This window comes from Cibotium barometz, chromosome 63, assembly GCF_041138505.1.
Source record: "Cibotium barometz isolate CiBa-2024 chromosome 63, ASM4113850v1, whole genome shotgun sequence".
In the NCBI taxonomy this organism is placed as follows: Eukaryota; Viridiplantae; Streptophyta; class Polypodiopsida; order Cyatheales; family Cibotiaceae; genus Cibotium; species Cibotium barometz.
The window spans coordinates 23,748,296-23,820,384 of NC_141108.1; positions in this window are offsets into that span (position 1 = coordinate 23,748,296).

Sequence of the window (72,089 nt, forward strand, 5' to 3'; positions counted from 1 at the left end):
TTGTTTTACGCCAGAATGCTGGAGGAAGCATTTGGCATGTGTTTTGCTAAGAGGAAGTTCGTTGTGTAATAGCTGGCGACGGGGAGTCATCGAGGGACATCGCTCGCGGCAAAGCCTGCCGAGGTCTCGACCAGCCTCGGTACGGTTAAAATGGTGCGCTTCCGGTATGATGGGCGAGGACCGACAAAGCGGTCCCTGAGTGAAGTGCTAGGACACCTAAGTATGATCCTAGAGGGTTCTGACCAGGTGATGCACAGGCTCGGCGGTTGCTAGGCCCTTGAGAAGTCTCAAATGGATTGTTTTTCAATGCAAATTAAGCTTTTTAAAGAATTCTAATGATTAATCACACAAAAAGTTTATCTTTATGCTTAATTTAGGATATTTTTTAATGTATATCTCTCTCTCCCCAAAAGAATGGCCATTCCTATGACCAATTCTTATTCAAATGATGCTTCTCATCGATAAAATCTCAATTCAAAGATCAAACTCTATGCTAGTTAAGCTAGAGGTTAGAAAATGGCTTTTTTATGCTTTTATACTAATAAAATTATGATTGATTTCATAAATTGGATTTAGGTCCAAATGATAGCTACTCTATCATAATCGTATTACTAAGTCTTATTCTTTATGAAAATACTAATAGCAGCGGAGCTATGGCAAAATTTTTAGAAAATTAATACATAAATCATTTTTATACATAATGTAAAAAGAGGACTTTCTATTTTATTCTAGGATTAGTCATCCTATGCTAAAAGAATAGTTTTCATCACATCCATGAAAAATTAATTTTTAATATTTATGCATAAATAATTAATTAGAGAAAAAGAGAAATTTTTAGTAATTTTATTTTTATGCAAAAAGAGAAATTCTCACGATAATGGAGATCCATGTATTTCAATGAAGAAAGAGAAAATTTGTCATATTAAAATAATGAATATTTTTATTTAAAATTAAAGAGAAATTTTAAATAAAATATTTTATGCATGAATAAATTTAAATGATGAAAGAGGAATTCCCATCATATTTGGAATTCAATCATTTAAATGGAAAAAGTGAAATTCTTATCATATTTAAATTAATGGATATTTTTATTTAATTTTAAGAGAAATTTTAGTTAAATTTATTTTTATGCATGAGAAAACTTTGATGATAAAAGAGGAATTACCATCATATTTGGAATTCAATCATTTAAATGGTAAAAGTGAAATTCTTGTATATTTGGAATAATGCATATTTTTATTTAATTTAAAGAGAAATTTTAGATAAATTCATTTTATGATAAAAGAGGAATTCCCATGACAATTGGAATCCAATCATTAAATGAGAAAAAGAGAAATTTTAAGCTTATTCAAAAAAATGGATATTGGTATTTGGTTAAAAGAAGAATTTTTATGGTATTTAAGTAGAGAAAGAATTGAATGAATTTTTGGTGACAAAAGAGGAATTTTTACCAAAATTCCTAGAGAATTAGGGTTGATAAATTAAGTGGAAGAAAGAGTATCTTTAGATATTTTATGTGGTTAAATCACCAAATTGGTATTTACCCAAAATTAGATTAAATGGAAGAAGAGTATTTTCATTAAAATCCAATATTCTCTAATAAAACCATTTCTTAATCTACTATGAAAAAGAAGGAATGAAATTCACAAAGTTAGAATTTCCTTACGATTAGAAATTCAGTAGATATTTATCTGAAGAAAATCCTTGTTATAACTAAACCGAATGATTTTGGATAGACCACGAGAGGGACGGTTAGTAAATCTACTTGTCCATCTCTCGATCGGAATCAAGCAAAAAATCTCGTGTGACCGATTCTTGTTATTAATACAAAGAATAGACTACTGTTGACTTAACTAGTCTTCCCTTGACCGAAATCACCAAGAATCTAGTTGGACAATTAGTCAAATGATGGGTAGATTACCCTGATGAGAGATCAAGGATTCTCATTATGAAATTGGGGATTAAGGAAAAAGGGTTTTGTGGAACCAATTTTAAACTGGGAATTTTACTTGCATAGAACCTCTGTTTTTCATTTAAAGGATTGTTTTATGCTAGAATGCTAGAGGAAGCATTTGGCATGTGGTTTGCTAAGAGGAGGTTCATTGGCAACAGCTCTGGTGTGGCAGGGAGTTGTCGAGGGAGACAAAGCCTGCCGAGGTCTGGACCAGCCTCGGTACGGTTAAAATGGTGCGCTTTCGGTACGATGGGGGAGGAACGATGAAGGGGTCCCTGAGTGAACTGCTAGGACACCTAAGTAGGATCCTAGAGGGTTCTGACCAGGTGATGAATGGGCTCGCGGTTGCTAGGACACACATGCGTGCGTTGAGGAAGATTCGGATGGACTAAGAAGAGTGACTTTTGTGAATCAAATTTTGGATATTGGATCTCGTTGGTTGGCAACCTGGTCTTCAACGGAGAGTCCAGATGACATATTTTGTAATACAATGGATTCAAAATTTTGGAGGATTATGATCAGTAATACTATGATTTTTCATTGAAGGATTGTTTTTTTAAAGATAGCTGAATCCGTGATAAATGGTAATTTCATATTGGGTGTGTATGTGGTATGCCTACCTTAATTTTTGCATGAAACGCCGGCTAGGGAGCCTGGGAACTCTTTTCCTCGGTACTACTTGGGCAAAACATAACCAAATCTTATAAAGGAATCCCACCAATACAGTGGTCGGTTGGCTAACCCATGGGCCGGTTGGGGTTAGGCTGCATCAGAGGATTCCCGCGATACCATTAAGTTATGATTAGTTACGTTAGTTAGATTAAGTCCTAAGAAAACCCTTGTTATGTGTGGAAGGGAATCAACTGGTTGTGCCTCGTTAAAGGAGGAAAAAAGCGGTGATTCTATGGACCAAGTGCAAGTCTCTTCTTCGATCTGACCATATGACTTCAGGTTTGGTCGGATCAGTTTGAATAGTTAAGACTTTGACCCGTTAGATTAATTCTCCTATTCGATGATTTTCCTTGGAGGACTCGCCCGTGGCTTTCGGGCGAGGGAAGTTTTTTCGGGTTCGGAACCGCCGGACTAGTCTCTTGTCCGAACATCTGTGGGGCGGGGCCCGAGTGTGGATCCCTGCCTCGTGCGAGAGGCTAACGCTGCTTCCGCTGCCAGCGCCCTCGGAGGGGGTTGGGGGTCTCACACGCCTCTAGGCCGACTGGTCGCCCCCCATGAGTTCAAAAGTGATGGGGCGAGCAGTGGTGGCGGGTGGTCGATGGTATCCGCCACGCTCCCTGGGTGGATGCTCTCATCGTTATTTGCTTCAGCTGCTGGAGCTCCTGCCAAACGTCATTGGGATCTTCTCTTCTCTGAAACTCCTTTGTAAGGGCTTCTCTCAGGTTTTCCACCATCATCATTCGAGATGAGCTACCAATCATTCTTTCTGCTTCAAACCCTCGAAGCCATGTACCTGCTGTGCCCTTCAAAAAGATCTGGAAGAGCCGTAAAATTTGATCCGGATTATCCACATGGTTGGTAATACATGCTACCTCTATTTGCTCCAAGAAATCCTCTACATCCTCATTCTTATCACCGTGAAATTCAGGATAAGCAAACGCCATGGTTGCAACCTGTAAACTGAAGGGACCTGAAGAAAGATCCTCAGTGGGGGCACCAAAAAACTGTCGGGAGGCTGGGAAAAGAAGAAATGCCTCTACAGCTACCTACCCAACAGCCTTGGAAGACACAACAAACACAAGGGGCACCACCAGCACGATGCTGGAAACAAAAATCACTCTTCAACCTATGGGAATGGCCAGGTCATCGAGGTCGGAGCTCGGCGGCTCAACGTATCCTCTCCTGCAGCCGAAACCATAGACAATGGGGCACCACAATCCCCAACACAACACAGTTTTATCTTCACACTTCACCCTTCCCAAACCACCCATACAAAAAACACTCTTTCATCACATCAAACATACGGACAAGTCTTTATTCGTCCTCTCTCTTGGTCCCATGCTCACAAGCTTTGCATACCCACCACAGCCCTTTTTCAAGGCAACACACTCACATATAAGGCTCTCTCTCTGCATGCATCCACCGGCAAAGACTACCACACCACCTCAAAAGCGGCAGCTCCTCTCTTTGGCGGCTTCCCTGTCCAACTGAAACCGATCAGTCACCACAGCAGCCCACCAAAACCAAGGCAACTCCTTCCTCTCTGGTCCCTGCACGATTCCCAGCATGCGGTCTCTTTACACAGGGCCGCCCCTCACTGTCTTCTCTCTTTACACAGGGCCGCCCCTCACTGTCTTCTCTCTCTATGTCCAGGGCTTCTTCCACGCCAACCTCTAACGCCAGCCACCGTCGGCCCACTGTCAGCTCCAAAGGCGGCTCCGGATCAGCCTTGCACTCTACACACAGAAACTCCTGGCTAGCTCTCCCCTCCAAGTCCTTTTTGGCTCCAGGCGGCGGCCACAACTTGCTCTCCAAAGAGGTCTCTCCCTCTGCAGTATCACTGGCCACGCCTTCTAGCTACCCCCTCAGTAGACGGCCCCATCACCACAAGAGCCGCCAGCTACTGCTGCATCACCAGCTACCACCGTCGTTGAAGCGGCCCTTTCTCTATGTCCAGCACCACACTCTGCTGAAGACGACCCTCTTCTTTGTAGAGCCGCCCACGTCTGTCTCCTCGTTGCTATGCAGGCCTACTATCACCAGCCCCCCGTCTCACTACCTTTCCTGCGATTGGTGTGCTAAAAGAGTCCCTCTGTTTGTCCTCACTAGGAGCTGTGCAACCCAGTCGTCGCCGTCAGCAGCCACCACAGCAAGTCCTCACGTCTGCTGCGGCTCTCCTCTCTCACACCTGCGGGCTGCTGCCACCTTCTCTGCGCCTGCAGATCACCCCTCGTGGCACAAGGCGGCTGCTACACTCCCCGGCGTCTCCTTGCAGAACCTCAGCTAGGCCCGTTCTTCGCCACAACAGCTTCACCCACGCTGGCCCTGTCTGCTGCGCTGCGGCTGTCTCTCACAAGGCAAGTCTCTCCTTTTCAAAAACGGCCACCTTCAGCTATTCGCCAACCTTCCAAAGGCGGTGCTGGCAGCTGTGCTGGCTGTAAGGCAAACAGCCATGTGGCCTTTGCTTTACTGGCCACGTCCATATCATTATTTTTTTATTTTACTTAAAAGATGGCCACCAATTATATTTCTTTTCACACCAATGCTCAATGCTACCTTGGCCACATCAATTGTTGCTCCCCACGCTTTCACATCTTCAAATGCGACCTTCCGAATGCCCATTCCATTTTAAGGGATGCATACATATTCAAAGCTGTCAAACAGCTGACATCATCTCAGTAACCCACATTCCAGACAAGCCTGTACATGCTCACAGCAAAACCGTCCACCCTGTACATCTGCCAAGGCATCCCCGGGCAAAACTCTCCACACGCCACGCATTCCATATGTACACAGACCCAAAACACCTTTCAGAAAAATGCCTAACACCATGTTGAGAAACATGGACCAAGGCTAGGCTTAAGCTAAGGTGGATTAAAGCAAATGCTAACATGATTAGAACATGAACAAGAGTAAAGAGTAACTAAAAAGAGGTGGACAAGAAATGCGACTTACTTGATATTGCTTGTTGAGATGAGTTGATTGTGATATTGCTTGTTGAGATGAGTTGATTGTGATATTGCTTGAGTACACACACACACACACACACTCTCTCTCTCCCTCTCTCTCTCCCTCTCTCTCTCTCTCTCATAAGACAAGAAAGAGCTCTCATAGCACAAAGGGGGATCGTGTCCTTAAATTATGAGAAAGTGCCTTATATATAATTGGCCCTTCTTCATAATTGGGCGCCCAAAACTTACTAACTAAGGCCTTGGGTGGCCAATATCTCATAATGTACAACTTTTATAGTGCCTTTTCATGAACTTATCTCAAATGGAGGAGCATATTTGTTAATCCAAAATGGGATTAACATCCCCCTCTACCTGATGTAGGTTTTGTCCTTAGAACCTATTACCTAGGCCAAAAGACCTGGTCTCACCAAACTCATGCCTATAAAAGTTACACTGTTTGGTTTGGTGGTGAGCACTAGTACTGTTGGCTGTACTTTGGAATGGTCAAGTACTCTTTACGCCAGTCGGGTTGTATACCAAAATCTTTAATTCGAGGATTGGTATCATTTGTGACAATGGATGTATAACCGCCTCTTGTATGTACAGGATTGCTTTTCGCCACCTGTGCGAAAATAGTAACTGATCATAAATGTAACAATTCTGATCTTGAGCAGGTCTTTAAGTGAGGGTTGGCCAGCTTTGTATGTTTTGCTACATTAGCTCAAGGTTCCTTCTCCTACCCCACTAGCAATAACTCTTCTAATTCGAGCATTGGTTCTTGGAGAGGATATGGTACATATGGTTGCCGTGTAGAGATGAGACTGTTTAATAGGCATCTAGCATGTTTCTTTTGTTTGGTTCAAAAGGTGTGATTTGCATCAACACCTTAAACATCAGCTTTGGCTTTAGTAATGGGTTGTATGTCCTGAGAAGCCCTTCATATTCTGCACACAATAAGGACTCAAGAATATTGCTATCAGTAAATGGCTCAATGTCATCTCTTGGTTGAATGGGACGTTTACTTGCCATAGAAGAGAAAACTGGATAGGTAGTAGGAATGGATGAGCCTTGTGTTTCTTCTTGGCCCTCTCCTGATGTAGGGGGTGGGTGGTCTCTTGATCTAGGGGGTGGTTGGGTGGGTTTGTTAATTTTCATGAACTCTTGGAGTTCAGTGAGATCTTTTGTTTGGTTCAAAAGGTGTGATTTGCATCAACACCTTAAACATCAGCTTTGGCTTTAGTAATGGGTTGTATGTCCTGAGAAGCCCTTCATATTCTGCACACAATAAGGACTCAAGAATATTGCTATCAGTAAATGGCTCAATGTCATCTCTTGGTTGAATGGGACGTTTACTTGCCATAGAAGAGAAAACTGGATAGGTAGTAGGAATGGATGAGCCTTGTGTTTCTTCTTGGCCCTCTCCTGATGTAGGGGGTGGGTGGTCTCTTGATCTAGGGGGTGGTTGGGTGGGTTTGTTAATTTTCATGAACTCTTGGAGTTCAGTGAGATCTTTTGTGGTAATATTAGGATATTCAATATGTATTTTATCAAAGTTATATACCACATTAGTCATCATTGCCTCTAAATGTTTATGTATATTGCGATAGAGCTTTATAATACCAAACGGATGATAGAGGGTAGACTCTGAGAGATTTAAATGTTGCTGTGTATTATAAACCTCTAACCACCCACCATGACTAATGATCCACCGATAACTACGTGCAACCACTTCGTAGTCGGCCGGTGTGGTGGGTATATCATTTGGCATAAACAGGTCAAGTTTGTTGACACTGTTATCTAAGATGTCTGATTGTTGTAACACCTGACACCAACCACACGGAGGTTAAGCATGATTAGATGTAAGGAATAGAAAAATATATTAGCTAGTTTTGTTAGTACTAAGTCACCCCTAAAGATACCCATAATGATAGTTGGATCAACATCTCTTTCTGTATTTTGGTGAATTAGTGTTAAATCTCCTAAACTGAGGTCGTCAATTAGGTTTATCTCATATTGAAAAAGGGAGAGGGTTAGTGTAGATAAAAACAAGGTTAAGGTTCGAGGAGGGGCCTGAGGAGTTATTGGCAACAAACCTATCTCTAAGGCTCGTTCAATGAGTAGTCTTAATTCATCTGTAGAGGCTCCGTTCTTTCAGTCCTTTCCTTCATTGCCAGCTGGTGTTCCAATTCTTGTATTTGCGAGTAGATCAGAGATTTCAGCCTTACATACCATTTGTGCAGCATCCAACTCTTCATATCTTCTTGTAGTTGCTTCTTGTGCCCTTCTTGCTGAGGCTTCCAATGCATTAGTAGCTGAGGCTTCCAGTGCATTAGCAGCTTCAATTCTCTTTAGTTGCTCTTCGGCTAATAACTGGCTGCTTCTTAGCTCTGTTGATTGACTTAATCAAGCACTTGTTTGTGGCTATCCATCATCTTATCTATTTCCAAGGATTTTGTAGTGATTACTTCATTTAAGGCTTTGATTTTTGTGGCATGTGCTTTGTTTAATTACTCCCTTTCAGCTTGAAGATTGACCACTTTCTATTTAGATGTCGTGAGAGACAGATTCAGTGAGGGTGGTGATTTACTTGGTTAATCCTTCTTCTTTGACATGGAACAGTGTGCTTGAGCCTCCTTGAGTTGTTGTGTATGTTCTTCTTCTTTTTCTTGAGCATTAGCCACCTCCTTTTGAAGCTGCTCTTTAGCTTGTTCGACTTGTGCTATCAGCTCTGTGTTCTCTTTGATTTTTTGCACTATGGTTCTGCTGAGCACTTGGTTGTTTCCTTCCAATACCTGGTATTTGGCCTCTTGTTCTTCTGCAGCCTTCAAACCTTTGAGAATAACATCTCTGTGTGTAGCATCGGTTACAACCATTTGTTCCTTGAGTAATTGTACTTGGTCTGTCGCTTCTTACACTTGCTTCCATAAGGTTGCATTTCCTTGAGTAATTGTACTTGGTCTGTCACTTCTTACACTTGCTTCCATAAGGTTGCATTTCTGTCATGTAGCAAATGAGTGGTGAGTAAACGTCATTACCAAAACCATTGTTCTTGCTCCCAAATGGAAGCACTTGTAGAGGCTGGCCCTTCTAATTCTTGAAATGGAAATTGTAGCAAGCTGTCGAGACCTTCCATTGTTTCCTGGTAGGAAGTGGTTATAATCGATGTTATGCAAAAATGAATCCGCAATGACGTGGCCTTCATCGTCCAGTCTTTGTCTCTTGCTTGAGCTCTCAGATTTGTCTCAGCACATTTCTTTTTCTCAGTTTCTTGACCTTCTTCTAGAACCTCTGTTTGTAGGATGCAGCCTCTTCATTCCTTTTATCCACGGCGTCCTGTGGCACCACTTCTACTGGAACCTTTCCTACACCAACCTCCATGGAAGTTTGTAGATCGGAGAGAACATAATCGCGGAGTGGGGAGAGGTTCTTGAATGCCATGTGTGCTAGGCTTGGAGGGGGTGTTTGTAGAGGCAATTCCGAAGAGCAGTGCTAGTTGGTACCTTAGACACGCTTATTCCCCTTGCCTCTTATTGCTTCAGCACACCTGCTGATATGATGGAATGTCCTATGCTAATTCTACCTCCAAATGTTAGGATTCCTTAGCAACTGCTGGTATTATCCCCCTCATCTTTCTGTTTTTCTTTTTGTGTTGCCCCTTCTTCATCTCTTGCATGATCTCCTTTGTCTCCTTTAATAATGCTTGGCCTTCCTGTAGCTCTTCAAGTGTGATGCTTTGTGGCTCAAGCAGCACTGCAACTTGTTGGACTTGTTCTTTCGACATGTTTTCGGGAATTGAAAGGTCAGCTACATAACTAAGTACCTTGGTTAGCAAGTAGGGGTTGCACACCTTTGATTGGTATGACTTCAAGTAGTTCTCCATCTCTCTATAGATATACCAAGCCCAGTCTTCTTCTTTCTCTTCCTGCACTTTGGCTATTTAGTTGAGAGGAACCCTGTTATATCTGTCGACGACTGGATTGACCTGCATAATCATAAACATTGCTTGGCATGTTTTCTCAGTTACTTCATCACGTATATTCTCATATTCTACCCCATTTGAGTTGTAAGAATTCCCTTTAAGCATTGCTTCCATGGGCATCTTCTCAATATTGTGAATATGCATTTTTATCGGTGGTGGCAGCTACAGAGCCTCATGTATCAATTTTCTGTTCACTTGGTTGAATGGGCTATTGCTTCCAGACCCACTTTTGTCCTTTTTTATTACTTGATTTAGCTGGGAATTGGTCCTGCTGGTGGTTCTTTCTAGTTCTTGCAGTATTGGGCCTTGGGTGGAGCTTGGGTACCCATATTGCTGTTATGTCTTGATAATAACCTTGTGCAACTAGTAAATCCTTTTGAACCCATTGCTTTTGAATAACTTGAGGATTGCGGTTCCAATCGGAATACTGCTTTCCTTCTTGGGTTTTTTCATGCTTGTGGTCTGACCTTTTTGCTTTAATCCACAGGAGACCTTGTTTGTGTCATAGTATCCTTGTGCTTGAAGTTGGGTTTTGGGAACCCACTGCTGACGTACTCGATACTTTTGTTGTTGTTTCTGTGGTTTTGTTGTATGGTGGTGAGGTTATGACATGGATCTTTTCGGGTATGACCTTTGGTTTCTCTAGCGTTGATGGCTCCATATCACTTGTCATTGCTTGTTTTTGTTTATTTAAGGGGCTCCATAATGCCATAGTAATGGTATCCTTGTCGTCATTCAATTGTGCTGCTCTTTCTTCCCATTGGATATGACAATTACTGGTGCAGCTTCCAGGATCACCCAAGAAAATCCTTGAATTCCTTGAGGAGAGATATTAGCTCTTCTTGCTTAGATGCAGTTAAGTCCTTAGCAATACAGATAGGTTTGGGTTCCTCCCTCGGTTCCTCCCCTAGCTTAGCAATATCAATTTCCTTAACTTCGGCTGGACCGTCGTACGACATGGATAGACCATCTTCCTTTACTCAGGAAAAATTCATGAAAAATTTAGTCTCTGTAGAAAATTTCCTTAGAAGATATCTTTAAGACTGCCTTTAGAATTCAAACTGGTCACATTATGAATTTTTAGTTATGCCATTCGGTTTGACTAATGCTCGGGCTACTTTCAACAGAATGATGAATAGAATATTCTTGAAATATCAAAATTTTGTTGTAGTGTTTTTGATTATATCTTAGTTTTTAGTAATAATTGTCAAGAACACGAACACCATTTAGAAAAGTGTTCTCACTTCTTCTTCAAGAGAATCATCTCTATGTCAATTCTGAAAAGAGCAAATTCTTTCAAGACAAAATTGAATATCTAGGACACATTGTTTCTGTTGATGATATTTGAGTAGACCCCAAAAAGATCGAAAGAATTGCTAATTGGCCTAGACCACGTGATATTCACGAACTCCGATCTTTCCTTGGATTATGTAGTTACTATAGGAAGTTTATTAGAAATTTTGCCTACATTGCACATCCTTTGACCAAACTTCTTAAGAAAGCTAGATATTTTGATTAGACTAGTAGACAGGATCATTCCTTCTCTGAACTTAAGAAAGCATCGACCCATGCACTAGTTCTTACACTACCATATTTTCAACGACCATTCTTTGTTGTAGTTAATGATGCAAGTAGACAAGGCTTTGATGCTATTCTTATGCAAGATGGACATCCCATTGCTTATGGAAGTCGTAAGCTCAAACCAGCGGAAAGAAATTATAGTACATATGACAAAGAATTTACTATTGTTATTCATGCTTTAAGACTTAGGAAAAACTATTTAATAGGATCTAAATTCTTAATCAAGACAGACCAGCAAAGCATTCATCATTTATTGACCTAGCCATTGATCTCTGATCGACATATCAAATGGGCTTCATTTATCCAAAGTTTTCAACCCATGATTCAATATCAAGCAGGCAAAGAAAATGTAGTGGCAGCAGATGCTTTAAGTAGATGTCCTAGTGTTCACAACATTTTTGTTATTCAAAGTGAACCATTGAGTCATATGAGAGAATCCTATGATAAGGATCCAAATTTTGTTAAAGTTTGGACTAAACTGAGAGATAATAATTAGAACCCTATTGGCAATCGTTCATGCCATGATGGTTATATTTTCTTCCAAAAGAGGTTGTGTATCACACAACTTTTCAGATAATTTATATTGGAGGAAATGCATTAACCACCATATATGGGTCATCCAGGTATTTCAACTACTCTACAGTTAGTCTCTAGAGAAATGTTTTAGCCTTATCTTAAACAAGATGTAGCAAAATTTATGGCTGAATGTTCTATTGTCACAAAATTAAAAGCTACAAAGGTAAGACCAAGGACTTCTTACTCCGTTTCCAATCCCTAATAATACTTGGTAGCAGGATAAGTCTTTTACAAAGTCTAAACCTTCTTTCCCTTCTAGTACTTTTGATAAATCCAGGATACACAAGGGTAAAGATGTAATTAAAGGAGATGCTCGGAAAGACAATGATAACAAACCCACCAAAGAATCGAGTCTTCAAATATTACAGATGTCACAAGGAAGGACACCTGGCATAAGACTATCCTTAGAAGAAGAAGAATTCTACATCGGTGGCTCGACTCAACGTTATTGAAGAAGATGATAATGATTCTTGGTAACTCTAATCCCAATTATTCGGATGAAGATAAGTTTTCAATTTATGCTTTATTGGAAATTCAAGGTAAAATCAAAAGGAAAATCAATTTCTATATTGCGCGATGATTGGATTTCATTTCTGAAAAAACATTGAAAGCACTTAACCTAGATGTCTAGTTACAAAGTAAAAGCTGCATTTTAAGGTACTAAGTATAACTGCACAAAAGAGGTTAAGGATTTAGAAATGGGTTCACTAAAAGAAAAGAGAACATTCCTAGTCACTCCTTTACAAGGTGTGGATGTCATCTTAGGTATGCCATGGAGACATGAGCATAATCCCCAGATTGACTATAAAACTCATACCATGTGGTTAATAAAAGATGACAAAGAAATTTGTCTCCAATGTATTACCAAGGGTGACCTAGCTCCATTTTTGACTCATACCCAAGCAAAGAGACCTGTACAGAAAAAGGAGAAGACATGTTTAATTTTTGTCAACTAGCTTACTACTCAGGATGACTCCAAATCAAATGTGTCTCATGACTCTTTCATCTCTAAGTTCTCTAATTGCTTCATGGATGAATTACCTCTGGCATCCAGAAAACCATAGGATTGAAATAATTCTTGGTAGCTCACCGCCATGTAAAGTTCCTTATCAAGTATCCAAAGGCAAGTTGAAGAACTACTAGAGAAAGAATTTATTAGACCCAACAATTCTCCATTTGGTGCTCTAATTCTTCTCGTTTTAAAAAGAAGAATGGAACATATCAATTATGTATGGATTATCGTGCACTAAACAAGATTACTATCAAGAGTGGATGACTTGCTAGATAAGCTTAAGGGAGCTCAAGTCTTTAGCAAGATTAACCTAAAGTCCGGTTATCATTAGATTCGAATGGACGAAGAAGATATCTTCAAGATTGCCTTTAGAACCCAAACTGGTCATTATGAATTTTTAGTTATGCCATTCGGTTTGACTAATGCTCGTGCTACTTTCAACAGAATGATGAATAGAATATTCTTGAAATATCAAAATTTTGTTGTAGTGTTTTTTGATGATATCTTAGTTTTTAGTAAGAATTGTCAAGAACAAGAACACCATTTAGAAAAGTGTTCTCACTTCTTCAAGAGAATCATCTCTATGTCAATTATGAAAAGAGAAAATTCTTTCAAGATAAAATTGAATATCTAGGACACATTGTTCTGTTGATGGTATTCGAGTAGACCCCAAAAAGACTGTAAGCATTGCTAATTGGCCTAGACCACATGATATTCATGAACTCTGATCTTTCCTTGGATTATGTAGTTACTATAGGAAGTTCGTTAGAAATTTTGCATACATTGCACATCCTTTGACCAAACTTAAGCAAGATATTTTGATTAGACTAGTAGACATAATCATTCCTTCCTAAACTTAAGAAAGCATTGACCCATACACTAGTTCTTACACTACCATATTTTCAACGACCATTCTTTGTTGTAGTTACTGATGCAAATGGACAAGGCTTTGGTGCTGTTCTTATGTAAAGAGAATGTGGGGGAGAGGGAGAGCTTCAAATCCTAGCAAGCAAACACACACACATAAGAGAGAGCAAGACAAAAGAGAGAGATGGATAGCTGAATTTTCTTATATCTTCTTCTTCTCTACTCAACCAACATAACATAAAGATAAGAGTACACACTATATGGGTTAGTACTCAACTACTACAACATACAAGGGTTGGTCCATAATGTGAACCCGACTAAATGAGCAGGCGCTATAACTATGCTAGTCTCTAGTAATCCAAAATGGCTGTCACATAGCCTATCATCCCACTGGCCGCATATCACCCATAATCTCACCAACCATGATGACAGTGGTGTAGATACGGAAGCTATCACCCAGACGGGTCATCAATGTCCGCCATAGCACTAGTTGAGCTCGATATCTCAATACTCCCCCTCGAGCTCGATATCTCAACACTCCCCCTCGAGCTCAACTCCACACACTACACTCCAAGTAAGCTCCTAAACCTGTGGAGCTTCTCTGTGCCCAATGCCTTCGTGAAGATGTCAGCTACTTGATCCTCTGGTGCTGACATATACCAGATCTACATCTCTTGCTAGAACCTTCTCCCTCACAAAGTGATAATGCACCTCAATGTGCTTCATTCTAGCATGATATACTGGGTTACTGCCAACTATATGCTGCTCATGTTGTCACAATATATGACAACTACCCTATCCACACAGGCTATCCCATGTCACCAAAAGTAGATTTTGAAACTAAGCTACCTCACAAGTTGCCATAGCAGCACCCCTGTACTCTGCCTTTGTACTCGTTGGATGCTTCTTATTACTACTCTAACTCACATCAACACTCCCAAATGAGAACATAAAACCATGGTAGATCTCCTGTCTGCAATACTACCAGCCTAATCAGCATTTGTGTACCCGTGCAACTGTATCTCTGTACCAGCCTCATAGAAAAGTCCATAATCAACTGTGGACTTGATGTACGTGAGGATTCATCTAGCTGCATCCAAGTGTGGCTTCCTAGGGGCCTGCATAAACTGACTCACAAGTCCAACAACATAGCTCAATTCTGGTAGATCAAAATACCCACTATGCACATGTATGTAGTGGGGTCCTCCAAAAGCTCACCTATATCTGCGGAAAGCTTTGTGTTCTGCTCCAATGGCATTGAAATAGGCTTACAGCTTGTCATACCATCCTTGGACAACATGTCCAAGCCATATTGCCTCTGCAAAGCAAAATGCCATGAGGTGATCTCACCACCTCTATGCCCAAGAAATACCGCAACTCACCCAAATCCTTCATCTCAAACTTTTGCTTCAAAAGCATCCTGACATCATGTATGTCTGCATCACTATCACCAGTGATAATCAAGTCATCCACATAGATAACTAATATTATGATCCCTCTATCTGTCTTTTTCACATATAGTGAAAAATCTACATTGGATATCTAAAATCCAATGGTAACAAGATACTCCCCGATCTTGTTTGACCATGCTCTGGGTGCTTGCTTCAAGCCATACAAGGCTTTGCGTAACCTGCACACAAAATTTGGATGTGCATCACTCTCATAACCTAGTGGCTACATCATGTACACTTCTTCTTGCAAATAACCATACAAGAAAGTATTCTTTACATCCATTTGATGTAAAGACCAACCCTTTGCTCTGCAGCTATAACAATGACAGCTCTCACGGTTGCCATTCTTGCAATCGGGTTGAATGTCTCCTCATAGTCTATGCCATAAGTTTGCGCATAGCCCTTGGCAACCAATCTTGCCTTGTACTTGCTCATTGAACCATCAGCATTGTGCTTGACTTTATGCACCCACTTACATCCAATTGCAAGCCTTCTTTTTCTTAGGCAAAGGCAGTAACTCCCATGTTGCATTTTTATCCAATGCTGCTATCTCCTCATCCATGGCATCTTCCCATTTCTTATTTCTAATTGCTTGCTCAAAGCAAGTGGGCTCAACCTCTTGTATTGCTTTTACCATGTAAGCATAATGATGGGCTGTATATCCATCATATTTCAACTTGTCAATAGGGTATCTAACCCTCGTAGACTTGCGTACACCTGGATCACTGCCAGGCATACTCAAAATAGCCCTGGTTCTCCTTACACCAAGAGTAACCACAAACGGAATGCCAAGCTCCTCTCATCAAGGCTCTGCTTAGAGAGTTACCATCCACATATGAGTGACCTGTTGACAAATCAGGGACAAAAGGTTAATCTACCTTTTCCTTCCCTTTCGGTGATACATGTGTACCTGCATCATTTCTCAACCTGCCTGACCATGGGCTAACATTGGATCCACTGCTCAAGGACTCCCCACATCCACTCAGCACTCTGTGATTGCTGCTCTACATGTGGTGCAACATCAGCACTTCTTACATTTGCATCTTTTGTTGTCTTCACTATCGGTGCATACCAGCTACTCATCTCATCGAAGACAACATCTCTGCTTACTCGCATCTCACGAGTGGTAGGGTTATAGCATCTATAACCTTTTTGCTCCATAGCATAACCAATGATGAAGATGCATTTCTCTCCCTTTGGTGGATCCAACTTTGTTCTCACTTCATCAAGAATGTGACATATGCAATACACCTAAACACTTTCAAGTGAGGCACATCCGGTCTTATGCTTGTGAACTTATGTTCAAGAGTCATACCATTGAACAGCTGCAATGGGTGTTTTGTTCATAATGTACACAGTAGTTGCTACTGCTTCTGCCCAAAAGTAATGTGGCATATTCTTTTCAGCCATTAAGGCACGTGCCACTTTTGTAATGTGCATGTTTTTCCTTTCTGCAACACCATTCTGTTGCGAAGTGTACCTGCATGTAAACTCTTGATTCCCTGCTTTCTTAGGAAATCGCTGAACTCATTGGAGAAATATTCTCCCCCACCATCTGATCTTAGGCAATTTATTTACATGTCTTTTTCCTTCTCGACCAAGGCTTTAAATCTCTGAAAGTGAGCAAACACCTCACTTTTCTCCATGAAATAAACCCACACTTTCCTAGTGGGTCATCAAACAATGAATGTAACATAGTACATGCAGAGCAGCCTGCAATTGTTGCAGTCTTGGTCGGTCCCCATACATCTGAATGTATGACATCCAATGGCCTTGCACTAATATGCTTTTTATGTGGGAAAGCATGTTTGGCTTGCTTACCAAGTTGGCATGCCTCACATACCTTATGCGTACCATCAACCTTAAACTTTGGCAAACCTGCAACAATATTTTGGGCATGCATAGACTTTAGTCGTACATTCACATGACCAATGTGCTTGTGCCATATGTCAATATCTGCAACGACACTTGTTCTATGCGCAAACATGGTTGCCTTTATCTTAGGCACGTTCACATCCAAAGTACACATCCTGCCATTTATGTTACCCTTTGCAACCAAGCGACACTTATTTTTGAAGTCTTCCACAAAACATCCTTGAGGATTAACCCTCACTTGCAGACCTTGCCCAACCATCTGTCCAATAGAAACCAGGTTCTTTGTAATATTTGGACCATGAAGTACATCAGCCAAGTACTTCATTTTGCCATCTTGCATAGACAATGGCACTTTACTAACATGCACAATGGGATGCGCAGTATCATCACTTGTTTCTACATAACCTGGTTTTTCCATTTTTTGCATATCTCTAAACCACTTAGCATGACTGGTCATGTGGTTAGAGGTGCCAGAATCCACATACCATATATCTTGAGATCCTGACACATCCCCTGTTATTGAACTAAGCATGTGCTACATCACAAATAGCTGCTCACTTCTGTCATCACCTCCATATTTGCTAGATGATGCATAGTTGCCTTGCTGCAACTTCCCACTTTTAATGTTGTTCTGCTTTTTGTAGCAATCCTTTGCCATGTGTCCTAGTTTGCCACAGTAATAGCACTCTATGCTATTTGCATTTTGATTTCTTTGCCAACAACCACCTCGGCCTCTTTGGCTCTCCCTGCCTCTAGACTGGCCTCTTCCACATGTGTATGATTGCTACTGTGAATCATTGGACTGTTGTTGTCCAGAATTTTGATGTCTCAACCACGGCCTCTACTTGAATTAGAGTAGAAGGCCTGTTTTGATGTGTTCTTTCTTTGTGAAGAAGAATCCTCACCTAAAGCCTTTTCTTCTATGATCAGCATAGATATCAAGTCCGAAAGTTGGGAATATTCTCCCTAACTGCAATGGAGGTCTTGAATGGCTTGTACTCTTTACCAAGCCCATTCACACAGACACTCATCAAATCATCATCCTCCACTGATACACTGATAGATATCCAAGTGATTCAATAATGCCCTTGATCTTTAAGGTATATTCATTGATGGACATGCTTTTCTTTTCCACAGTATGCAACTCTTTGCCTTTGTGTTAGTCTGAAACATCTGAACCAGATTCTGCCATGCAACTGTTGGCGTGTTTGCATCGTGTATGTGTTCTATCATAGTGTCTATGATACTAATTGAATGCCAGTACATTACTTTTCTTGCACCCTGATTCCAATCCTTGAATTCCTTTATATCTGTAGGAGTGGCATTCTCCTCAGTAGATAACTCTGGAGGCTCCTCATTGTTTCCTTCTACATAATCCCAAAATCCTTTACTCATTAGGAAATTGGTCATTCTAAACTTCTAGGCATGGAAGTTATTCTTATCCAGCTTCTCACTAGCAATCTGATTAATTCCATCAGACATGTTTTCCTGTAGCAATCAAATAACCTGCAAACAGACAACTTCTGTATGTAACCTGTAATACAGCAATATCTCCTATGCTGTAGGTACTTTAGCACAGCCTATGTGGTGGTGTCACCAAATGTGACCAGAGTACATGTACATACACCTAGTATCAACAATACATGTAAGATTCCTCCCCCAACCCCTTTTTGATGTCTAGTATATTCCCTTGTAATCAATTCCTTTTCTGAAATATAAGAGATCTTGTTTGTGACTGTTTTAACCTAGAAAGAGAAAATATTCTAGAGAGAGAATATTCAGATTTTGAATATTTTTGGATAGAAAAATATCTCTTATAATTCAGATGAGTTTCCCTGAAACAGAAATTTAAAAAGAATTTTCCAATGTGCAATTGGAATTAATTGGAAATAGGTATAAAGAACCTTAGCCTAAGGGTCTAGATTTTCAGAAATTTTTGGATTATGGTCCAATTAAGGTTCCTATGGACCAATAGCATCAATCCATGTGTAGGGAGGAGATAAATCCAATTTGAAAAAGAAGATACCCAAAAATGAGTAAATACTCACATAAGATGAAGAGTTGAAAATGTACAAGGTTTATTAGTAAAAAATTATGAGCAATATTAAAAGTATGACATATGTAAGGAAGAGGAGTTCTTTAAAGGAGGTGCATATTTCACATAAGATGAAGAGTTGAAAATGTACAAGGTTTATTAGTAAAAAACTATGAGCAATATTAAAAATATGACATATGTAAGGAAGGGGAGTTCTTTAAAGGAGGTGCATATTTCACATGCTTGAATGAGTTTTAAACTTATAAAAATTGAGATATTTCATCTCTCCTCTCTCCTCATTCAAGTCTAGTTCCAAAAAGTTAGCTTAACTGACCTAAAAATGGTCAAATATTGACCAAACTGATTTAGAAAATTCTAGAATCAGTTTGTTTGGTTAGGAGCTCAATTTTTCCTATAAATAGAAGCCTCACCCTTGTTGAAAAATATATAGTGTTTATGCATCGTTACTCTACTCCACCTAAGCCAAGAACTGTGAATTCATTTAATAATTCACTAGTTTTTGGAGCTTCCCTCTTTCTTCAATCCCCATTAGTGGCTCCATCAACATACTTAACCAATTGATTGGTTGGGGGCCTCTACCGTGAACAAAGAATCAAGCAAGTTGTAAGGTAATTAGTGAATATTGATCTTTCTATAATTTCTCAATGTTTCTCTCTTCTCAACCCCTCTCAAGCTTGAGAAGTTTAATTGGTATGGTTTTTTTTAAAATGCTATTGAAGTTTGAATAGTAGTGAAGAGTTACATAATTTAATAAATGCTATTGAAGTTAATTTTCATTTATGTTTAAATTCTAATGATTCTTATGTAAATTCTCTCTCTCACTCAAGAAATGGTTATACTCATGACCCGTTCTCAATCCAAATCAAGCTTTTCCTTAACCCAAGATTAAGCTATGCTTGAGGCCAAATTAATGGCTTTTTTCTATGCTTTTAGTTTATGTATATTGATGATTCAATCCATTATGGATTAATAATCCAATTAGAGATCATTTTAATTATTTCCTTAATGATAAGTATTATCCCTTAGAAAAATTGAGATTTATCAGTCATAGCAGCGGAGCTATGGCAAAATTTTTATAAAAATTATGCATAAAATAATCTCATTCAAAGCATAAAAAGAGGACTTCCTACCATATTCTAGGAATTATCATCCTAGATTAATTGAAAGAATTTCATTACAATCATGGAGAAATTGAATTTTATTATTATGCATAAAGGATAAGTTTTTATATCAAAAGTGTTATTTTTACCATTTTTATTTCATGCATAGAAGTATGCATAATGGATAAATTTTTATATCAAAAGTGTTATTTTTACCATTTTTATTTCATGCATAGAAGTATGCATAATGGATAAATTTTTATATCAAAAGTGTTATTTTTACCATTTTTATTTCATGCATAGAAGTATGCATAAAGGAAAAATTTTTATATCAAAAGTGTTACTTTTATCATTTTTAATTTTCATGCATAAAAGTATGCATAAAAGAAAATTTTTATATCAAAAGTGTTACTTTTATCATTTTTAATTTTCATGCATAGAAGTATGCATAAAGGAAAATTTTTATATCAAAAGTGTTACTTTTATCATTTTTAATTTTCATGCATAGAAGTATGCATAAAGGAAAAAATTTTATATCAAAAGTGTTACTTTTATCATATTGGATTTCATGCATATAGGTATGCATAAAAGATATTCTTTTTATACTAAAAGTATGATTTTCCTCATAAATGGATTTTATGCTTAACTTAGATGCATAAGAGAAATTCTTTTATTCTAAAAGTATAATTCCCTACCAAATTGAAATCATGCATAAGAAGATGCATAAAAGATTGATTTTTAATTTCGAAAGTGTTAGTCTCCTTAAATGGAATTTATGTATAAATAAATGTGTAGAGAAATCTTATATCAAATAAAAGAATTCTCTTTTTAAAAAAAAAAAGATATGAAATGTGATAAGATGTGATAAGAGGTGTATGAGATGTGATAAGAATTGATAAGAAGCGTATGGAAAGTGATAGGATGTGATAAGAGGTGTGATAAGTGATAGGATGTGAATAAGAGGTGATAAGATGCTTATGAAATAAGTTAGGATGTGATAAGATGAATTAAGATGTGTATGGGGGGATGAGGTAAGAAGTGTATGTGATAGGATAAGATGTATATGGGTTGTGATAGGGCGAGAATGGATGTGATGTAAAAGATTAGATGTGAAGGTATATGGGGTTATATAAATGGGAATGTGAAAATGGATGTATGTATGTGGATGTGTGGATATGGAGATGGGAGTGTGGATGTATGAACATGAAAATGGATATATGCATGAAGATGTATATGCATAGATGTAAATGTGGATGTAGATGTGGATGTATAGATGTGAATGGATGTGGATGTATAGATGTGAATGGAAATGTGGATGTGGATGTATGTGAATGTGGATGTAGATGTGGATGTATAGATGTGAATGTGGAATGTGGATGTGGATGTATGTATGTATGTGGATGTAGATGTGGATGTATAGATGTGAATGGGAATGGGGATGTGGATGTATGTGAATGTGAATGTAGATGTGGATGTATGTGAATGTGAATGTAGATGTGAATGTGGAATGTGGATGTATAGATGTGGATGTATGGGAATGTGGATGTGGATGTATGTGAATGTGAATGTAGATGTGGATGTATAGATGTGAATGTGGAATGTGGATGTGGATGTATGTATGTATGTGGATGTAGATGTGGATGTATGGATGTGTATGTATGAATGTGGATATGGGATGTGGATGTATAAATGAGGATGTGAAAATGGAGGTAAGCATGTAGATGTGGATGCATGGATGTGAATGTGGATGTGGATGTGGATGTGGATATGGATGTGTATGTATGAATGTGGATATGGGATGTGGATGTATAAATGAGGATGTGAAAATGGAGATAAGCATGTAGATGTGGATGTATGGATGTGAATGTGGATGTGGATGTGGATGTATGGATGTGGATATGGATGTGAATATATGATATGTGATGTGAAGGAATCTGAAGTGAAGAGATGGAAAAGGAGGTGATTGGATGAGTACACATATACATGGAATGTGGAATAAGTAATGTGGATTAATGAGGGATAATGTGGAAAAATGAGAGTTAATATAGAAACTGTATTTGTAAACTGTTTGTAAATGCTATTTGTAAATGGCTGTTTTATGTCAAGAATGCTGGGGAAGCATTTTGACCGTCTTGTGATTAAGGTCGTGGAGACCTAACTGATAAAGTTGCAACTGCTGACGGAGAGTCAATGGAGGACGTCTCGCGTAGCAAGGTCGACCGAGGTCTTGACCAGCCTCGGTTCGATTAAAATGGTGAGCTTCCGGTACGGTGGATGAGGGACCAAGGAAGCGGCCTATGAGTGAAGCGCTAGGTCACCTGCGAAGGATCCTAGAGGGTGCTGACCATACGGTGCTCGGGCTCTGGGTCGCCTAGGATACCCACGCGTGCGTCGAGGAAGATATTAGAACAAGGAGTAAGAGTTGTTTTGTGAAACCGGGCATGGATCTGGTTGACTGACCTTGCTGGTCCTCAACGGATGAGTCCATGGCTCTTTTATATGGATCTGTTGGTTGATCTTGCTGATCTTCAACGAGAGTCCATCTTGATAAGTGATTATATTGCCGAGTATTATGGGCTAGGAACTATGGAAACGGCCTCTGAGTGGACAGGTGGTGAGCGTTCTAGTTGCCAATGATGCCATAGATACTCTGATGAAGGAATGATGGGAAATTTGAGGATCAACCGGATAAATTGGAAGACTGTGATCAGTGGTACTATGGTTTCATTAAAGGATTGTTTTAAAGTTAGCTGATGATAAGAAAAAGGCAATTTCATATTGGGTGTGTAAGTGGTGTGCCTAATTTTATGTTGCATGAACTTCCGGCTAGGGGGCCTTGGAACTCTCTTCCTTGGTACTCGGGACAAAACTTAACCAAATTCCAAATTGGATCCCATCACTACAGTGGTTGGGCGGTTGGCTAACCCATGGGATCGGATGGGGTTAGGCTGGACTGATGGATCCGTAAACCGAGACTCAATTTCTGTTATTACGATAGATGAAGTAAGTCCCGGATAGTAATTGTTCTATGGATAGGAATCAACGGCTGTGCCTCTTGATGGGGAAAAAAGCGTTGATCCCAATGATCCAAGTACAAGTTTCTTCCTTGATCCGACCGAGTATCTTTATAGGTGCAGTTGGATCAGCGTGATCAGTAATGATCTTGACTACGTTAGAGTAAAAAATTATCCTTGTGGAATCGCCCATGCTTTCTGGGTAAGGGAAGTTTTTTCCGGGTTCGGTTTTGGAAAAACCGACGGATTAGTCTCTTGTCCGGATATCCGTGGACGAGGCCCCGAATGTGGGACCCCTGTCCCGTGCGAGAAGTGCTACTTCCGCTGCTAGTACCCGAATCCGTTGCTCGGTGGGAACAGGGGGATCTCACAGTTGGTATCAGAGCCTTTGGTTAATAAAGGTCAACTGAGAAGACAAATATATCAAAAATTTATCAAGAAACACAAAAAGGTTATAATTGTGTGAGTTAATTCATACAATTTGATATTCAAACTGAAAGTCGTAATTTAGTAATTGGGTCTTCAAATGGAAGTTTCGCAATTATATAGAACCCTGACTTGCTTGAGGCCTAGACATGATAGTATTTACCTTATAATTCCAAGGGCCGTGACTACGCGTATATACCGAGAGTATACTGCAGCTCTTTACTAACAGTATATACGAGTAAATCTAAGACTTGAAATTATAAGCGTTAATGCTATCCAGATGATGATTTCGAATGTGATTGATATGATTTTTAATTCTGTTTGAGAATTGATGAATTGATTTGGATTCTGATTGAAAAAAAAATGTTGATTTTTAAAAAATTAGTTGAAATATAATGAAACCACAATGAGGGGGAATGGGACGAGTCCCTGTGATGATATTCATAACTAGAATGATGATAACGAATTCAGCAAATCACTATGAGATTAGTGGGTTGAGCTGTCAGATTGCTACTGTTAATACTTGACCGGTAGATCAAGTTAAGGGATGTCAAATTGAGAACTTACTTGACTGAAATTTCCGTGTGGAGGAATGTTCCGAAGGAAACTTTTCGGTCTAATGGACCATTATCATGTTAAAGATATGAATGATATAATCTGAATGAATTGTTATTTAATGATGAGTTCTATATAAGGGATATTTATCCCAGTGTTCTGTTGGGTTGACCAGAATATAAGCAACCCCAGAATAAAAATTGGATCTTAAGAATAAGAGCTGTCCTCTACCTTGCGAGATGAGGACATCTCGCACTTTTTAAGTGGGGTAGGATGTAAGATTCCTCCCCAGCCTTCGAGGTATATAGGAGTAAGAATCTCCCTTTCGGATCTTATAATTATTCCCTCTCTAAAATAAAAGAAAGTTTCTGTTTAAAAAAAGGAATACCCTTTTCCTAAAATACTTCTCAGGAGTCACGCCTATTTTAAGGATTCAGAACAATGAGTTCAGAAGTGAAAATCGGTGTTTTTGATACCAAGGTTTTGGTTTTCATTCGAGTACGGCCCAAAAGAAGTTCTTTATCTATTGGGGAGTTTAAGAAGTTATCCCCCAGATATTGTGAGCCTTATATCTGAATTCAATGAAAGTAGGTGACTTAGCCTACAAGCTTCTTTTATCTCTTCATCTCAAAATTCTTAATGCCTTCTATAGAAAAATGTGTCAAACCCAAATCATGGAAAGACGGTAAAACTTCAGTGGCAAGTTACCGTTGGCTTCTAAGTTACGCTAGCTCCTTCCTTTATATAAGTCGTAACTTTTACTTGTCGCTCACAGTAATCTTACTTCCATCGATCTCCTTTCTTTCTTAATCTCCTTCATGGCTTGGCAACAAGAACTAGTTTTATCCATAATGATTCCTCACCTTCATGACGCAAGTGAATCTGTGAAGAAGGATTTTATAGAGCAGTATGAGCGCTCACTTTTCCCTCACTTGGGAACTTCTGTAGCGCAAACCAAATGGCGGACCTATCAAAACATAACTAGGGTAACACCCTGGGGTCAGCAGCACTTTCGTAACAATGTCCGCTTGGCCATGGTTATTGAAGCTTTGGGTTTGGGTCCCCGATACTACTGCGTCATGAGATCAAGGCATCCTGGGTTTTCTGAGCGGGTCTTCTTACTGGCGTGTTTTCTTCCTCATGAGAAGATATGCCTTTACCCCGTTTTTGGCTTGCCTCTCAGAGGTCCTTTTGTTAGAACACCTCATACCACTGAGATAGGCGCAGCAATAACCCACAGAATCATTCCCATAGATGAGTTACCTTATACTTGTGCAGCTTGTGAGGACTGCTTTTGTGACCATATGATGGACGGGCTTATGGAAGTGTAAAGAGTTCCTCTATCTTTACTGTATAAGTTCCGAGAATGAATAAAGTTTAAATCTTGTTCGTATTTTGAATCTTGCTCTCTTTAAGACTTATCTTGGTGGTTAATCTTGATTAAAATTTTTCTCTAAGTCTCATATTCGTGAATCTTGCGAAATTATCACAAGTTGCGAGATGAGGACATCTCGCGTTTTTTAAGTGGGGTAGAATGTAAGATTCCTCCCCCAACCCCTTTTTGATGTCTAGTATATTCCCCTGTAATCAATTCCTTTTCTGAAATATAAGAGATCTTGTTTGTGACTGTTTTAACCTAGAAAGAGAAAATATTCTAGAGAGAGAATATTCAGATTTTGAATATTTTTGGATAGAAAAATATCTCTTATAATTCAGATGAGTTTCCCTGAAACAGAAATTTAAAAAGAATTTTCCAATGTGCAATTGGAATTAATTGGAAATAGGTATAAAGAACCTTAGCCTAAGGGTCTAGATTTTCAGAAATTTTTGGATTATGGTCCAATTAAGGTTCCTATGGACCAATAGCATCAATCCATGTGTAGGGAGGAGATAAATCCAATTTGAAAAAGAAGATACCCAAAAATGAGTAAATACTCACATAAGATGAAGAGTTGAAAATGTACAAGGTTTATTAGTAAAAAATTATGAGCAATATTAAAAGTATGACATATGTAAGGAAGAGGAGTTCTTTAAAGGAGGTGCATATTTCACATAAGATGAAGAGTTGAAAATGTACAAGGTTTATTAGTAAAAAACTATGAGCAATATTAAAAATATGACATATGTAAGGAAGGGGAGTTCTTTAAAGGAGGTGCATATTTCACATGCTTGAATGAGTTTTAAACTCATAAAAATTGAGATATTTCATCTCTCCTCTCTCCTCATTCAAGTCTAGTTTCAAAAAGTTAGCTTAACTGACCTAAAAATGGTCAAATATTGACCAAACTGATTTAGAAAATTCTAGAATCAGTTTGTTTGGTTAGGAGCTCAATTTTTCCTATAAATAGAAGCCTCACCCTTGTTGAAAAATATATAGTGTTTATGCATCGTTACTCTACTCCACCTAAGCTAAGAACTGTGAATTCATTTAATAATTCACTAGTTTTTGGAGCTTCCCTCTTTCTTCAATCCCCATTAGTGGCTCCATCAACATACTTAACCAATTGATTGGTTGGGGGCCTCTACCGTGAACAAAGAATCAAGCAAGTTGTAAGGTAATTAGTGAATATTGATCTTTCTATAATTTCTCAATGTTTCTCTCTTCTCAACCCCTCTCAAGCTTGAGAAGTTTAATTGGTATGGTTTTTTTTTAAATGCTATTGAAGTTTGAATAGTAGTGAAGAGTTACATAATTTAATAAATGCTATTGAAGTTAATTTTCATTTATGTTTAAATTCTAATGATTCTTATGTAAATTCTCTCTCTCACTCAAGAAATGGTTATACTCATGACCCGTTCTCAATCCAAATCAAGCTTTTCCTTAACCCAAGATTAAGCTATGCTTGAGGCCAAATTAATGGCTTTTTTCTATGCTTTTAGTTTATGTATATTGATGATTCAATCCATTATGGATTAATAATCCAATTAGAGATCATTTTAATTATTTCCTTAATGATAAGTATTATCCCTTAGAAAAATTGAGATTTATCAGTCATAGCAGCGGAGCTATGGCAAAATTTTTATAAAAATTATGCATAAAATAATCTCATTCAAAGCATAAAAAGAGGACTTCCTACCATATTCTAGGAATTATCACCCTAGATTAATTGAAAGAATTTCATTACAATCATGGAGAAATTGAATTTTATTATTATGCATAAAGGATAAGTTTTTATATCAAAAGTGTTATTTTTACCATTTTTATTTCATGCATAGAAGTATGCATAATGGATAAATTTTTATATCAAAAGTGTTATTTTTACCATTTTTATTTCATGCATAGAAGTATGCATAATGGATAAATTTTTATATCAAAAGTGTTATTTTTACCATTTTTATTTCATGCATAGAAGTATGCATAAAGGAAAAATTTTTATATCAAAAGTGTTACTTTTATCATTTTTAATTTTCATACATAAAAGTATGCATAAAAGAAAATTTTTATATCAAAAGTGTTACTTTTATCATTTTTAATTTTCATGCATAGAAGTATGCATAAAGGAAAATTTTTATATCAAAAGTGTTACTTTTATCATTTTTAATTTTCATGCATAGAAGTATGCATAAAGGAAAAAATTTTATATCAAAAGTGTTACTTTTATCATATTGGATTTCATGCATATAGGTATGCATAAAAGATATTCTTTTTATACTAAAAGTATGATTTTCCTCATAAATGGATTTTATGCTTAACTTAGATGCATAAGAGAAATTCTTTTATTCTAAAAGTATAATTCCCTACCAAATTGAAATCATGCATAAGAAGATGCATAAAAGATTGATTTTTAATTTCGAAAGTGTTAGTCTCCTTAAATGGAATTTATGTATAAATAAATGTGTAGAGAAATCTTATATCAAATAAAAGAATTCTCTTTTTTAAAAAAAAAAAGATATGAAATGTGATAAGATGTGATAAGAGGTGTATGAGATGTGATAAGAATTGATAAGAAGCGTATGGAAAGTGATAGGATGTGATAAGAGGTGTGATAAGTGATAGGATGTGAATAAGAGGTGATAAGATGCTTATGAAATAAGTTAGGATGTGATAAGATGAATTAAGATGTGTATGGGGGGATGAGGTAAGAAGTGTATGTGATAGGATAAGATGTATATGGGTTGTGATAGGGCGAGAATGGATGTGATGTAAAAGATTAGATGTGAAGGTATATGGGGTTATATAAATGGGAATGTGAAAATGGATGTATGTATGTGGATGTGTGGATATGGAGATGGGAGTGTGGATGTATGAACATGAAAATGGATATATGCATGAAGATGTATATGCATAGATGTAAATGTGGATGTAGATGTGGATGTATAGATGTGAATGGATGTGGATGTATAGATGTGAATGGAAATGTGGATGTGGATGTATGTGAATGTGGATGTAGATGTGGATGTATAGATGTGAATGTGGAATGTGGATGTGGATGTATGTATGTATGTGGATGTAGATGTGGATGTATAGATGTGAATGGGAATGGGGATGTGGATGTATGTGAATGTGAATGTAGATGTGGATGTATGTGAATGTGAATGTAGATGTGAATGTGGAATGTGGATGTATAGATGTGGATGTATGGGAATGTGGATGTGGATGTATGTGAATGTGAATGTAGATGTGGATGTATAGATGTGAATGTGGAATGTGGATGTGGATGTATGTATGTATGTGGATGTAGATGTGGATGTATGGATGTGTATGTATGAATGTGGATATGGGATGTGGATGTATAAATGAGGATGTGAAAATGGAGGTAAGCATGTAGATGTGGATGCATGGATGTGAATGTGGATGTGGATGTGGATGTGGATATGGATGTGTATGTATGAATGTGGATATGGGATGTGGATGTATAAATGAGGATGTGAAAATGGAGATAAGCATGTAGATGTGGATGTATGGATGTGAATGTGGATGTGGATGTGGATGTATGGATGTGGATATGGATGTGAATATATGATATGTGATGTGAAGGAATCTGAAGTGAAGAGATGGAAAAGGAGGTGATTGGATGAGTACACATATACATGGAATGTGGAATAAGTAATGTGGATTAATGAGGGATAATGTGGAAAAATGAGAGTTAATATAGAAACTGTATTTGTAAACTGTTTGTAAATGCTATTTGTAAATGGCTGTTTTATGTCAAGAATGCTGGGGAAGCATTTTGACCGTCTTGTGATTAAGGTCGTGGAGACCTAACTGATAAAGTTGCAACTGCTGACGGAGAGTCAATGGAGGACGTCTCGCGTAGCAAGGTCGACCGAGGTCTTGACCAGCCTCGGTTCGATTAAAATGGTGAGCTTCCGGTACGGTGGATGAGGGACCAAGGAAGCGGCCTATGAGTGAAGCGCTAGGTCACCTGCGAAGGATCCTAGAGGGTGCTGACCATACGGTGCTCGGGCTCTGGGTCGCCTAGGATACCCACGCGTGCGTCGAGGAAGATATTAGAACAAGGAGTAAGAGTTGTTTTGTGAAACCGGGCATGGATCTGGTTGACTGACCTTGCTGGTCCTCAACGGATGAGTCCATGGCTCTTTTATATGGATCTGTTGGTTGATCTTGCTGATCTTCAACGAGAGTCCATCTTGATAAGTGATTATATTGCCGAGTATTATGGGCTAGGAACTATGGAAACGGCCTCTGAGTGGACAGGTGGTGAGCGTTCTAGTTGCCAATGATGCCATAGATACTCTGATGAAGGAATGATGGGAAATTTGAGGATCAACCGGATAAATTGGAAGACTGTGATCAGTGGTACTATGGTTTCATTAAAGGATTGTTTTAAAGTTAGCTGATGATAAGAAAAAGGCAATTTCATATTGGGTGTGTAAGTGGTGTGCCTAATTTTATGTTGCATGAACTTCCGGCTAGGGGGCCTTGGAACTCTCTTCCTTGGTACTCGGGACAAAACTTAACCAAATTCCAAATTGGATCCCATCACTACAGTGGTTGGGCGGTTGGCTAACCCATGGGATCGGATGGGGTTAGGCTGGACTGATGGATCCGTAAACCGAGACTCAATTTCTGTTATTACGATAGATGAAGTAAGTCCCGGATAGTAATTGTTCTATGGATAGGAATCAACGGCTGTGCCTCTTGATGGGGAAAAAAGCGTTGATCCCAATGATCCAAGTACAAGTTTCTTCCTTGATCCGACCGAGTATCTTTATAGGTGCAGTTGGATCAGCGTGATCAGTAATGATCTTGACTACGTTAGAGTAAAAAATTATCCTTGTGGAATCGCCCATGCTTTCCGGGTAAGGGAAGTTTTTTCCGGGTTCGGTTTTGGAAAAACCGACGGATTAGTCTCTTGTCCGGATATCCGTGGACGAGGCCCCGAATGTGGGACCCCTGTCCCGTGCGAGAAGTGCTACTTCCGCTGCTAGTACCCGAATCCGTTGCTCGGTGGGAACAGGGGGATCTCACAGTTGGTATCAGAGCCTTTGGTTAATAAAGGTCAACTGAGAAGACAAATATATCAAAAATTTATCAAGAAACACAAAAAGGTTATAATTGTGTGAGTTAATTCATACAATTTGATATTCAAACTGAAAGTCGTAATTTAGTAATTGGGTCTTCAAATGGAAGTTTCGCAATCATATAGAACCCTGACTTGCTTGAGGCCTAGACATGATAGTATTTACCTTATAATTCCAAGGGCCGTGACTACGCGTATATACCGAGAGTATACTGCAGCTCTTTACTAACAGTATATACGAGTAAATCTAAGACTTGAAATTATAAGCGTTAATGCTATCCAGATGATGATTTCGAATGTGATTGATATGATTTTTAATTCTGTTTGAGAATTGATGAATTGATTTGGATTCTGATTGAAAAAAAAATGTTGATTTTTAAAAAATTAGTTGAAATATAATGAAACCACAATGAGGGGGAATGGGACGAGTCCCTGTGATGATATTCATAACTAGAATGATGATAACGAATTCAGCAAATCACTATGAGATTAGTGGGTTGTGCTGTCAGATTGCTACTGTTAATACTTGACCGGTAGATCAAGTTAAGGGATGTCAAATTGAGAACTTACTTGACTGAAATTTCCGTGTGGAGGAATGTTCCGAAGGAAACTTTTCGGTCTAATGGACCATTATCATGTTAAAGATATGAATGATATAATCTGAATGAATTGTTATTTAATGATGAGTTCTATATAAGGGATATTTATCCCAGTGTTCTGTTGGGTTGACCAGAATATAAGCAACCCCAGAATAAAAATTGGATCTTAAGAATAAGAGCTGTCCTCTACCTTGCGAGATGAGGACATCTCGCACTTTTTAAGTGGGGTAGGATGTAAGATTCCTCCCCAGCCTTCGAGGTATATAGGAGTAAGAATCTCCCTTTCGGATCTTATAATTATTCCCTCTCTAAAATAAAAGAAAGTTTCTGTTTAAAAAAAGGAATACCCTTTTCCTAAAATACTTCTCAGGAGTCACGCCTATTTTAAGGATTCAGAACAATGAGTTCAGAAGTGAAAATCGGTGTTTTTGATACCAAGGTTTTGGTTTTCATTCGAGTACGGCCCAAAAGAAGTTCTTTATCTATTGGGGAGTTTAAGAAGTTATCCCCCAGATATTGTGAGCCTTATATCTGAATTCAATGAAAGTAGGTGACTTAGCCTACAAGCTTCTTTTATCTCTTCATCTCAAAATTCTTAATGCCTTCTATAGAAAAATGTGTCAAACCCAAATCATGGAAAGACGGTAAAACTTCAGTGGCAAGTTACCGTTGGCTTCTAAGTTACGCTAGCTCCTTCCTTTATATAAGTCGTAACTTTTACTTGTCGCTCACAGTAATCTTACTTCCATCGATCTCCTTTCTTTCTTAATCTCCTTCATGGCTTGGCAACAAGAACTAGTTTTATCCATAATGATTCCTCACCTTCATGACGCAAGTGAATCTGTGAAGAAGGATTTTATAGAGCAGTATGAGCGCTCACTTTTCCCTCACTTGGGAACTTCTGTAGCGCAAACCAAATGGCGGACCTATCAAAACATAACTAGGGTAACACCCTGGGGTCAGCAGCACTTTCGTAACAATGTCCGCTTGGCCATGGTTATTGAAGCTTTGGGTTTGGGTCCCCGATACTACTGCGTCATGAGATCAAGGCATCCTGGGTTTTCTGAGCGGGTCTTCTTACTGGCGTGTTTTCTTCCTCATGAGAAGATATGCCTTTACCCCGTTTTTGGCTTGCCTCTCAGAGGTCCTTTTGTTAGAACACCTCATACCACTGAGATAGGCGCAGCAATAACCCACAGAATCATTCCCATAGATGAGTTACCTTATACTTGTGCAGCTTGTGAGGACTGCTTTTGTGACCATATGATGGACGGGCTTATGGAAGTGTAAAGAGTTCCTCTATCTTTACTGTATAAGTTCCGAGAATGAATAAAGTTTAAATCTTGTTCGTATTTTGAATCTTGCTCTCTTTAAGACTTATCTTGGTGGTTAATCTTGATTAAAATTTTTCTCTAAGTCTCATATTCGTGAATCTTGCGAAATTATCACAAGTTGCGAGATGAGGACATCTCGCGTTTTTTAAGTGGGGTAGAATGTAAGATTCCTCCCCCAACCCCTTTTTGATGTCTAGTATATTCCCCTGTAATCAATTCCTTTTCTGAAATATAAGAGATCTTGTTTGTGACTGTTTTAACCTAGAAAGAGAAAATATTCTAGAGAGAGAATATTCAGATTTTGAATATTTTTGGATAGAAAAATATCTCTTATAATTCAGATGAGTTTCCCTGAAACAGAAATTTAAAAAGAATTTTCCAATGTGCAATTGGAATTAATTGGAAATAGGTATAAAGAACCTTAGCCTAAGGGTCTAGATTTTCAGAAATTTTTGGATTATGGTCCAATTAAGGTTCCTATGGACCAATAGCATCAATCCATGTGTAGGGAGGAGATAAATCCAATTTGAAAAAGAAGATACCCAAAAATGAGTAAATACTCACATAAGATGAAGAGTTGAAAATGTACAAGGTTTATTAGTAAAAAATTATGAGCAATATTAAAAGTATGACATATGTAAGGAAGAGGAGTTCTTTAAAGGAGGTGCATATTTCACATAAGATGAAGAGTTGAAAATGTACAAGGTTTATTAGTAAAAAACTATGAGCAATATTAAAAATATGACATATGTAAGGAAGGGGAGTTCTTTAAAGGAGGTGCATATTTCACATGCTTGAATGAGTTTTAAACTCATAAAAATTGAGATATTTCATCTCTCCTCTCTCCTCATTCAAGTCTAGTTCCAAAAAGTTAGCTTAACTGACCTAAAAATGGTCAAATATTGACCAAACTGATGTAGAAAATTCTAGAATCAGTTTGTTTGGTTAGGAGCTCAATTTTTCCTATAAATAGAAGCCTCACCCTTGTTGAAAAATATATAGTGTTTATGCATCGTTACTCTACTCCACCTAAGCCAAGAACTGTGAATTCATTTAATAATTCACTAGTTTTTGGAGCTTCCCTCTTTCTTCAATCCCCATTAGTGGCTCCATCAACATACTTAACCAATTGATTGGTTGGGGGCCTCTACCGTGAACAAAGAATCAAGCAAGTTGTAAGGTAATTAGTGAATATTGATCTTTCTATAATTTCTCAATGTTTCTCTCTTCTCAACCCCTCTCAAGCTTGAGAAGTTTAATTGGTATGGTTTTTTTTTAAATGCTATTGAAGTTTGAATAGTAGTGAAGAGTTACATAATTTAATAAATGCTATTGAAGTTAATTTTCATTTATGTTTAAATTCTAATGATTCTTATGTAAATTCTCTCTCTCACTCAAGAAATGGTTATACTCATGACCCGTTCTCAATCCAAATCAAGCTTTTCCTTAACCCAAGATTAAGCTATGCTTGAGGCCAAATTAATGGCTTTTTTCTATGCTTTTAGTTTATGTATATTGATGATTCAATCCATTATGGATTAATAATCCAATTAGAGATCATTTTAATTATTTCCTTAATGATAAGTATTATCCCTTAGAAAAATTGAGATTTATCAGTCATAGCAGCGGAGCTATGGCAAAATTTTTATAAAAATTATGCATAAAATAATCTCATTCAAAGCATAAAAAGAGGACTTCCTACCATATTCTAGGAATTATCACCCTAGATTAATTGAAAGAATTTCATTACAATCATGGAGAAATTGAATTTTATTATTATGCATAAAGGATAAGTTTTTATATCAAAAGTGTTATTTTTACCATTTTTATTTCATGCATAGAAGTATGCATAATGGATAAATTTTTATATCAAAAGTGTTATTTTTACCATTTTTATTTCATGCATAGAAGTATGCATAATGGATAAATTTTTATATCAAAAGTGTTATTTTTACCATTTTTATTTCATGCATAGAAGTATGCATAAAGGAAAAATTTTTATATCAAAAGTGTTACTTTTATCATTTTTAATTTTCATACATAAAAGTATGCATAAAAGAAAATTTTTATATCAAAAGTGTTACTTTTATCATTTTTAATTTTCATGCATAGAAGTATGCATAAAGGAAAATTTTTATATCAAAAGTGTTACTTTTATCATTTTTAATTTTCATGCATAGAAGTATGCATAAAGGAAAAAATTTTATATCAAAAGTGTTACTTTTATCATATTGGATTTCATGCATATAGGTATGCATAAAAGATATTCTTTTTATACTAAAAGTATGATTTTCCTCATAAATGGATTTTATGCTTAACTTAGATGCATAAGAGAAATTCTTTTATTCTAAAAGTATAATTCCCTACCAAATTGAAATCATGCATAAGAAGATGCATAAAAGATTGATTTTTAATTTCGAAAGTGTTAGTCTCCTTAAATGGAATTTATGTATAAATAAATGTGTAGAGAAATCTTATATCAAATAAAAGAATTCTCTTTTTTAAAAAAAAAAAGATATGAAATGTGATAAGATGTGATAAGAGGTGTATGAGATGTGATAAGAATTGATAAGAAGCGTATGGAAAGTGATAGGATGTGATAAGAGGTGTGATAAGTGATAGGATGTGAATAAGAGGTGATAAGATGCTTATGAAATAAGTTAGGATGTGATAAGATGAATTAAGATGTGTATGGGGGGATGAGGTAAGAAGTGTATGTGATAGGATAAGATGTATATGGGTTGTGATAGGGCGAGAATGGATGTGATGTAAAAGATTAGATGTGAAGGTATATGGGGTTATATAAATGGGAATGTGAAAATGGATGTATGTATGTGGATGTGTGGATATGGAGATGGGAGTGTGGATGTATGAACATGAAAATGGATATATGCATGAAGATGTATATGCATAGATGTAAATGTGGATGTAGATGTGGATGTATAGATGTGAATGGATGTGGATGTATAGATGTGAATGGAAATGTGGATGTGGATGTATGTGAATGTGGATGTAGATGTGGATGTATAGATGTGAATGTGGAATGTGGATGTGGATGTATGTATGTATGTGGATGTAGATGTGGATGTATAGATGTGAATGGGAATGGGGATGTGGATGTATGTGAATGTGAATGTAGATGTGGATGTATGTGAATGTGAATGTAGATGTGAATGTGGAATGTGGATGTATAGATGTGGATGTATGGGAATGTGGATGTGGATGTATGTGAATGTGAATGTAGATGTGGATGTATAGATGTGAATGTGGAATGTGGATGTGGATGTATGTATGTATGTGGATGTAGATGTGGATGTATGGATGTGTATGTATGAATGTGGATATGGGATGTGGATGTATAAATGAGGATGTGAAAATGGAGGTAAGCATGTAGATGTGGATGCATGGATGTGAATGTGGATGTGGATGTGGATGTGGATATGGATGTGTATGTATGAATGTGGATATGGGATGTGGATGTATAAATGAGGATGTGAAAATGGAGATAAGCATGTAGATGTGGATGTATGGATGTGAATGTGGATGTGGATGTGGATGTATGGATGTGGATATGGATGTGAATATATGATATGTGATGTGAAGGAATCTGAAGTGAAGAGATGGAAAAGGAGGTGATTGGATGAGTACACATATACATGGAATGTGGAATAAGTAATGTGGATTAATGAGGGATAATGTGGAAAAATGAGAGTTAATATAGAAACTGTATTTGTAAACTGTTTGTAAATGCTATTTGTAAATGGCTGTTTTATGTCAAGAATGCTGGGGAAGCATTTTGACCGTCTTGTGATTAAGGTCGTGGAGACCTAACTGATAAAGTTGCAACTGCTGACGGAGAGTCAATGGAGGACGTCTCGCGTAGCAAGGTCGACCGAGGTCTTGACCAGCCTCGGTTCGATTAAAATGGTGAGCTTCCGGTACGGTGGATGAGGGACCAAGGAAGCGGCCTATGAGTGAAGCGCTAGGTCACCTGCGAAGGATCCTAGAGGGTGCTGACCATACGGTGCTCGGGCTCTGGGTCGCCTAGGATACCCACGCGTGCGTCGAGGAAGATATTAGAACAAGGAGTAAGAGTTGTTTTGTGAAACCGGGCATGGATCTGGTTGACTGACCTTGCTGGTCCTCAACGGATGAGTCCATGGCTCTTTTATATGGATCTGTTGGTTGATCTTGCTGATCTTCAACGAGAGTCCATCTTGATAAGTGATTATATTGCCGAGTATTATGGGCTAGGAACTATGGAAACGGCCTCTGAGTGGACAGGTGGTGAGCGTTCTAGTTGCCAATGATGCCATAGATACTCTGATGAAGGAATGATGGGAAATTTGAGGATCAACCGGATAAATTGGAAGACTGTGATCAGTGGTACTATGGTTTCATTAAAGGATTGTTTTAAAGTTAGCTGATGATAAGAAAAAGGCAATTTCATATTGGGTGTGTAAGTGGTGTGCCTAATTTTATGTTGCATGAACTTCCGGCTAGGGGGCCTTGGAACTCTCTTCCTTGGTACCCGGGACAAAACTTAACCAAATTCCAAATTGGATCCCATCACTACAGTGGTTGGGCGGTTGGCTAACCCATGGGATCGGATGGGGTTAGGCTGGACTGATGGATCCGTAAACCGAGACTCAATTTCTGTTATTACGATAGATGAAGTAAGTCCCGGATAGTAATTGTTCTATGGATAGGAATCAACGGCTGTGCCTCTTGATGGGGAAAAAAGCGTTGATCCCAATGATCCAAGTACAAGTTTCTTCCTTGATCCGACCGAGTATCTTTATAGGTGCAGTTGGATCAGCGTGATCAGTAATGATCTTGACTACGTTAGAGTAAAAAATTATCCTTGTGGAATCGCCCGTGCTTTCCGGGTAAGGGAAGTTTTTTCCGGGTTCGGTTTTGGAAAAACCGACGGATTAGTCTCTTGTCCGGATATCCGTGGACGAGGCCCCGAATGTGGGACCCCTGTCCCGTGCGAGAAGTGCTACTTCCGCTGCTAGTACCCGAATCCGTTGCTCGGTGGGAACAGGGGGATCTCACAATACATGTGCAAACCCTGTCTGCACTTCCAAGATGCATTGCTGCACTGCAATAACTAGATTTCGAGCAGAAATAGTTCTCTACCAGAACCTTCAACAAAATACCTTGCAGTGATGAATGGGGCCTGTAACGTGCCCGAAATGTGAATCTGGCTGGAGAAATATACCTGCCCTCTTGTAGCTCTGCTCCCGCCTGCGAGACAGCTCCTTAATCGGAGATGTGTAGCTCCTAGAGTTACTGCGGGGGTGTTGTACCTAAAACCAAGAAGGGGAAAGAGATGATGGTGCTCTTACCTGTGTAGTACCGCTTCCTTCCTTGCTTGTTCTTGCCTCTTTCTTGCCTCCTTAGCTCTCACACGAACCAAGCTCTGATACCATAAAGAGAATGTGGGGGAGAGGGAGAGCTTCAAACCCTAGCAAGCAAACACACACACACACACACACATGAGAGAGCAAGACACAAGAGAGATGGATAGCTGAATTTTCTTCTATCTTCTTCTTCTCTTCTATCTTCTTCTTCTATCTTCTTCTTCTCTACTCAACCAACATAACATAAAGATAAGAGTACACACTATATGGGTTGGTACTCAACTACTACAGCATACAAGGGTCGGTCCATAATGTGAACTCGACTAAATGAGTTGGCGCTATAACTATGCCAGTCTCTAGAGTAATCCAAAATGGCTGTCACACAGCTTGTCATCCCACTGGTCGCATATCACCCATAATCTCACCAACCATGCCAGTGGTGTAGATACAGAAGCTATCACCCAGGCGGGTCATCAATGTCCATCATAGCACTAGTTGAGCTTGATATCTCAACATTATGCAAGATGGACATCCCATTGCTTATGGAAGTCGTAAGCTCAAACCAACAGAAAGAAATTATAGTACATATGACAAAGAATAAACTGTTGTTGTTCACGCTTTAAGAGTTTGGTCAATGGGATCTAAATTTTTAATCAAGACAGAGCAGCAAAGCATTCTTCATTTATTGACCCAGCCACCATTGATCTCTGATCGACATATAAAATGGGCTTCATTTATCTAAAGTTTTCAACCCATAATTCAATATCAACTAGGCAAACAAAATGTAGTGGCAGATGCTTTAAGTAGATGTCCTAGTGTTCACAACATTTCTATTATTTAAAGTGAACCATTGAGTCCTATGAGAGAATCCTGTGATAAGGATCCAAATTTTTTTGAAGTTCAGACTAAACTGAGAGATAATAATTGGAACCTTATTGGTGATTACTCATGCCATGATGGTTATCTTTTCTTCCAAAAGAGATTGTGTATCATACAACCTTTCAGATAATTAATATTGGAGGAAATGCATCAACCACCATATATGGGTCAGTGAGGTGTTTTAGCTACTCTTTTAGTCTCTAGAGGATTCTTTTGGCTTTATCTTAAACAAGATGTAGCAAAATTTGTGGCTAAATGTTCTATTTGTTAGAAAATTAAAAGCTACAAAGGTAAGACCTAAGGACTGCTTACTCCTCTCCTAATCCCTAATGATACTTGGGAACAAATATCTATGGACTTCATTACAGGTTTCCCTACTACAAAGGTAAGACCTAAGGACTGCTTACTCCTCTCCTAATCCCTAATGATACTTGGGAACAAATATCTATGGACTTCATTATTACAGGTTTCCCTACTACATCGAGTCATAATGATATGATTTGGACTATAGTTGACCATTTAAGTAAGCAAGCATATTTCTTACCTTGTAAGAAAACTTTAACTTCTCAGCAAGCCGTGATTATGTTTATCAAACAAATCTTTGTACATCACGGATTGCCAAAAGTAATTATTTGTGACAGAGACTCAAGATTTTCTAGTAACTTTTGGATCACTCTTTTCTCCAACTTAGGCAATCAGCTTTCCATTTGGAAATGAATGTACAAACTGAGGTTACTAATAGTACTATCTTGGATCTACTCAGAACCTATGTTGCCCAACAACCTAATTCATGGGATAAGTACATTTATCTTCTTGAGGTTGCTTACAATAATACTCCTCATTTGGCTACTACTGGTCGGAGCACATTTTGAAATTGTGTATGGAAAACCTTTGCCTATTTTGGCAACTAGACTTTCCCATAAAATCAAAGTTGCTGATCAATTCACTATCAATTTTAGTAGCATTTTGAATGATGTAAAACATTCTATTGCTCATGCCCAAGAACAATATGTTAAGGAAGCAAATCGTAAACGTAAAGCAATATCTTTTGAAATTAGAGATTATGTACTTTTGAGGATTGAAAAACGTTGGCTTAAGAGTGTTGAAAAATTTTTAGCTGTGTTAAGCTTGCCCCAAGATTTTATAAACCTTTTAAGGTGATTTAAAAAAATTTTAGCTGTTAAGCTTGCCCCAAGATTTTATAAACCTTTTAAGGTGATTTAAAAAATTAATGATGTTGCATATAAACTTGAATTACCTTTTTATTGCAGATTCATAACTCATTTCATGTTAGTTTGTTAAAACCTTTCAAGGGATCACTTCCCACTCATCCTGTGGAACCACCTCTTATTGAGGGTAGGGAAGAAGTTTTACTTCTAGATACTATCATTGATCATCAAATTACATCAATTGGTACTGGAAATAGATACATCAAATATTTAGTGACTTTCCAAAATCATCCTTATGAAGATGTAAGATGGGTGCCTGAGAAATATTTTCATGCTTTCTATGAGATCCTCTGTTCTTTTCAACAAACCCGCAATTGAGGGAAATTGTAAACTCAAGCAACAGGGAATGTTATGGGAATATATTTTAAGCCTTCTTAAAAATATTATTCTACCCTCTTAGATAATTTGGGGAAGCTTGGATTATCTTTGTGTCAAGCCAAATCATGTTAATATCATGGGTGGTGCCATTATAAATATTAATATGTTTGGTGAATATTGACGTATGTTTAGGGCCTCCAATGTTTGTTTCAGTTGGTTTGTATGGAAGGGTGATTCCTCAGTTACTTCTGCCTGGAAAACATGTGTGTGGTTATGGTTTGCATGCTTATGAAATATTTGTTTACCAATTTATTGTTTGTTATTTTACAGGTGAAGATGATTCCGAATATTAAGGAGAATTCGCACATATTTATTACTTGGCACACCATTTTTGTAAACAAGCTTTGTATATACATGTGTTAGCTTGTGCACATTTTGATTTATTTGAAAAGCCTTAGATTATCAAGCATAGACTTGAACTTTAATATTTTGTAAAGCGTAATATGCTTTAAACCCTAGCCTCAATTTATGGGCACTCTATTTTGAGCATAAGAGAGTGTCGTACAAGAAAAGCACCTTTTTGTATTTTTGGAGGCTATGGCCTAATTTGGAATAAAGTAATTTGTAAATGCTCATGTGGGGAGAGGCCACACACATGAGGGGGGGGGGGAGATTGCACCCAATCTTGGAGTTGTGCTTTGTGAGCTAAGTATTATTTGTATTTCACTCAAATATTGAATATGTTGAACATGTAGTATTTGATAAGTTATTTGATTTGATTCAATCAAATCCTTACAAGTTTCGTTTACTTCTATTTTCCTAGAAATTAGATCCGTGTCAACCCCACATATGACATCCACATGGCAATCCATAAACCTTTCTGGTAACTTCACAAGTATCCACAAACAAAAAACACATATACATCACATGAATACAGTGTCTAAATAATAGTTTCAAGACATGAATTCAAGTGACAGACATCATACTCATATTTGAAGTAGTGTAAACCATCGCAAGCTTGTCGAGATATCACATCTCTCCAGTCAATACTTCCAGTAAGTTGAATTTCTCCACTCGTATAGATCTTGGCAAGGTATTCTCAAGACATACCTCTCTAATGTCTTAGAGTCACACCTTGATTTCCTTATGAGATTGTAGCTCCTTAATCATGTGGTCATTCATCACAAGTTTAAGCTAGAGTTTTTAGGTATAATGGGGTCTTTCTAAGGCTAGTCTTACTATCTTTCTTATCTAAAATTCATCACATTAATGTTTAGGGTCTCTAAGAATCTTATGAACTTAATTTGTGCACAACCATGCACAATTTGGTCTTCTAAGGTTACTCTATACTATCTTTCTTATCTAAAATTCATCACATTAATGTTTAGGGTCTCTAAGAATCTTATGACCTTAGTTTGTGCACAACCATGCATAATTTGGTATTTCTAAGATCAGGCTATAGTATCTCTCTTATTTAAAATTCATCACGTTAATGTTTAGGGTCTCTAAGAATATTATGACCTTAATTTAATGCACAACCCTACACATTAAGCTAAGAGGCTTCTTTACCTAAAAACATTTAATGGATAGTATCTTTTATCTCAAACAACTCACCCTTAATTTTATTCAAGGTTTTCCTCTTTAAGGACTTATTCTTATGAATTGTTATAACTTGATAACCACATGTATTACTGAGATTCACCACAGTCTTGCTAGACCTTAATTTGTTATGACCCTTACACATGGCAACACATGGGATGTGTACACATTGTTACGTGAGATTTGCACGCAATTCATGGAACACACGGATGTTGTGTGGGAAAACCAACGGTGACATACTATTGTACATCATCGCTTATAATAATAAGTGTGAACGGGTAACATTCGTGGGTGGGTGACAATTGTACGCCAAAGAGCCAGTGATGTGTAGCATGGGGGTACCAATGGGGACACATGGGGCATGTGAGTATGGTGTGCGACCGAGAAGGTACACACTAGATGCCCGGGGTCATAATGGTTGGGTGGTTAAACATAGTATGCTAATCGAGGTTTGTTTTTTGTATTCTTGAGTTCATCTTCATCTCTCACACTTTTCACATGAGGCCAGATACAAAGATCTTGGTTGCTTTACATGGAGGCCTGACATTTGGTATCAGAGCCAAGGGACTTATTCTTGGCTATGGGGGAAGGTTTGTAGGAAGGTGTATGAGCTTGCTTGAGCAAGTCAGAGGTGAGGAGAAAACACTATCGCTGTTGTAGTTTGTTTGTCTTTCTTATCTTTGATTTTCATCGACGCTCTGCTGGAAATTTACCGTCGTTTTGTCTAGAATCGCTATGCTATTGTCAACGTCTATTGCCATCTGTCTGGTGCAACCGGTGCCACCCACTCCATCATCGGTCACCTTCAACAGTGCAGAGCGAGAAAAAGAAGAAGAAAACCCATGATTTCTTTCAAAAAAATCAAAGCTCTAAGGTCCTTTTGCTCAAAGGTGCTTGGAGGAAGTTCATGCACAAAGGATCTCAGCAATAATATTTCTTTTTGGTGGCAATTTTTCGCAGCACTTAGCATGATTTTCAAAGTTTTAGCTATTCATAGCTTCAAACTTCATCAGTTATGACCAGGGGGCTCAATTATCCCTTCTCTTTTATTTTTTATCGTTTGGTGCTTCTTGCATATTCGTGGTGGTTAAAAATGGATTCCGATCACTCTACCCCACAATCACTCGAACCTATCCCTCTTCACCAACAAATGCATGATTTGCGGGAGCAGATGAATTTATTTATCAATGATATCCACACTATGATAACACCTATAGTACCTCAACTGTTGCCATCGTCTTTGGATGCCCATCTCTTAGGTAATCATGAGGGTACTCCGGAAAAGTGATTAAAGCCAAAACTTGCATTGAAGGATTCGAAACCACCAAAGTACACTGGCACTTTACCTTCTCGCACCGCTGATATGCAGTAGATCAATGGCTTTCTAATTGGGAGAAATGCTTTACTTTATGTGATATCACAGATGAGCACATTAGAATCCAACATGCTGCATATAATTTACACTAGTCACAAAAATCTGAATCCTGACATTAACCAATTTTGGATAATTCGGGATGGGCTGGCTGCATTCAATGCATGTAGGCTTTTAGGTAGGCCTACATGTCAAAGATTCCAAAATATCCCTTTTCGATAAAATAAAAAATCAAAACCGTGAAAGTTAAAAACAAAATAGTAAAAAATAAAAAGTAAAAAGTAAAAAGTAAAAAAGAAAAAGGAAAAAAAGAGAAAAGGGAAAGGGAAAAGCGAAAAGGTTCGCAGACAAAAAAAAAGAGTGTATATAAATTTTGGAAAAGTGCGTACACAAGTTGACCCAAAATGTGTTTTGGGCTCATCGTTTGGTGGATGAAAATTCAAAAGGACAAGGAAATCCCAAATACTTCGAAAGAATTTAAGGATATGTTTATTCAAAATTTTGTTCCACCAGATGAGCAAAGAAGAGCACTAGATACTTGGTTTTTTATCTCTAAAAATAATCTCATAGTTCAAGAGTATGTAGACAAGTATCAAGAGGTGCTTATGAAAATACCCCAAATTTCACCAGATTTCTTATAGGTTTATAAATTTGCCTTGGGGTTAAATGATAAATTTCAACCATTAGTGCGCCGTGAGAAGTGTCAAACCTTATCCAAAGCTATAGAGATGGATTTAGTTTATGAAGATGGTTGAAAGGGTCAAAGTTAGGCAGTGGGTCAAGGTTCCAAGTCACAGTTTATGCGACCTACTTATGAAGCTTCGAGGTACACTAGTGGATAAAAGGGAAAGGCATCTATGTCTAGTGTACATTCCTCTAACAAATATTCTTACAAGAGTTAAGAGAAAGGTGTCAATGAAGAATGACCACATATCTTCTCTCACCCCCCTAAGCAGTTTGAGAAAGCAGAGAATGAAGGCTTATGCTATGCTTGGGTTTAGGGCACATGTGTCTTTGATTTTGGCACTCAGATGTGGGGGTTTTCTTCGTAGAACCCTTGTGCTTCTAGTAGTTTTGTTAGGATCCAATGAGCATAGACTTTTGGGGTGGTATTGGAGCACTGTGGTTTTCACTCTTGGATCTTTTTGGCTTCCAACATTTTGTGGAACGGTAAGGTTTTGGAATCCAAATAGATGGGCTCCCTTTGTAAAAGCCTTTGGCTTCTAGTAGCTTGACATAGTTCATCCAGTGAGACTTGGGGTTTGGATGGAACATTCTTGCATGGGGCTCGCCAGGGTACTCTTAGGTACCCATTTCTTTTTGGTGGCCTCCTTGTGAAGGGTTGCTGAGGTTGAGGTTTGGGGGGTGGTCTTTTTCTTTGTTGTGAGGTGTTGGTTTTCCCATTAGTTTAGAGAGAGGTGGACAATTTGGCAAGGTGAGAGTGCTTGAGGTTACTTGAGGTGGTGGTCTGTAAGTGGAGGATGAGGCTGAGGATGTTGATAGGTTTAGGGTGAACTCATTCATAAAAGATGGAATTTTGTAGGGGTAGCTTGAGCGCATCCAGTTTCTTCTCTAGTTTGATGATGCCAATCCATGGCTACAATCCATCCCCTCCTAAGTATGATGCTTTCTTTCAATGTATCTATCCCCTCCTAAGTATGATGCTTTCTTTCAATGTATCTATACGAGGGGGGTCACATAAAATTGACACGATGTGGGTTTAGATCCAAGTTCCCAGTTATATTAAATTTTTTCTTCTAAGATCATTTTTTCACATACTATTTTATGTACATTACTAAATCAAAATTTCAACCCAAGTTGGAGAATTCTAAACATATTTTGAATATTCTCTCAGTAAAATTCCATCCTCACATCCCCACAAATCTATCCCACTCAAAAAGAAGCCGCTCACACTTCCAACCACACCATTGCCTCTCACACCCTCACCACCACCACACTTAGCCGCAACCACTCCAACATCTCCACAATCACATGAGTTGCTGGCCCACCCCACAGAAAACTAACCATACTAATACTTCTAACCACACTAGCACCACCTAAGAATCTCCTAGTTGCACAGGGATATTTTGAGGGCACATCTACAATGTGGATCCCCCGACGATCCAACTCTCACCCTCATCCACCGGCACCTCGAGCTCCTTGTCCCCTTTGCAAACAAGCAACCAATTCGGCAACCATAAGCCTACTGGGTATAGGAGGATGGACGCCGGCCCAAAAGCTCTCCATGGCCCCCTATCCTCGATCAAACCCTCAGCCATGCCCAAAACCAACCTCCAAGTGGACACCCAAACCTCTACTACAAGCCCAACATTTCTACGAGGGCAATCGTCATATTTGGATCCCCAAATCACACGAACCCCAACTCCCACCTTGTGTCAATCCGTAGTCACTAACCTTTCAATGGAAACCCACCAAGGTGGCCTCCGCCACAAGGATTGCCCAGAGAAAAGGGAAGCAGAAGCTTCACTATGACTCTCTAGCCCCCATTTTGCTGCCAACAGCCCTTACCAATGATATACCCTCAACGTCGGCAACTCCTCCACCCGTTATTCTCAGGCTGCCTTAAAGTACTCCAATGCCACCATTAACCGCTTCCGGTTTAAGTGCTCCCTTGTCATCAACCTCCGCACCACACTCGGAATTGGACATCCCCACCTCGCCATCACCCAATTGGAACCGACTCCTAACTTTTGGCAAATTGGGCATGTAGTCAGTACAAAACCTGCAATGGGGTATTGGCCGCATAGCCCAAGGGCACAAAACCTAACTCAGGGTGCCCCATTAAAAAAATGTGCTATGTTTGCACCAAATATGCCATGGCCGTACCATTCACATCCCCCCTTTGCCAACGACCACCAAATAGAACTTTAAAATTGCCATGGCCATTCTGAATTTGTTCACTGAAACTGCCACAGCCATTCCAACTTTTGATCAGCTTGCCAACGACCATACCAACCCATAAAATGTAGTTCCACGGCCATTCTCTCATCCAACCCAACTGCCTGGCCATTCCGAAAGTGCCATGGCCACACCAAAATTTTCTCCAAATGCCACGACTACTCCCAATTGAAGTCTCATGCCCGTTCCCTCCTCAGCCAAAACTTTGTACACCTGCTCCAACAATTGCCACGTCCCAAATCCAAACTAGGTTGCCATGCCCGTTTGCTAAGGATGCCATGCCCATTTGCTGGGCCAAGCTCGTACCATCCAGGTTGCCACGGCTGTGTCCTTCTAGAAAAGTGTATATATGGATCCCACCCCCTCATTTCCTCATTTTCAGCTCTCTCTGTAGCCAAACTCTTGCATTTTTTTTCTCTCAAGACTTCATTTGATCACACCCTTTAGGTGGCCGATACCTCAGACTCCTCCCCGGAGGTCCAGCACCACCCCACCCTCAGGAGGAAGCTCCCGACAGGGGTCGGCTTTGAGGAATATGCCCGCCACCCCACATAGTTATCCCATTTGGGGGAGCCAGTCATGAAGTAGGTGAGTGGCCACACAGTACATTCCCTCATGAAGAACAACCACAAAGTAGAGCACAAGTTCTTCTACTTTATAGGGCCGTGTTATAGGGCAGTGGTAGCATACCCTGCAATAGTCACACAACTGGAATAGCTGGGACTAGGAGGTTTGCCCACATTGGAGCCGTGGGGCCGAATTTATATAACTACCTCTACTTCACCAAAACTTATGATACCAACCTCCATATAGGTGAAGTTCTTGAAAATGAGGGCCATCCATAGTGAGTGAAGTTAAGCGTGGACTTAATTAGAGATGCCTTGCAGCTCCCCCACATTGAACAACCATATGTGCGACTAATGTATATATATATATATATATATATATATATATATATATATATATATATATATATATATATGAGAGAGAGAGAAAGTATATACTCGCTCTCTCTATATATATATACTCTATCCTCTCTCCCTTTATATATATAGAGAGAGCTCTATCCTCTCTCTCTCTCTCTCTCTCTCTCTCTCTATATATATATATATATATATATATATATATATATATAGAGAGAGAGAGAGAGAGAGAGAGAGAGAGAGAGAGAGAGAGAGAGAGAGAGAGAGTATACTCTCTCACTTTTGTATATATACACACACACTCTCTCTTTGTAACCTCTATGGAGACGCCCACTATTTTATTGTAGGATATTTTATTTTAAATGTGCCTTTTATATCATCTACTAGGATTAATGTGTTTAATCGAGCTGTGTGCACTGGTATGATGTCTCTACCAGGATTAATGTATTTAATCAGCTGTGTACTGGGCACTAGTATGATATGGTTAAGATTAATGTGTTTAATTAGCTTTGTGCAGAGTGACTAATATTATTTGGGATGTAGGCAAAGAATGAGTGGTAGATTATGTGTTAATCGCGGGTGGAATATGCGTTGGAGCACTATGGGATGTTTTGGAAGACATGTGGACACCTTTTTTGGTTTTATATTTAGGCATCTATATTTTTGTCAAGCTAAGGCCTCTCATCCCTTTGTACATACCAAATAGTATTTTATACTTTTGGTAGGCCGAAGACTTTATATTAATGCTTGCTATATTTTTGTAAAGCTTGCATGTTCATAAACTTAAAAGCTCTTAAAAGCTCTTATGCTTTGTTTTCAGAATTATCTTTTATGGAAAGCAAGTGCTTTTTCTAATACATATAAATATGGGTGAGTGGCACAAGGGTTACACTTTACCAAGGGAAGATTCAACCCACTCGTGTCGATGGTGACCTCTACTCTATCTCTCTCTTGTTTATTTAATTTGACTTATTTAAGGTTTATGCTTTTAATTTGTGCAAATATATGTTATGCTCTAATTTTTGTGTTGAGAAATTAGAATTCCTTCTCCAAGGGTCTTAATGATTCTAACATGGTATCAGAGCTTTGGGGACCCCTCAAGAAGAAGGATTTTTGAAGAAAAAATAAAAAATCAAGGTTTACGCAATTTACTTGGTGCAAAGAAGTCCAAAGGTTGAGTTTTTGGGAATTACAAAAGCTTTAACAAATCAAGGAGAAATATCACAGGAAAAAGAAAGGCATGCAAAAAAGCTGCAGCAAGATAGAGAGAAAAAGGCCATTAAAACCTTTGGACAAAGGTTGAATGGTTTATAGGAATTTGTGAGCCATTAGATCAAGAATAAGATCAAATTGGATCAAGAATAAGATCAAGGGCTAGAGTTCAATATCACCTTTTTGGAAAACCACCTCAGTTCAAACCAAAACCACCCGACTTCTTCCAAAACCACCTTTCTCAATCCTCAATCTCACAAAAAACCACCCCTCTTCTTCCAAAACCACCTTTCTGAATCCTCAATCTCTCAAGGAACAAGTGGTATGGATGCAATCGTGGAAAGACTTTGCTCCTTGTTTCTTCATACGCAAAATGACCTTCACTGTCTCCTCAAAATATGAGGGCGCGGTCAAAGTAATCATGGGAAAATTCACCGTCCTGGCGGCCTTACTTAATGAAGGCAACAAGATGTGATATTTTGTCTGACAAGACTTGTGCAAACAACATTTAATTTTAATAATAACTGAATCTGAAAATATAAAAAAAATACCTGCTGACAAAGATTCAAATTCAATTCTCAAGAGAGAAGCTCATTCCCTTTCTAATGCACTCTAAAACTCTAGGTGGGTACAAGGGCTGCCAGCAGATGTTGGGCAGTAGGCAGGTACAAAGGATTGCACACAAGCATGTTTGGATTGGTAATTAGCGCCCAGTGCGGGTTTTTGAAGTCTCTTGGTGCTTAAGAGGCCATGGAAAATCCGGGCCTTCCCCATACCATCGTACCCAAACATGCTCCGATGGGGACTAAACTTTGCAAGCATGTGGGGGTGGGTCCCTCCCACATGCTTGCAAAGTTTGGTCCCCATCGGACCATGTTTGGATTGGTAATTAGCGCCCAGTCCGGATTTTTCAAGTCTCTTGGTGCTTAAGAGGCCATGGAAAATCCGGGCCTTCCCCATACAATCGTACCCAAACATGCTCCGATGGGGACCAAACTTTGCAAGCATGTGGCGGTGGGTCCTCCCCACATGCTTGCAAAGTTTGGTCCCCATCGGAGCATGTTTGGATTGGTAATTAGCGCCCAGTCCGGATTTTTTAAGTCTCTTGGTGCTTAAGAGGCCATGGAAAATCCGGGCCTTCCCCATACCATCGTACCCAAACATGCTCCGATGGGGACCAAACTTTACAATCATTTGGGGGGGACCCACCCCCACATGCTTGCAAGATTTACTAATTTAGTCATAGGGAGGAACCCATGTCACCACAAACGGAGACTAAAGCAGGTGTTGGATTCAAAGCTGGTGTTAAAGACCCACCCCCCACATGCTTGCAAAGTTTGGTCCCCATCGGAGCATGTTTGGGTACGATGGTATGGGGAAGGCCCGGATTTTCCATGGCCTCTTAAGCACCAAGAGACTTCAAAAACCCGCACTGGGCGCTAATTACCAATCCAAACATGCTCTGATTGTGACCAAACTTTGCAAGCATGTGGGGGTGGGTCCCCCCCCATGCTTGCAAAGTTTGGTCCCCATCAGAGCATGTTTGGGTACGATGGCATGGAGATTTTCAACAAACAATATGATAGCCAAAGTGTTAAAAAATATAATAAAATCAAGAACATCAACTAAAATGTAATGATACTCAATAATGAAAAAACTCATAATGATATAAACATCAAATAAGTACATCAGAATGAAAATGAGCTACCCCAGCTAGTCTGAGGTTAGTCACTGCCCAAAAATCTAAGTACAATGTAAGTGAGCTAACCCAGCTAGTCTGAGTTTAGTCACTATCTCTATCAAGATAGAGATCTAGTCAGTAGCACCCTCTCTAGCTCTCAACTGCTCTAGAATGCTCTCATGGTCATCCACTCGAAGCCGAAAATGAGGGTGAGAAGTGTGTTTTAGGCTCTGTACTCAAACAAGAGTGAGCCTGGTAGCAACCACTAGATGAGAGATCTGAAATGCCTCTAACTCCCACTTCCACTGCTGGAACTCAAGACTCCCCCGATGAAGTCAAATCTGCTGGTAGAACCGGCCTGCCACCCACAATCATGCTATGGGCGTCATAAGAAAACCCATGATCATCCACTGTATCCTGGTCAAGGATGCACTTTGGCCTAGTGCAACTCATCAGATAGTAGTCTACTCCCTCGCTATTTCCCTCACTGGCAATAACAGCAAATACATCATCCTCCTGTAGCAAATCTGTCAGGTCATCATAACTGACCATGAACGCAGGACCTGTGTGCTCATCAGACAGCACTGGATGTGAAGGATGCTTGGGGGAGAGGAATGTCTGTATCCATGCATCTGCCCATCCTCTCGAGGCACAATGTGACCAATTGCCATCCATACATGCTCCACAGAAGCATGCAAACCGTCGTGTGTAAATCGTGGGGGCCGCCATGCACGTGCTCTTGATGGAATGTAAGCCCAAGGTGCCAGGTACTGTGTCACAATCATGGGAGGCTCTACGGTCAATCATGCCACCATCCACATGCTAAAAAAATCTTCTGACAATCCGAGCATCACGTTTGGGGTACGATGATGCTGCACTCCCACACAAATGTTTGGAGCACCACTTGACTACGTGGCCCGTATCTCTGAACCGCTAAGCATCCTGTCTCACAGCTGATGACGCCTCAAGGCACGTTTCACACACGCGCCCGCATCATCATGCTCTCCCTTCCCGTGACCAGTCTCAAAGAATGACCAAATCACTGGGCTACTAGACTGCACATGCCACCTATAAATCCATAAAAGATAGTCTTAGTTATTGTTTTCTTTAAGATGTTCTAGTAGTGAATTTAGTTTAATTGTAAATGTAAGAAAACCATAAGTACTACCTGTAGAGCCAATAGAATTGTCGTGATGACTTGAACTGTGCGCCACAACCATCCGACCAAACCCATCGCTGGACACGTCTGATCCCACAATCTCCTAAAAAATCATCATGGAGACGAAAACAGTGTTGCACAAAATGTGCATCATGTGTGTGAACATCACTGATATAGAAATGATACTCTCGAATAATGACATGGGTCTCGGGGGTACTCGCTATCCCATCTACATGAGCCTCTGCATGTCGATAGCTAATGTGGACCATAATAGCAACCTGGTGAGGTAAGCAATACATACATTTAGGACACAAAGAATCAAATAAGTAATGTAGCTCAAACATAAAACAAATATTACAAAATATAACCATTACCTGCTCTGAGAAGTAATACTCAGATTGTATCTCCTGAAAAGGTGTGAAGGTGTAGTTCTGTGCAAAATCAATCACAGAGACGACCACACCAATAGGAAACTCTGCTAGGCATGCTCGGAACTGACGATCCTGCCACTTGGCACAATGACTGTGTCGTATATAGGGGTAGATCTGCTCCCTAAATGTGGCTGTGAAGTGACAACGTGGTGTATGTTTGTCCACGAGCTGCAACTTCCTGGACTGTCCACCACTTTGGAGCTGGTGTGTCACATACTCATAACGTTGCCATGCCACTATCTCTTGGTTTCTTGCATCAAGATCTACCATCTGTAGATGTGCAAGTGAACCACATGATGTGCAATTGCTCTCCACACAAGGCATCCTATGGAACTGGGCATCCTTCGTGCGTGCACACAAAAGAGAGTGGATGAAATCACGTGGACTACGAGGCAACTCTCTATGCCCACTAAGAGAACGGAACACATCATAAAAAAGTTTGAACTCAACATGGTAGCGACAACATGTGTCACGCTAACGTGAGTACCTCACAAACCAAGGCTTACACCCCTCAAATGACCTTTGCCCAATTTTAAGCTCTGGATACGAAGCCACAAACTGAGAATACAACTTAGTTTGGGTCATTTCAAGAAAGCAAGCACCGTGCTCAATGAACACTCCTCTTGTCACTCTCTTACGCAAAGATTTCTTGAAAACTGGCGAGGCACGACAATTCTCCTCCCAAAAACTTTCTATCAAGGTTCTAGTGGTTTCATCTAGTAGGCGATCATGCCTAGCTACACGACCACTACTCGCCCACAAAGCACCAACCTCATTGGCATCTAAACTTTGTCGTCTAATAGACCCAACTCTAAGTGCATGTGGTGCTATGGAAAGGATGCGAGATGTGGCACTAACCTTACCCTTCATTTGGGAGCTACTTATGGCTGCCACAATAGCCCGTTGAGCAGCCAAAGTGTGAGATCCCTATTCCCACCGAGCAACAGATTCGGGGTACTAGCAGCGGAAGTAGCACTTCTCGCGCAGGATAGGGGTCCCACATTCGGGGCCTCGTCCACGGATATCCGGACAAGAGACTAATCCGTCGATTTTTCCAAAAACCGGACTCGAAAAAACTTCTCTTACCCGGAAAGCACGGGCGATTCCACTAGGATAACATTTTACTCTAACGTAGTCAAGACCATTACTGATCAAGCTGATCCGATTGTACCTATAAAGATACTCGGTCAGATCAAGGAAGAAACTTGCACTTGGATCATTGGGATCAACGCTTTTTTCCCCATCAAAGAGGCACAGCCATTGATTCCTATCCATAGAACAATTACTATCTGGGATTTACTTTATCTATCGTAATAACAGAAATTGAGTCTCGATTTACGGATCCATTAGTCCAGCCTAACCCCATCCAGTCCCATGGGTTAGCCAACCGCCCAACCACTGTAGTGATGGGATCCAATTAGGAATTTGGTTAGGTTTTGTCTTGGGTACCAAGGAAAAGAGTTCCCAGGCCCCCTAGCCGGATATTCATGCAAAAATAAAACTAGTCACACCACTTACACACCCAATATGAAATTGCCTTTTTCACAGATTCAATCAGTTTTAAAACAATCCTTTAATGAAACCATAGTATTACTGATCACATTCTTCCAAATTATCCGGTTGATTCTTAATTTCCCATCCTTCCTTCATCAGAGTATCTATGGCATCATTGGCAACTAGAACGCTCACCACCTGTCCACTCAGGGACCTTTTCAATAGTTCCTAGCCCATAATACTCGGCAATATAATCACTTATAAAAATCCAGATGGACTCTCGTTGAAGATCAGCAAGATCAACCAACAGATCCATATAAAGCCATGGACTCATCCATTGAAGACCAGCAAGGTCAATCACCCAGATCCATGCCCGGTTTCACAAAACAACTCTTACTCCTTGTTCCAATATCTTCCTCAACGCACGCGTGGGTATCCTAGGCGACCCAGAGCCCGAGCACCGTATGGTCAGCACCCTCTAGGATCCTTCGCAGGTGACCTAGCGCTTCACTCATAGGCCGCTTCCTTGGTCCCTCATCCACCGTACCGGAAGCTCACCATTTTAATCGAACCGAGGCTGGTCAAGACCTCGGCTGACCTTGCTACGCGAGACGTCCACCATTGACTCTCCGTCAGCAGTTGCAACTTTATCAGTTAGGTCTCCATGACCTTAATCACAAGACGGTCAAAATGCTTTCCCAGCATTCTTGACATAAAACAACCATTTACAAATAGTATTTACAAACAGTTTACAAATACAGTTTCTATATAAACTCTCATTTTTCCACATTATCCCTCATCAATCCACATTACTTATTCCACATTCCATTTATATGTGTACTCATCCCATCACATCATTTTCCATCTCATCACTTCAGATTCCTTCACATCACATATCATATATTCACATCCATACATATATCCACATCCACATCCACATTCACATCCATACATCCACATCTACATCCATGCATCTATTTTCACATCCACATCTACATGCACATTCACATCCATACATCCACATCTATATGCATACATTCACATCTCCATGCATACATCCACATCCACATTCACATTCACATTCATATATCTACATCTACATCTACATGCATACATCCACATCTACATCCATGCATCTACATCCACATCCTCATTCACATCCATACATCCACATTCACATTCACATCCATACATCCACATTCACATCTACATGCATACATCCACCTCCACATTCACATCCATAATCTCACCCTATCACAACCCATATACATCTTATCCCATCACATACACTTCTTACCTCATCCCATACACATCCTATCACTTCTTAACTCATCTTATCACATCCTAACTCATCTCATATGCATCTTATCACATCTTATCACTTCCCATATCTTTTATGCATACCTCTATGCATGAAATTCAATTATGCTAAAAGTAACACTTTTATAATAAAATATTCATCTCTTATGCATACCTCTATGCATGAAATTCAATTATGCTAAAAGTAACACTTTTATGATAAAATATTCATCTCTTATGCATACCTCTATGCATGAAATTCAATTATGCTAAAAGTAACTCTTTTATGATAAAATATTCATCTCTTATGCATACCTCTATGCATGAAATTCAATTATGCTAAAAGTAACACTTTTATAGTAAAATATTCATCTCTTATGCATACCTCTATGCATGAAATTCAATTATGCTAAAAGTAACTCTTTTATAATAAAATATTCATCTCTTATGCATACCTCTATGCATGAAAATCAATTATGCATAATAAAAAATCCATTTCTCTATGATTACAATGAATATCTTTCAATTAATCTAGGATGATAATTCCTAGAATATGGTAGGAAGTCCTCTTTTCATGCTTTGAATGAAATTATTTTATGCGTAATTTTTATAAAAATTTTGCCATAGCTCCGCTGTGAGACTGATAAATCTCAATGTTTCTAAGGGATAAAGCTTATCATTAAGGAAATAATTAGAATGATCCCTAATTGGATCATTAATCCATAATGGATTGAATCATCAATATTCATGAAATACATAAACTAAAAGCATAGAAAAAAGCCATTAATTTGACCTCAAGTATAGATTAATCTTGGATTAAGGAAAAACTTTATGAAAAGCTTCATTTGGATTGAGAATGGGTCATGAGTATGACCATTTCTTGAGTGAGAGAGAGAAATTACATAAAAACCATTTGAATTAAACATAAATGAAAATTTATGTAACTCTTAACTATCATTAATCAATTAACTTCAATAGCATTCATCAAATTATGTAACTCTTCACTACCATTCTTCAATAGCATTCAAAAACCATTCCAATTAAGCTTCTCAAGCTTGAGAGGGGTTGAGAAGAGAGAAACCTTGAGAAATTATAGAAAAGATCAAAATTCACCATTTACCTTACAAATTGCTTGATTCTTTGTTCACGGTAGAGGCCCCCAACCAATCAATTGGTTTAGTATGTTGAAGGAGCCACCAATGGAGATTGAAGAAAGAGGGAAGCTCCAATTTCTTACAAATTGGAGAGAATTTTAGAGAATAGTAAATATTAGCATTATTTCAGCATAGTTCTAGAATAGTAAAATTCTCCTCTTTTTTTTTCAAAGGATTCATGTTCTATTTATAGGAGAGGGAGGCTCTAACAAAAGCTAACTGATTTCTAGAATTTTTTAATTTCAGTTTGGTTAAATTTAGACTAGATTTGGACCTAGTTTGGTTCCTTTTTGATTCGGTTTGGTTCCCTTTTGATTTGGTTTGGTTCAAGAGAGAGGAGAGATAAAAATATCACATTATTTTTGAGTTTAAAACTCATTCAAGCATGTGAAATATGCACCTCCTTTAATGGACTCCCCTTCCTTACATATGTGTCAAAATGAAATGATTATACCCAAAATATCTCATATTTTTAATATTGCTCATAGTTTTTTACTAATAAACCTTGTACATTTTCAACTCTTCATCTTATGTGAGCATTTACTCATTTTTGGATACTCAATTTATCTCATTTTTTTGATATTACTCATAGTTTTTTACTAATAAACCTTGTACATATTCAACTCTTCATCTTATGTGAGCATTTACTCATTTTTGGATACTCAATTTATCTCATTTTTTTGATATTACTCATAGTTTTTTACTAATAAACCTTGTACATATTCAACTCTTCATCTTATGTGAGCATTTACTCATTTTTGGGTATCTTCTTTTACAAATAGGATTTATCTCCTCCCTACACATGGATTGATGCTATTGGCCCATAGGAACCTTAATTGGACCATAATCCAAAATTTTTTGAAAATCTAGACCCTTAGGCTAAGGTCCTTCATATCCATTTTCAATTAATTCTAATTGCACATTGGAAAGTTCTTTTTGAATTTCTGTTTCAGGGAAACTTATTTTAATAAGATGAGTTATTTTTCTATCCAAAAATATTCATAATCTGAATATTCTCTCTCTAGAATATTTTCTCTCTCAATGCCAAAACAGGCAGAGACAAGATCTCTATATTTCAGAAAAGGGAATTGATTACAGGGGAATATGCTGGACATTTTGAGAGGCTGGGGAGGAATATTACATTCACTCCCACTTGAAAAACGCGAGATGTCCTCATCTCGCAAACTTGGGATAATTTCGCAAGATGCACGAATATGAGACTTAGAGAAAAATTAATTAAGATTAACCACAAAAAAAAGTCTCAAAGAGAGTAAGATTCGAGATAAGAACAAGATTTAAACTTTATTCATTCTTGAAACATATACAGTAAAGATAGAAGAACTCTTTACACTTCCATAAGCCCGTCCATCATATGATCACAAAAGCAGCACTCACAAGCTGCGCACGTATAAGGTAACTCATCTATGGGAATAATTCTGTTGGTTATTGCCGCACCTATCTCAGTGGTATGAGGTGATCTAACAAAAGGACCTCTGAGAGGCAAGCCAAAAACGGGGTAAAGGCATATCTTCTGATGAGGAAGAAAACACGCCAGTAAGAAGACTCGCTCAGAAAACCCAAGATGCCTTGATCTCATGACACAGTAGTATCGAGACCCAAACCCAAAGCTTCAATAACCATGGCCAAGCGGACATTGTTACGAAAGTGCTGCTGACCCCAGGGTGTTACCCTAGTTATGTCTTGATAGGTCCGCCATTTGGTCTGAGCTACAGAAGTTCCCAAGTGAGGAAAAAGTGAGTGCTCATACTGTTCTATAAAATCTTTCTTCACAGACTCGCTTGCATCTTGAAGGTGAGAAATCATCATGGATAAAACTAATTCCTGTTGCCAAGCCATGAAGGAGATTAAGAAGAAGGGAGATCGATGGAAGTAAGATTACTGTGAGCGATAGTTAAAAGTTACGGCTTATATAAAGGAAGGAGCTAGCGTAACTTAGAAGCCAACGGTATCTTGTCACTGAAGTTTTACCGTCTTTCCATGATTTGGATTTGGCACATATTTCTATGAAATACATTAAGAACTTTGAGATGAGGAGGTAAAAGAAGCTTGTAGGCTAAGTCACCTACTTTCATTGAATTCAGATATAAGGCTCACAATATCTGGGGGATAACTTCTTATACTCCCCAAGAGATAAAGAACTTCTTTTGGGCCATACTCGAATGAAAACCAAAACCTTGGTATCCAAAACATCGATTTTCACTTCTGAACTCATTGTTCTGAATCCTTAAAACAGGCGTGACTCCTGAGAAGTATTCTAGGGAAAGGGTCTTCCTTTTTTAAACAGAATCTTTCTTTTATTTTAGAGAGGGAATAATTATAAGATCAAAAAGGGATATTCTTACTCCTGTATACCTCGAAGGCTGGAGGAGAAACTTACACATAGCATCCGCAGAGTTCCTCTTCTTGTTAACTATATAGGAATGACGAACACTTTGTAGCACCGCCATGCCAGCTCTCCTCTCTCTTCGACCTCCAATGTCGGAAAGCGCCCTGCAGTTGGCCATGTTGGGTAGATCAATCAAAGCATCAAGCACACATGCCTGTGATGAAGGCGTGAGGTCTTTGAAATAGGAATGGAAGATTGCATGGGCACGATGATGTGCCCCTGACTTTGATAGTTCTTTCTTATCCACACGAAGGGTGCCCAAAGGAGGGGGGGTGGGTTCTTGTAGAAGAGAGGACTCAGGAAGGACGGGTTCATGTGGATTATCTAAACTAATGGGGTAGTGGGGGGGAAGAGGGCGAAGGGAGAGGAAGTGGAAGAGGAGGAGCAAGGCTTGGATCATCGCCAACGGAAGGTGTTGCTCGTTGACGTGCTCTCCACTCTCTCTTTCTCTCTCACGAGCTACCCTTCTCCTCTCCTCCTCTTGAACTTGGTGGACGGGGGGGAGTCTAGTCCTATCACGTTTCCGACTTCTACGACTTTGAGAATCCATTCTCAAGGAAGCTAAGAGAGAAAATATTATAAAGGCTCAATGATGGGATAGTACTAGAGATAAGTGTGGGATAGTACTAGAGATGTGTGATTATATAGGAAAAATAGATTATCCACTTCAAATCTCATTGGATTTCCTATCTAAGATTGATTGGATAACTAAGATAAACATAAAGATAATTAAAGATAAACTATTATCCACTTAAAAATCAATATTATTAATAATATTTATTAACAAGTCTAAATATTTATCATTACTAGATATATAAATATATCTTTAAAGATATCTTTTATTTTATAATTATATAACTGCTTTTTTTAATAAAGTATTTTTTTCAAATTTTATTCAAAGGTTTATTCTACATAAAATTTTTTCAAGAAATATTAAATTAAATTTTTTTTAAAAAAAAATTAATAATATGATCTTTAATAATAATATTATTGATCTAATCCCAAAATATAATCCTTTAAAATTAGTGATTTTAAATTCTTTTATTTAATAAGTTATATATATTTTATTATTTAAAATTCTATATTCTATTTCTCTAAATTACTAAATTAACTTTTTCAAAAATATGTTTTTGAAAAAATAGGGGAGGTGGGAAGGAGGTGCCATGTGTCACATGCGTGCATGACACATGGCATTCTCTTGACATGTGGCACTATTATGGTTGATGTGGCAATTCCATGATGTGGCATGCCGCCATGTCACCAAGTGCGAGGTGGCATGCAAAGGTGGCAAGATGATGTGGCATTAATGATGACTAGGATGATGAGGTGGGGAGTCAACTAGGTTGACCATGTTGACATGGAGGGTGGAGGTGGCAAGCTGAGGTGGCAAGCTGCTTATGTGGATCCTCTCGATGCTCATGTGGACATAAAGTGGCATGCATATATAAGATTTGTGCCTACCCAAGCCTCACACATGGAATGAAACCTAAGCTGTGAAGTTTACCAAGCCTAGATTTCCAAACCTAACTTGGATTGGTTTTAGACTTGAAAAGGGGAGAGTGGACACAATATGGGAATTTTCACTTGGGAGGATTGAAAATGGACCTTCCCATACTCAAATCAAGCCAAATTTTTTTTAATAAATTCATGGCAACAAGAGTATTGATCCCTTGAGTTTTTAGATTGAAAGATTCAATATTTAATTTTCTAGAATTAAATTACTATTGATTTAATGGGTCTCTGACAGTCATAATAAATTTTCCAAAGTAAATCTACAAAAATCCAACCGTTAGATTTGTAATTTTACCTTATACCCACATTATACTAATCTTTCCCAATCTAATCATCACTAGATCCATACAATTTGAGCATTTTAAATGGTAGATGTGGTGGGAGGATAAAAGAGTATATTTTTTAATAATTCTAATACCTTTTAAATAATATAGAAAATAGTAGAACACATCAAAAATTACTCGATAAATCAAGTTAAGCTCTATGTTATTTGTATTTGTGATATGCAAAGTGGGAACATCATATGAGTAATAATGTAAAAGTTATAGGCAATTTACTCACATTCACTGTACCTGTCTAAACCTACGAGACACGGCCTGTATACAAACTTGGCTCCCAAAGAAAAGGAGATTTGTAATTATTGGATATTCGATCAGATTATAGTTTTAGGTGCCCAATTTTGCATATGATGTTTCATTAGAAGACCTTGAAGTGAAACTCCTTGGCTAACTATGAGAGATTGGCTATTCTTCTTGAAAAAATACCTGTTTTCCAGCTAAAGCCAAGGGCGCCCACTACATGAAACTAGATAACCTCATCTTGCAACCACCCATGGATTTAGGTCCAAATGATAGTTACTCTATCATAATCGTATTGCTAAGTCTTATTCTTTTAGAAAATATTAAAAAATATCACTAATAGCAGTGGAGCTATGGTAAAATTTTTAGGAAATTAATACATAAATCATTTTTATGCATAATGTGAAAAGAGGACTTCCTACCATATTCTAGGATTAGTTATCCTATGCTAAAAGAATAATTTTCATCACATCCATGGAAAATTAATTTTTATGCATAATGTGAAAAGAGGACTTCCTACACCATATTCTAGGATTAGTCATCCTATGCTAAAAGAATAATTTTCATCACATCCATGGAAAATTAATTTTTAATGTTTATGCATAAATAATTAATTAGAGAAAAAGAGAAATTTTTAGTAATTTTATTTTTATGCAAAAAGAGGAATTCCCATGATAATGGAGATCCATGTATTTCAATGAAGAAAGAGAAAATTTGGTATATTAAAACAATGAATATTTTTATTTAAAATTAAAGAGAAATTTTAGATAAATTATTTTTTGCATGAATAAATTTAAATGATGAAAGAGAAATTCCCATCATATTTGGAATTCAATCATTTAAATGGAAAAAGTGGAATTCTTGTCATATTTAAATTAATGGATATTTTTATTTAATTTTAAGAGAAATTTTAGTTAAATTTATTTTTATGTATGAGAAAACTTAAATGATAAAAGAGGAATTCCCATCATATTTGGAATTCAATCATTTAAATGGTAAAAGTGGAATTCTTGGTATATTTGGAATAATGCATATTTTTATTTTATTTAAAGAAGAATTTTAGATAAATTTATTTTATGATAAAAGAGAAATTCCCATGACAATTGGAATCCAATCATTAAATGAGGAAAAGAGGAATTTTAAGCTTATTCAAAAAAATGGATATTGGTATTTAGTTAAAAGAAGAATTTTTATGGTATTTAAGTAGAGAAAGAATTGAATTAATTTTTGGTGACAAAAGAGAAATTTTCACCAAAATTTCACCTAGAGAATTAGGGTTGATAAATTGAGTGGTAGAAAGAGTATCTTTAGATATTTTATGTGGTTAAATTACCAAATTGGTATTTATCCAAAATTAGATTAAATGGAAGAAGAGTATTTTCATTAAAATCCAATATTCTCTAATAAAACCATTTCTTAATCTACTATCACAAAGTTGGAATTTCCTTACGATTAGAAATTCAGTAGGATGTTTATCTGTAGAAAATCCTTGTTAGAACTAAACTGAATGATTTTGGTTAGACCACGACGGGACGGTCAGTAAATCTACTTGTCCATCTCTCGATCGGAATCAAGAAAAAACCTCGTGAACCGATTCCAGTTATTAATACAAAGAATAGACTACCATTGACTTAACTAGCCTTCCCTTGACCGAAATCACCAAGAATCTAGTTGGACAGCAGTAAGTCAAATGATTGGGTAGATTACCCTGATGAGAGATCAAGGTTTCTCATTATGAAATTAAAGATTTTGGAAAAAGGGTTTTGTGGAACCAATCTTAAACTGGGAATTTTACTTGCATAGAACCTCTGTTTTTCATTTAAAGGACTGTTTTATGCCAGAATGCTGGAGGAAGCATTTGGCATGTGTTTTACTAAGAGGAAGTTCGTTGCACAACAGCTGGGGGGGAGTCGTCGCGAGGGACGTCGCTCGCGGCAAAGCTTGCCGAGGTCTCGACCAGCCTCGGTACGGTCAAAATGGTGCTCTTCTGGTACGATGCGCGAGGACCGACGAAGCGTTTCCTGAGTGAAGTGCTAGGACACCTAAGTAAGATCCTAGAGGGTTCTGACCAGGTGATGTACGGGCTCGCGGTTGCTAGGACACCCATGCGTGCGTCGAGAAAGATACGGATGGACTAAGAAATTGACTTTCGCGAATCAAATTTTGGATATTGGATCTCGTTGGTTGGCCACCTAGTCTTCAACGGAGAGTCTAGATGACATATTTTGTAATACAATGGATTCAAAATTTTGGAGGGTTATGATTAGCAATACTATGATTTTTCATTGAAGGATTGTATTTTTAAAGACAGCCAAATCTGTTATAAATGGCAATTTCATATTGGGTGCGTATGTGGTATGCTTAGCTTAATTTTTGTAGGAAATGCTGGCTAGCGGGCCTGGGAACTCTTTTCCTCAGTACCCAGGCAAAACATAACCAAATCTTTATAAAGGAATCCCACCAATACAGAGGTCGGCGGGCGGTTGGCTAACCCATGGGCCGGTTGGGGTGCATCGGGGGATTCCTATGATACCATTAAGTTATGATTAGGGTGCATCAAGGGATTCCTGCGATACCATTAAGTTATGATTACTTACGTTAGTTAGATTAAGTCCTGAAAAGACCCTTGTTCTGTGGGAGGGAATGAGCGGCTGTGCCTTGTTAAAGGAGGAAAAAAGCGGTGATTCTATGGACCAAGTGCAAGTCTCTTCTTCGATCTGACCATGTGACTTCAGGTTCGGTCAGATCGGTTTTAAGAGTTAAGACTTTGACCCATTAGATTAATTCTCTGGTTCGAAGATTTTCCCTGAAGGAATCGCCCGTACCTTTCGGGCGAGGGAAGTTTTTCCGGGTTCGTCGGTTTCGGAGGAACCGTTGGAGTAGTCTCTTGTCCGGACATCCGTGGTGGGCGAGGCCCCGAGTGTGGATCCGTGCTTGCGCGAGAGGCTGACGTTGCTTCCGCCGCCAGTGCCCTCGGAGGAGGCGGGGGTCTCACAGCTGGTATCAGAGCTTTGTTGAAAGCTAATAAGGAGAAACGAATTCTTATAAGAAAATTGTAATAAAAACTCAGAGAGAGCATTTACATATTGTATTTTCATTCCTTAAGCTTCATTAACGAAGAATTTTAATCAAAGAATTTGGTTTTATAGATGGAAGTTCCACACTTATCTGGTGTTCCCGACCTTAACCAGTCATGACTACGTTTGCCTTCGAGCATCTCATCTCTTCCGCTACAACTCGAATGAGCCGAGCCAGACTCGCAAGCCATTTCGAGGATCTATATTTCCTTGACCCAACGGAGAGACGGTAGCACAAGTGGTTTGTAGGAGGACAGTATATCCACGCCTCAATGCCAAGCCAGTGTCCATGGTAGAAGTTGTCAGAATAACGAAGGACTTCGCCAAAGCCTTCATCATGAAAGTCCCGCCAAAGCCAGCAGCTCCCTCATCCTTCAAGAGATTCCAGACACTGGGAAGTTCTTCCAACCTTCCACCTCCAAAGAGACACCAAGGTCCCAACCATAATCTAGAGACGAGAAGCTTGAGAATGAAGGAAGACCTTTCCCTCGAAGTACTTTCTCAAGAACTCCAGCTCTCTCAAGAATGCAAAGGGAAGAGCTTCGAAGTGGAAACAGGTGCTTCGGATGTCAGGGTTTTGGGCACTAGCTCAAGTATCGCCCATCTCCTTTTGTGGGCCAAGGAAGCCAGGGTCTTAGAATTCAGAGATAGACTCCTTCGTATCAATCCAATCAGGGTTCCCCGCGCCAGAATCAGGGCAACCCCAGAAGAGTGCCAGCTTAGCCTGCAGCCTCCATATGCAAAGCAGTCTCCGAACTCCCTCCCAGAATTGGGGCAACCAAAGAGAGAGAGTTCCACCTCATACTGCAGCAGTTAGAGCCATCACTATAGCTGAGGAAGTGGAGGAAGAGAAAGGACAGATCTATGCCACAATAGAGCATCAGGGGAATAACCGTCAATTTTTAGTCCTTCTTCAGACTCCAACAGAGTACCAGGGTAAGCTAGTAACCAGCCTTGTCCTTAAGTTACTAGATTTTACCAAACCCTTTGAGGTAGTTACTGATGCCAGTGGGTTTGCCTTAGGCGGTGCTCTTATAAAGGAAGGTCATGCAGTGGCCTATGAATCCAGAAAACTCAGAACACATGAGAGAAATTGTCGTCCATGACTTAGAGTTACTCTCAGTAGTTTATGCTCTAAAGTTGTGGAGACATTATCTTTTGGGACAAAGGTTCACCTTGATGACAGATCATCAAAGTCTAAAGTGGATCTTTACCGAAAGGGATCTCAACATGCATCAAAGGAGATGGATGTAGACCCTGCTGGAATTTGATTTTGAAATTAAGTATCAAAGGAGATGGATGTAGACCCTGCAGGAATTTGATTTTGAAATTAAGTATCGACCGGGGAAAGAAAATGTGGTTGCAGATGCGCTCAGCAGAAAAGCCTCCTTGCTTGCAATTACAGTGGTGTCGAATCCATTGATCAGTGAAGCAAAGGAGAAAATCATGCGGGACAAATTCTTTGCCCTTATTGCTACCCTTCTGATGTAAGAAAGCAAGACTCCTCAGGAAGAAATGAGTCGAGTTCTTGGGCACAAATTGGATGATGGATGCATGTATTATAATAATCTGCTATGTATTGCCAATGATGAGAGAATAAAGGGAAGAATTCTGAGAGAAGCCCATGATAGCCTGATAGCTCGACATCCAAGGTTTATAAAAACCTATATGTCTGTGAAGAAAAGCTTCTTCTGGCCAGGAAAAAAGGATGTACTTGATCATGTGCAAAAATGCTTAATGTGTCAGAGAGTCAAGGTAGATAGAGTCAAGATGCCAGGGAAATTGCAGCCTCTAGACATTCCACAGATGAAGTGTGAGTGTATCAGTATGGACTTTGTCACTGGATTACCTTCAGTGCAATCAGGTTACATTGACAGGCTAACCAAAGTTGCTTATCTGATTCCAGTGAAAGAAACATACACTGCAGTGGATGTTGCCAGAGTTTTCCTTAAAGAGATCTTCAAATTGCATGGCTTACCCAAGAGGATAGTAAATGACAGAGATCCCAAATTCACATCAAAATTCTAGACTGCATTCTTCGAAGCAGTAGGAACTTTCCCGGATCTCAGCACAGCCTATCAACCCGAAACAAATGGCCAGACTGAAAGAGTGAATAAGGTAATAGAAGATATCCTTCGATCATGTTGTGGCAGGGAACCCAAGAAGTGGTTAAGCCATTTGCATCTGGTTGAATTTGCTTACAATACTTCTTATCATAAAAGCATTGGGATGAGTCCTTTCAAAGCTTTGTATGGACAAGATTGCCTTACACCGTTGACTTGGTCTGACCCATTGATCAGAGTCGAGATGTCCAGACAAATGCTTGATGACATGGACTAGCAAATGCAATCATTCTATAAAGATATAAAGGCAGCCCAAGATAGGCAAAAGCAGTATGCAGATAAAAAGAGATCTGAGAGAGAGTTTGAAGAATCAGATATGGTCTTCATTTAAGTATGACCAAAAAGAAGTTCCTTATCCTTAGGAAAGTACAAGAAGATCTCTCCCAGATACTATGGACCGTATGCTGTTATAAAGAAAGTGGGCGATCTAGCCTATAAACTTCTTCTACCTCCCCATCTTAAGGTACATAATGTATTCCATGTCAGTTTGCTTAAGAAATATTTACCCAGCCTGAGTCACGTGCTTGATGGTGATGAACAATTGATCTCTCTCACACTCAAGGCCAGATGGTACTCTAACCTAAGGAAATCCTTGACGTTCGGGAGAAGATTCTCAGGAGTAGAGTCCTCGGAGAATTTTTCAGTAAAGTGGAAGTTCTTCCCTCTAGAAGATGCCACGTGGGAGAAAGAAGAAGAGTTAGCGAAAGATTACCCCCACTTTGCGAGATGAGGACAACTCGCGTTTTTCAAGTGGGAGAGGATGTAAGATTCCTCCTCAGCCTGAATAATGAATAAGCTTTATTTCAATCCCCTGTAATCATTCCCTATTTCTGAAAACAAGAAAATATTATTTTTCCTTGTTTTTACCTAGAGAGATAAAAAATTCTAGAGAGAGGTAATTCAATATTGATATATTTTTGGATAAACAAATTCTCCTAATATCAAAAATATGCTTCCCTCAAACAGAAGTTCAAAATAAAGCCTCCAAGGTGCATTAGGAATCAATTAAAAATGATTTAAAAGACCTTGGCCTAAGGATCAAGATTTTTTGAAATTTTTGGATTATGGTCCAATTAAGGTTCCTATGGGCCAATAAGATTAATCCAAGTGTTGAGATGAGATAAATCCAATGAATAAAATAAAATACCCAAAAATGAGTAAATGCTCACATAAGATGAAGAGTTGACTGAGTACAAGGTTTATTAGTTAAAAACTATGAGATATTATTAAAAAAATGAGATATTTTGGAATAATGATACATTTTGACACCTTGGTAAGGAGGGGGGAGACTTTGAGGTAGGCGCCTATTTCACACATGTGGATGAGTTTTTAATTCAAAAATATTAAGATATTTTTATCTATCCTCTCTCCTGAATCAAACTAGATCAAAATGGGAGCTAAACTGGTCCAAATCTTGTCCAAATTCAGCCAAACTAAACCTGGAAAATTCTAGAACTTAGGTGGACTCAGTTAGTAACCTCCCTCACCTATAAATAGACCCTCATTCTTTTTTATTCTCATTTGTGAGCTAGACCATGCCATTATTACATTAAAATAAGTATATTTCCTTTAAAAATCCTCTACATTTTGGAGAGATTGGAGCTTCTCTCTCTCTTCAACCATCCTTGGAGCTTTCCTCTCAACATACTAACCAATTGATTGGTTGGGGACTTCTTCTAAGATAGAGAAGCAAGAAAATCAAGAGGTAAGATGTAATTTCATGGTTTTTTTCTCTAATATTCTCAATGTTTTCACTTCTCAACCCCTCTCAAGCTTGAGAAGTTTCAAATGGATTGTTTTTCAATGCAAATTAAGCTTTCTAAAGAATTCTAATGATGAATCATAATTTTTTTATCTTTATGCTTAATTTAGGATGTTTTTTATGTATATCTCTTTCTCCTCAAAAGAATGGTCATTCCTATGACCAAATCTTATTCAAATGATGCTTCTCATCGATAAAATCTCAATTCAAAGATCAAACTCTATGCTAGTGAAGCTCGAGGTTAGAAAATGGCTTTTTTATACTTTTATACTAATAAAATTATGATTAATTCCATAAACTGGATTTAGGTCCAAATGATAGTTACTCTATCATAATCGTATTACTAAGTCTTATTCTTTTAGAAAATATTAAAAATTATCACTAATAGCAGCAGAGCTATGGTAAAATTTTTGGAAAATTAATACATAAATCATTTTTATGCATATTATGAAAAGAGGACTTCCTACCATATTGTAGGATTAGTCATCCTATGCTAAAAGAACAATTTTCATCACATCTATGGAGAATTAATTTTTAATATTTATGCATAAATAATTAATTAGATCAAAAGAGAAATTTTTAGTAATTTCATTTTTATACAAAAAAGGAATTCCCATGATAATGGAGATCCATGTATTTCAATGAAGAAAGAGAAAATTTGGTATATTGAAACAATGAATATTTTTATTTAAAATTAAAGAGAAATTTTAGATAAATTATTTTATGCATGAATAAATTTAAATGATGAAAGAGGAATTCCCATCATATTTGGAATTTAATCATTTAAATGGAAAAAGTGAAATTCTTGTCATATTTAAATTAATGGATATTTTTATTTAATTTTAAGAGAAATTTTAGTAAAATTTATTTTTATATATGAGAAAACTTAAATGATAAAAGAGGAATTCCCATCATATTTGGATTTCAATCATTTAAATGGTAAAAGTGGAATTCTTGGTATATTTAGAATAATGCATATTTTTATTTAATTTAAAGAGGAATTTTAGATAAATTCATTTTATGATAAGAGAGGAATTCCCATGACAATTGGAATCCAATCATTAAATGAGGAAAAGAGGAAATTTAAGCTTATTAAAAAAAATGGATATTGGTATTTAGTTAAAAGAAGAATTTTTATGGTATTTAAGTAGAGAAAGAATTGAATTAATTTTTGGTGATGACAAAAGAGGAATTTTCACCAAAATTTCACCTAGAGAATTAGGGTTGGTAAATTAAGTGGTAGAAAGAGTATCATTAGATATTTTATGTGGTTAAATCACCAAATTGGTATTTACCCAAAATTAGATTAAATGGAAGAAGAGTATTTTCATTAAAATCCAATATTCTCTAATAAAACCATTTCTTAATCTACTATGAAAAAGAAGGAATGAAATTCACAAAGTTGGAATTTCCTTACGATTAGAAATTCAGTAGGATGTTTATCTGTAGAAAATCCTTGTTAGAACTAAACCGAATGATTTTGGTTAGACCACGAGACGGTCAGTAAATCTACTTGTCCATCTCTCGATCAGAATCAAGTAAAAACCTCGTGAGACCGATTCCAGTTATTAATACAAAGAATAGACTACCGTTGACTTAACTAGCCTTCCCTTGACCGAAATCACCAAGAATCTAGTTGGATAGTCAGTCAAATGATGGGTAGATTACCCTGATGAGAGATTAAGGATTCTCATTATGAAATTGGGGATTAAGGAAAAAGGGTTTTGTGTGGAACCAATCTTAAACTGGGAATTTTACTTGCATAGAACCTTTGTTTTTTTATTTAAAGGACTGTTTTACGCCAGAATGCTGGAGGAAGCATTTGGCATGTGTTTTGCTAAGAGACAGTAGCCTGGCGGGGAGTCGTCGAGAGACGTCGCTCGTGGCAAAGCCTGCCGAGGTCTCGACCAACCTCGGTACGGTTAAAATGGTGCGCTTCCGGATGGGCGAGGACCGACGAAGCGGTCCCTGACTGAAGTGCTAGGACACCTAAGAATGATCCTAGAGGGTTCTGACTAGGTGATGCACGGGCTCGCGGTTGCTAGGACACCCATGCGTGTGTCGAGAAAGATATGGATGGACTAAGAAGAGTGACTTTCATGAATCAAATTTTGGATATTGAATCTCGTTGGTTGGCCAACTGGTCTTCAACGGAGAGTCCAGATGACATATTTTGTAATACAATGGATTCAGAATTTTGGAGGGTTATGATTAGCAATACTATGATTCAGAATTTTGGAAGGTTATGATTAGCAATACTATGATTTTTCATTGAAGGATTGTTTTTTTAAAGATAGCCAAATCTATTATAAATGGCAATTTAATATTGGGTGCGTATGTGGTATGCTTACCTTAATTTTTGTAAGAAACGCTAGCTAGGGTCCCTGGGAACTCTTTCCCTCGGTACACAGGCAAAACGTAACCAAATCTTTATAAAGGAATCCCACCAATACAGTGGTCGGGCGGTAACCCATGGGCTGGTTGGGGTTAGGGTGCATCGGCGGGGGATTCCTATGATACCATTAAGTTATGATTAGTTACGTTAGTCTAAGTCCTGAGAATACCCTTATTCTATGGGAGGGAATCACCGAGGCTGTGCCTCGTTAAAGGAGGAAAAAAGCGGTAATTCTATGGACCAAGTGCAAGTCTCTTCTTCGATTTGACCATGTGACTTCAGGTTCGGCCCGATCAGTTTGAAGAGTTAAGACTTTGACCCATTAGATTAATTCTCTCGTTCGAAGATTTTCCCTGGAGGAATCGCCCGTGCCTTCCGGGCGAGGAAAGTTTTTCCGGGTTCAGTTTCGGAGGAACTGCCGGACTAGTCTCTTGTCCGGACATCCGTGGGCGAGGCCCCGAGTGTGGATCCCTGCCCGCATGAGAGGCTGACGTTGCTTCCGCCGCCAGCGTCCTCGGAGGGGGTCAGGGGTCTCACAGCGAGTATCAGAGCTTTGTTAAAAGCTAATAATAAGGAGAAACGAATTCTTATCAGAAAATTATAATAAAAACTCAGAGAGAGCATTTACATATTGTATTTTCATTCCTTAAGCTTCATTAACGAAGAATTTTCATTCCTTAAGCTTCATTAACGAAGAATTTTAATCAAAGAATTTGGTTTTATAGATGGAAGTTCCACACTTATCTGGTGTTCCCGACCTCACCCAGTCACAAGACATGACTATGTTCGCCTTTGAGCATCTCATCTCTTCCGCTACAACTCGAATGAGCCGAGCCAGACTCGCAGGCCATTTCGAGGATATATATTTCCTTGACCCAGTGGAGAGACGGCAGCACAAGTGGTTTGCAGGGCAGTATATCCACGCCTCAATGCCAAGCGAGTGTCCATGGTAGAAGCTAGCTGTCAGAATGAGGAAGGACTTCGCCAAAGACTTCATCATGAAAGTCTCGCCAAAGCCAGCAGCTCCCTCATCCTTCAAGAGATTCCAGACACCGGGAAGTTCTTCCAACCTTCCACCTCCAAAGAGACACCAAGGTCCCAACTAGAATCTAGAGACGAGAAGCTTCAGGAATGAAGGAAGACCTTTCCCTCGAAGTACTTTCTCAGGAACTCCGGCTCTCTCAAGAATGTAAAGGGAAGAGCTTCAAAGTGAGAACAGGTGCTTCGGATGTCAAGGGTTTGGACACCAGCTCAAGGATTTCCCATCTCCTTCTGTGGGCCAAGGAAGCCAGGGTCCTAGAATTCAGAGATAGACTCCTTCGTATCAGTCCAATCAGGGTCCCCCGCGCCAGAATCAGGGCAACCCCAGAAGAGTGCAAGATCAGCGTGTAGCCTCCATGCAAAGCAATCTCTGAACTCCCTGCCAGAATTGGGGCAACCAAAGAGAGAGAGTTCCACCTCAGGCTACAGCAGCTCGAGCCGTCACTATAGTTGAGGAAGTAGAGGAAGAGAAAGGAAAGATCTATGCCGCAATAGAGCATCAGGGGAACCATCAATTTTTAGTCCTCCGAACTCCAACAGAGTACTAGGGTAAGCAATTCAAGCCTTTGATTGATTCAGGCAATACTCATTCTTTTATTTCCCCAGGATGTTTGCATAAGTTAGTCCTAAATCAAAAATCAGGGAAACCTATGTAAGTGGAATTGGCCAGTGGAAAGATTCTTTTCACATACCTTGAGACAGACGTTATTCAGTTTAGTCTAGATGGGAACATAACAGAGTGCCAGTTCAGAGTCCTACCCTTGGGAGTCTATGATGGAATCCTTGCAATGGATTGGCTCCACAAGAATCAAGCTGACATTCATTGTTACAAAGGAACCATCTCTTTCCTTGACCTTCACCATGGGAATAAAGTTCAAGGAATTGGAATTTTCGGATCCCTAGTGTTGCAATTAGTCAAGGCTTCTAAATTATTAAAAGGGCTCAGAAAGAGGCAAGTTGTTTATGTTGTTAAGATGAAGCCCCGGTAGACATAAAATGCAAGGCTAAAGAACCAGAGTGGTTAAGTGAGTATGCAGATGTGTTCCTTAAAGAGCTGACTGAGATGCCTCTGTCTTGCGAAGTCGATCATGAGATCTTTTTAACCCCCGGAGCTTAGCCAATAGCCCAGCGGGCATACAAAATGCCAGTCCCTGAAGCCATAGAACTTAAGGAGCAGTTAAGACAACTGTTAGAGCAGGGATTTGTTAGACCCAGTGTCTCACCTTAGGGTGCGCCCGTTCTCTTTCAAAAGAAGAAAGATGGAACATTAAGACTTTGTATTGACTAAAGAGGATTGAATCAATTAACAATTAAAAATAAGTATCCTATTCCTAGGATTGATGAACTTTTGGATCGGTTAAGTGGGACCCAGATGTTCACAAAGATAGATCTCAAATCCGGGTACTACCAGATCAGAATCAAGAAACAAGACATCCCACGAAGACAGCATTCAATACTTGCTATGGGCATTATGAGTTCACAGTCATGTTTGGATTGACTAATGCCCCGGTGACATTTAATCGTCTTATGCAGGATATTCTCAGAGAATACTTGGATAATTTTGTTCTTGTCTTCTTTGATAATATCTTGGTATACTCAAAGAATGCTGCAGATCATGAAGATCATGATGTGCAAGGTCCTGGAAATCCTAAGGAAACACCAACTCTTTGCA